The 67,354-nt window shown below is 34.2% G+C and overlaps 3 protein-coding genes and 3 pseudogenes across 5 annotated transcripts; all 6 read right to left on the minus strand.

The window, feature by feature from the left end:
- Window positions 1–2,310: 2,310 nt before the first annotated feature.
- On the minus strand, window positions 2,311–4,082 carry LOC146896754 (hydroquinone glucosyltransferase pseudogene; annotated as a pseudogene). Its single transcript, XR_015022445.1, has one exon. The product of XR_015022445.1 is annotated as a hydroquinone glucosyltransferase pseudogene (transcript).
- A 5,080-nt stretch (window positions 4,083–9,162) lies between these two features.
- LOC146896755 (hydroquinone glucosyltransferase pseudogene) lies at window positions 9,163–10,986 on the minus strand (annotated as a pseudogene). The gene has a single exon (XR_015022446.1). The product of XR_015022446.1 is annotated as a hydroquinone glucosyltransferase pseudogene (transcript).
- Window positions 10,987–15,316: 4,330 nt separating this feature from the next.
- LOC146896756 (uncharacterized) lies at window positions 15,317–17,404 on the minus strand. The gene is made up of 2 exons (XM_085734864.1): window positions 16,821–17,404; window positions 15,317–15,872 (listed from the first exon to the last, which is right to left on the minus strand). Exons 1-2 carry the CDS (start codon window positions 17,314–17,316, stop codon window positions 15,460–15,462), a joined length of 909 nt encoding a protein of 302 aa, XP_085590990.1. The 5' UTR covers window positions 17,317–17,404; the 3' UTR covers window positions 15,317–15,459.
- A 4,001-nt stretch (window positions 17,405–21,405) lies between these two features.
- On the minus strand, window positions 21,406–29,176 carry LOC146896757 (uncharacterized). Its single transcript, XM_085734197.1, has 6 exons — window positions 28,818–29,176; window positions 24,107–24,306; window positions 23,847–23,987; window positions 23,670–23,750; window positions 23,278–23,405; window positions 21,406–21,596 (listed from the first exon to the last, which is right to left on the minus strand). The coding sequence occupies exons 1-6, from the start codon at window positions 29,041–29,043 to the stop codon at window positions 21,557–21,559; spliced, it is 816 nt and encodes a 271-aa protein (XP_085590323.1). The 5' UTR covers window positions 29,044–29,176; the 3' UTR covers window positions 21,406–21,556.
- A 2,130-nt stretch (window positions 29,177–31,306) lies between these two features.
- LOC146896758 (uncharacterized) lies at window positions 31,307–36,676 on the minus strand. Its single transcript, XM_085733744.1, has 6 exons — window positions 36,305–36,676; window positions 33,490–33,689; window positions 33,172–33,312; window positions 33,008–33,088; window positions 32,565–32,692; window positions 31,307–31,536 (listed from the first exon to the last, which is right to left on the minus strand). The coding sequence occupies exons 1-6, from the start codon at window positions 36,528–36,530 to the stop codon at window positions 31,497–31,499; spliced, it is 816 nt and encodes a 271-aa protein (XP_085589870.1). The 5' UTR covers window positions 36,531–36,676; the 3' UTR covers window positions 31,307–31,496.
- An 8,266-nt stretch (window positions 36,677–44,942) lies between these two features.
- On the minus strand, window positions 44,943–48,402 carry LOC146896759 (uncharacterized; annotated as a pseudogene).
- Between the last annotated feature and the right edge of the window lie 18,952 nt (window positions 48,403–67,354).

A 67,354-nucleotide genomic window follows, 5' to 3' on the forward strand; every position in this document is an offset into this window, starting at 1 on the left:
TGGAGTCCTTTCGTCTTGGGGTTTAAGAAGAATAACTTATAGGCCTTTCATCTTGGGGCTGAGGAAAAATAATTTTGAGGGCTTTGAGCTTGCGATCGTGGAATAATGGTTTCGAGGCCTTTGTGTTTGGGGTTGTGGAAGAATAATTTGGAGGCCTTTGAGTTTGGAGTCGTTGAAAAATGATTTAGAAGCCTTTTAGTTTGGTGCTATGGAAGAATGATTTGTAGGCTTTTGTTAAATGAAATTATCGTAGATTGGCCTTTTAAAGGCTTTATGTTGACTGTTCACTTTTTAGCTTGTCCAAAAGTTATTCTGACGAAGGAGTTGACTTGTAGACACAGTTGATTTGCACATTAACCTGCAAGTTTAGTTAGGACTAGTAGTATTGTTGTGTAAATGGGAAAGCAATGAGCTCCTTAATGTGCTTTAAAATATGTGTCATCATCTCAGGGGATATGTGACTTGATATCTGTTTTACTCATCTAGTGTTGTCGACGCTGTATTCTCTATAAGAACAAGGCATCGACCAAGATGTATATTTTCATGTCTTCCCTCAAAGGGAACCCAAGGATCAAGGTGAATGTAGTGCTACTTCCCATCAACGACTAGCCTAGAAGTGGAGCGTGCCAGATGAAGGCGAAGACCTTGATCCTCTTTGAACCAAACATGAGAGCTTTAAGGATATTTTTTTCTTGCTTTTAGCTAAGGGTGGGAGTTTACTCAGCCATGTATGAGAGCTTAGAGGGGAGGTTTGGATTGCTGAAGCTGAGGGAAGAAAATATATCATCCAGACATAAGAATAAGATGTCGGGGAAATACCATCCGGACTTTAGAACAAGAAGTTGCCTAGAAAATATCAAGACTTTTGGATGAAGAAGATGATGGTCAAATAACACTTATCTGAGCTGAAGAACTAGACAGAGGATCAAACCTGTTTAGTAAATAGCTCACATGTACCAATTCTAGCTTCAAAATCATTAGAAAAATGTATGTATAAATTTGCTGGCTGACAAGAAATTGAATTGTCTAAAGTATTTCAATGTGTTAGCTTAATTGGGTGTAGGGATGGCAAAAGAATCCGCAACTGTGAATATCTGCGGATAAAATCCGCCACAGACAGAAAACGAATACCTTAATGGATATCCATGAATAAAATAAACGGATAGTTCAATTACCTATTCACCTTATCCTCTACAAGGACCAAGCCCTTTTACTCTTGATGGACGAATTTAACACGTTAAAACTAAATTCACATTTAAAAACATAAACTTGAGCGAGTTTACGAGTTAACACAATAACACCAGAGTTTGTGAACACTTGTTGAAATCCTCCTATCTTAACTAAAGAGCGGGACAGGGCATGACTTCGCAGAAGGGCCAACTTCATCTGGAGAAGGGGTCATGATCCTCTTGAAAGGAAAAATGGTTGAAGGAGGCTTTGCTGATGATGCCCATTTAGCAAGTATTGTGTTTGACTCAATGAGGATTCATTTGTTCTTGCTTTAGACGTATTCACGTAGTCCTCATATGATTCGCTTTCTTCCCTAGAGTATGTCCAAACGATAAGAAGTACTATTTTTTAGGATCAATTACCTTTGTTTGGTGGTAATCAAGTGACTTTATGAGGAAATTCAATTTTAATCAACATTTAAAGACTTATCATGTTAAAAGAGCGTAATTGAAACTCAATAGAAAAAATTTAAACAATATTCCTTGGTGAACGCATATGTCTCATGTTCAAGCATCATTGATGAGAGTGGACTTGTGACTTATTACGTCCATCATCTCCTGCATAAGGAAGCCATACAGAAACTCAAAGTAGAAGTTATAACAAAGTGATATGTATTGAACTTGTTGTGCTCATTCATTCACTATGTTGTTGATTGCTGCCTCTTAGTGGTTGTGACTACCGAACATAATTTTTTAGGGTGAAGAATAGGGGCTAATGTCTACAATACACATCTCAACAAAATCTATTTTCTTTGTGTGAGAACATACTTGTTAGCAAACTGCATGTTAAATAATATAAAGTGTTAAGAAATAAAACTGGTGTATAAGAATTACAACACATTTCGTTTTATTGGGACAACAGTCCTCCTAGGGACTAACTCATAACAAAACTTATTTCCACAAGTCACCCACCCCTCTTGGGAGTATAGTACATGTGACACTAAATTTCCAAGCACGAAATGAAACATTAAACAGACCTAATTTGGTCCCAATAGAGTTAGTATAGCTTTTCATATTTGCACAAAGACCGTTCTTTATCGAGAACAATGTAAGAAAATAAAATAGATATAGCAAGTAGCAGTTGCGTCGTGAACAAACTCGAGTTTAATTGATCAAGTATTAAATTATTCAATGCAATTATGAAAACATTATAGACACCAAAACACTCACACGATTTCTAATCGACAAATACATATTCCATCTCTTCTTTTCTTCTTTGCATAGCTTTCCCAATAAAACGTGATAATTGAAATTTCCATTTATAACGAAAAGTATTCAACTCGAGTACCGAATTCAAAAAGTGCTCTTGTAGAGGACCCATCTTCTGCTAATGCACAAGCTGCATCATCTTTAAGCTCTTCAATTCTTTTTCGAATCTCACTATGTTCTTCTCCAAGCATTAGATCTCTAACCACCTTAGCTATTTCCTCTCTTTCAGCAATGCCATTCTCATTAAATTTTATCTTCAAACCCACTCTAAGCCCCTCTACTAATAAAATAGAATTCATTATTTGATCACCAAACAATGGCCAAGTTACCATTGGCACTCCCGACACAATACTCTCAAGTGTTGAATTCCAACCACAATGTGTTAAAAATCCACCGGTTGAAGTGTGACTTGGGATTTTGGTTTGTGGTGCCCAAAGAAGAACAACTAATCCTTGTTTTTTGGTTCTCTCTAAGAACCCATGTGGTAAGTACTTTAATAGGTCATTATCATCATTTCCTATTGCAGCAATTTTGTAATCTACATCTTTAGAATTACTTGGTTCTCTCAAAACCCACAAGAATTTCTGATTACTCAACTCCAACCCCAAAGCTAGTTCATTGATTTGTTGTTGAGAAAATGTTCCTCCACTTCCAAAGCACACATACAAAACTGAGTTTGGTGTTTGATTCTCCAACCACTTCAAACAGATGGACCCATTTGACTCATCACTACTATTTGAACCAGTTTGTATGATTGGTCCAACCATATAAACTAATTTGGTGGTTTTGTTGTGCTCCTCTTGCAAGGCTTTGACTGTATTTTGCTCCAATTTTGAGAAACTATTCACCAAGAAACCATGAGCAAGAGACAAGTTCTTGGAATGTTGAAGAAAAATCCTATAAGCAGGACTAGATCGATCATGAAAAAATTCAGGAGGGAGATCTTGGCCACGAATAGGTAGACAACCCGGAACCTGAATAAGGTCAGTGTGATCTTTGTATTCACATGAAACTTGTTCATGCAGTGTCGGACAATACAAGTGTAATGAAGTTATCATGGCAGAAAGTGGGAAGTATACAAAAGATAAGAGGTTCATGTCTTTTGCTATTTCTAATGCTTGACTTGCAAAAGGATCAACAACCAATGCTACCACTGGTGAAGATATTGAAGTTGAACACAAGGACAACAGCAATTTGCGAAAAGATGGCATGGATTGAGCCGTTGCCAATTCGTTTTCCAAGGCAAAATCGTGTGGTAAGTCTTGTTTGTTTATTGGAGGGAGGAAAATGTAGTTTATGGATGAAGGAAGAGATTCAAGTAATTTGAGGGTGGCAGGGATAGGTGCATCAATGGTGGGGAAAATGCAAGTGATATGAATGTGGTGATGGAGATGAGTTAGTCTCTTGCAAAACTCAATAATAGAACTTTGGTGGCTAAATAGAGGAATTGAAACTACTGCTATATGAGTTGCTTTAGCCATGAAATTGCAATATCAGTTCTGACTTCTATCTTTTTTTTTTTTTTTTCCCTTATTGTTCTGGCTTCAATTTTGGTTATTTACATATCTTACTTTAGAAAACATTTTTGATATTTGAGTTTACTGAATTTTCACATGAAAATTAGTTGTTAGAATTTAATACTAGGCCCCAATATCCCATCCATGGATTTTAATATAGGTTGACATTAGTACTTCGATAACACATGCTATGCTCTGGGATATTTTATTGACACTAAATTGGTGTTGAGCATCGGTTGTATTGAATTTCCGCATGGAAATTAGTTGTTAGAATTGAATACTAGTCCCCATCCCATATCCATAGATTTTAATATAGGTTTACGTTAGTACATTTTATATGGTACCCGTTTTGGCATGTTTGAGATAATTTTATTTGACTTGTCAAAAGCTTAGACCAAGTTTAAAAATTTACTGTAAGAATCATTATTAATATTGAAATTTGGGATCTTTACAAAACCGGGAATCCCAATGGTAAATCTTTAATAGACTCTAATATCTACAATGTTTTTTTTTAAAGGTTAAAATGAAATATATTACCGAATCAAAAAGTTACTGCCCAACACCATGTTGAACCCTCACGCGGGGTCTTTACAAAACCGGGGAATTCCAATGGTAAATCCTGGATAGACTCTAATACTATACCATGTTGAACCCTCATGCTCGAACCCAATGGGCATGAAGCATGACAATGCAGAATCTGAAGCATGACAATGCGAGAATCCCAACATGATATATTTGGATAAACTACGATACCACGTTGAAATTTGAGGTCAAATTGTAAGTTGAAGAGTGTCTTCTCTTTATAAACTCTTATCTAGAGTCATGGACAAAATCCACCTCTCATAACAAATACAAGACAAATTAACATATGACAAATCAAATGTTGCAATTATACGATTAGGGAGAGATTACAATAAAGGCAGAATTTCCAACCATTAACCATATTATCACTAAAAATTTTACAATGAAGACCACAAGAGGCAATCAAATATTAGAAAATGGAATTATTCTTTCATTGGATTTGATTTCTTGTACATTGTTACCTTGTTTATATGATGCAATCTTGGGGTTGATTTCGTGTAATGTGGCTTTTATTGAAAATTTTCAACGAAGGCAAAAAAAATAGGATTCAATATTATAGACATAAAGTGTACGATTGAATATGAAAATAGAAAAGATAAAGCCATTGATTGAAAAAGACATGATTTAATTTTCTTTCGGGTAGTGTTAACTTGTGCCCTAAGGGCACAAGTTAAGAATCTAAAAATGGAATTAAATCATAAAATATGTCTTGAAAATATAAGATTTTAAATTTCTAGGACAATGAATGCACAATTTCCAATAAAATGTTTCTATCTTTGGTTTCTTAACTTGTGCCTTGATGACACAAGTTAACATTTCCCTTTTCTTTTTAGAGCAAGACATTATTTAGTATGTTGGCATTAAAAAAAATTGTCTTGTTGTAATATATTCCTTCTGTTTCAAAATGAGTGTCGTTTTAGCCAATTGCACACAGATCAATGAATTGAATAATGTTGTCCAAAGATATGATACTTTTATTAAAATTGTCTCGCTAGTTATTGGTTCATTTGTCATCATTATAAATTAAAGTATAAAATCATACTTTGGAAGTTGCGTGGACAATAATAATTAAGGGTACTATTGAAAAGTGAGAATGACATTCATTTTGAAACAAATTATTTTTGTTAAAGCGATATTCATTTTGAAACGGATGGAGTACTTTTTATTTCGACACAAACAAAATAGAATTTGTTGAGAGTTCCAATTACGCTCTTTTAACATGACTAGAATTTAAATGTTGAGTAATTAAAATGAATTTCTTCATAAAGTCAATTGATTATAACTCCCTCCATATTTTATAATAAGTCGATTTAATATTTTGACATATATTACAAAATATTGTTAATTATGTATAAGAAAGAAAAATTATGAATGATTTTACAAAATTATCCCTTATTAATTAATGATATGAGAATAAGAGATTAAAAGAGTGGAAAGATGAGAGAGTAACAAATGGTAAAGAATGTGATAGGAAAACAGTTATTAATAATGCATTGATATTGTAGAACGACTTGTAATAAAACCAAAACATTCTTTCTAAAGTGACTCATAATAAAATACGGATCAAGTAATTTCTATTTTCAATTTCTATGGAATATAATTTAATCTCATTTCGATTTGTTAAAAAAAAAACAAGATAGTTGAAATTATATGAATTGTGTTTTTAATTCTTCAAATGGTTTTCGTTAAGATTTTTTGTCTCTGATTTTAAATAAAATTATATGTACCCTTCACATTTTCTTAATGGAATTTTACATCAATGTTTAATATATTATAACGATCTCTTTCATGGAAATTTAGAATTTTTTAACTAAATATAAGTGTTTAAGAGTTGATCACTTAGAAATTCAAATTTAATTAATTCTTTGTTAAAAAAACTTAAACTTTTGTAAGAGAGATTTCTATAATGTACTAAACTTGATTGCTAAAAAATTCAAAATTTTTAAAGATAAAGAAGATTTTACATAAAAGTAGGGGACTAAAACTTGATGAATTTTTTTAGAAAGCACCACAAAAATGATATATATATGAATTTCAAAATAATTTAAGATTAAAAATGGTTCCGTCTCTCTTGAAAGAAAAATCGTAATTCATGAAAAGAAATTTAGATAAGAGGCTTTCATGAAAATTTTCATATTGTTATTAGGGTTTTTATATTATTGTGCAAAATTAATATGCCCAATTGTTTGGATTTAGAACGTTGGACGATGAATCAGTGGAATGTTGTTCATCGAACCTTTCGACAGTGGTACTTGGAAGAACCCCTATCTTAAGCCCCAATGTTTAAGATTGGTTGGAACCGTTGTTTTAGACACTGTGGTTGATGTGGAATGCTTTTGGAACTCAGCTTCCCAACGGTGACAATGATTTGGTGGACGAGGCTCTTTAGACCTTCAAATGGTGTGGTTGGGCGAAAGCATGTCATCGACAACGGAGGTGGGGTTGTACCTATAAACACTCCGACGTTCAAGTCAACAAGTGTCATAGGTGAGAGTTTTTATAGGCTAGAAGCGTGTTCCTTGAAAAAGGTTGTGAGTTAGCCTTTATAGTGGGTGGATTAGGGTTCAATGGACCCCAAAACTCTAACTTGAACAATTGTCTTCTAAGACAGCTATAAACAGGTCATGATTTGATCTTCATCAGAATTCAGACGGTCCTTGTGCAATATGTGATCCTCACTCAAACAAACTATCCATGTTCCATCGGTAGTCATGACTCAATTAGACGTTCCATGTTCCATCAATGGTCTTGACTCCATCTTCTATTGTACCTTTAGCCGGGGGAAGTATATATGATGGTTCACTTATAAGCTACTAACTTAGGGTAACCCAATCCGTTATTGGATCGAGTTTGTACTCAGTATGAAACAGTTGCCTCAAAAGCCATTAGTTGACAAAGTAAGGTGGTGGCTTGATTTTTCCTCAAACCTTGGACCAAAAAGTGTGTTGTATCTATACAACCTTTGGGGTCTGTCTTCACTGTAACTGTGCAACTGAGGGATTCAAATGATGGCTTGTCTCAAGACAAAGTCTTTGAAATTAAAGCATATTGTATATGTGTCCTTTGGGGCCGATGTCCTTGCTAACAAAGAGAATGATTCTTGGAGGCTTTTAGGGGTCGAACTTCAAATAGGAAGAGAGGTAGCTGGTTAATTGATATAGATTTAACCTTATTTTTACAAGTCCTTGATAAGTGCCAAATTACAGTTATTTTCCATAGTACCTATCGATTTATTTTGCAAGTAATCTAATACAACCCCCACCCCTCCCAATTATATGTAAATACAATTTATATTGCAAAACTATGTCATGAAGCTATTCCTTTTGTTTCTCACATCTTTTTATAGGTTTTGGACACGATTACATCAATGCGAAATAGAGCGATGCAAGCACGCACGCTAGAAGCCAAGCCAGAGCATCACAAAGACATTTGGAATAAACCCAATTCGCTAGGCGAGTTATAGCAACGTGAAAGCGAGCGAAATAGAGAGTTCTAGGGATCCAGATTTGCCAAAGGCGGTTCGCTAAGCAAGATTTGGTCTGCTAGGTAAGCTAAGGTGGTTTCAAGAAATATCATAAAACAACTGAATTTTTTTCCTCCAATAAAGAAAGCTTGATTCGCTAGGTGAGGATCATGGTGCCTAGCAAACTTACACTTGCATAAACTCTATAGATAAAAATGTAGTCAGTTTCTTTGATTTTTATCGGTTGTATCATAAACTCAAATTGAGTAGTGTTGCTATGAAGAGATATGTTAGGACTTCCTCGTCCGAAATAAGGAGTTAGGTGGGAGTGACCTTAGAGTGTGTTTGGATAGGGAAAATGTTTTGAGGGAATTCAACTACTTTAAGGTGAATTCTATAGAATTCACCTTAAAGTAGTTGAATTCCCTCAAAACATTCCCCTATCCAAACACACTCTTAGTTTTTTTGTCTTTTTTTTTTTTTTTTTGTCTCGTCACACCTCTTCGTCTCAACTTAAGAGTTACTCGAGAAACTGACTCTGCTATTACTAAGCCTATTTTTAGTCCCTTTCTCTGCAAATCTTTGATTAAACACGATACATAGGACATAATGCATATCAGACATGGTGTCAGCAACTAATCAAGGGTTTGAAATCAATAACTTTAATTTGATCTCTACTTCTTGGGTATAAAATTAGAATTTTTCTTTCAAAGCTTCCATGTTTTTTGGATTTGGTTGTAATTCTTGTTTTTCAATTTGTAATATGCCTTAAAATAATATGAAGTGTTAATACCACACTTAAATCATGAAATAAATAAATAGTTAAAACTTGATACCATTAAAAGTTATTCCGCTTGGTCCTTTGAGGGACAATAGTCTTCCAAGGGACAACAAATTGTTACCATGAAAGCTTACATAGTGTTGAACATCTTTTGATGTTCACCAATTTTGACATGGTCACTAACTCGCTTCAAACAATCTATTGGGACAAACGTGACACTAACATTCCCAGCATGTAATAAAACATTAAACGGACCTAATTTGGTCCCAATGGAGTTAGTTCAGCTTTTCACGCTTTCCAATCCTTTTAGCAAGTAGATATAGCAAGTAGAACAACGTAAAAAAATAGATATAGCAAGTAGCAGTTGCGTGACGAACGAACTCGAGTTTAATTGATCATGTATTAAATCATTCAATGCAATTATGCAAACATTATAGACACTGAAACTTTCACACGATTTCTATTCGACAAATACATATTCCCTCGATTCTTTTCTTCTTTGCGAAGCTTTTCCAATAAAAGGTTAATAAATGAAATTTCTGTTTACAATGAAAAGTTTTCCACTCGAGTACCGAATTCAAAAAGTGCTCTTGTAGAGGACCCATCTTCTGCTAATGCACAAGCTGCATCATCTTTAAGCTCTTTAATTCTTTGTCGAATCCCACTTCGTTCTTCTCCAAGCATTAAATCTCTAACCACCTTAGCAATTTCCTCTCTTTTTGCAATGCCATTCTCATTAAATTTTATCTTCAAACCCACTTTAAGTCCCTCTGTCAACAAAACAGCATTCATTCTTTGCTCGCCAAATAATGGCCATGTTATCATCGGCACTCCTAACACAATACTCTCAAGTGTTGAATTCCAACCACAATGTGTTAAAAATCCACTGCTTGAAGTGTGACTTAGGATTTTGGTTTGTGGTGCCCAAAGAGGAACAACTAACCCTTGTTCTTTGGTTCTCTCTAAGAACCCATGTGGTAAGTACTTTAATAGGCCATTATCATCATTTCCTATTGCAGCAATTTTGTAATCTACATCTTTAGAATTACTTGGTTCTCTCAAAACCCACAAGAATTTCTGATTACTCAACTCCAACCCCAAAGCTAGTTCATTGGTTTGTTGTTGAGATAAAGTTCCTCCACTTCCAAAGCACACATACAAAACTGAGTTTGGTGTTTGATTCTCCAACCACTTCAAACACACCGATCCATTTGACTCATCACTACTATTTGCGCCACTTTGTATGATTGGTCCAACCATATAAACTAAGCGGTTGTTATGCTCACTAATGTCTTCCATTTTTGAGAAACTATTAACCAAGTAACCATTAGCAAGAGAGTACCTCTTGCAATGTTGAAGAGTTATCTCATAAACAATACTAGACCGATCATGCAGAAAATTAGGAATGAGATCTTGGCCATGAATAGGGACGCTGCATCCCGGGAACTCAATAGGCTCGGTGTGATCTTTGCATTCACACGAAAATTTTTCGTGCAATGTTGGCAAATATGACAACAAAGACATTGCCATGGAAGAAAGTGGAAAATATATGAAAGATAAGAGGTTGAACTCTTTTGCTATTTCTAATGCTTGGGTTGCCATTAAATCAACAATCAATGCTACTGGCTGCGTGGTTGAAGTTGAACATAGTAAACTCATCAACGAGTTGCGGATGGATGGCAATGATTGAGAAACTGCAAGTAGCAATAACAAAGAAGGATCTTTATGTGGTAGGTCTTGTATGCTAATTGGATTTTGGAAAATGTAGTTTATGGATGAAGGAAGAGATTCAAGTAATTTGAGGGTGGCAGGGATAGGTGCATCAATGGTGGGGAAGATGCAAGTGATATGAATGTATTTATGGAGATGAATGAGTCTCTTGCATAACTCAATTATGGAGGATTGATGGCTGAATAGAGGGACTGAAATTACTGCTATGTGAGTTGTTTTAGCCATTGAATAGTAATTGATCAGTTATTGCTATTTATTTTGAAAACAAATGTGAGATGTGTACACAAATATGGATGTACACCAAATATTTTCTTTATATTTATTTTCACATGTAAACTAGTCGTGTTTAGAATGGAATGCTAGGCTCTCATCCATGAATCCTTGAATTTTTTACATTAGTGGATTTTTTTTATTTTTTTTTTGGAGAGATTTTAGTGGATTTTATATGGTATTTTTCTTAGACTTGGCAAAAGCATAAGGAACCACAAAGTTAAAAAGTAACTACAAGAAACATATAGTGATGAAGTGCCTACAAATAATTAATATTTGACATATTAGCCCATATCATTAGAGATTTGAGGCCTAATAGCTGAGAGGGAAGTCCATGATCGGAGCATAATCGGCTCTCATCAATGACATGGCCAACGACCTAACTTCTAACTGAAAATTTCTCTTCTCATTTTTTTAAAATTACCGTACGACTCTTCAACGGAAGGTAAGTGTTATTCGACGCTTTTAAGATCGGTTAAACCCTCTTTCAAAAAAAAAAAAAAAAAGACCGGTTAAACCGATTTAAAGTGATTGAACCACTCTAAAAATGTCGAACGACACTTAACTGTCGTTGGGGTAAATTTAAGAGAAATTTGAAAAGTGAAAAGAGAAATTTCCAATAGCCTCAGTGGTAATTTTCTCTTCTCAAAGCAAATTGCGGAGGCCTTATTTAAAATCGGGGTTGTATGGACTAACCAACTTGACGGTACCTCATTTAAGATACTTTACACAAGTTTATGTAACCCACTTTGCCACATACGTAGTTCTTCTCAAATAACAAAAATTGTTGAGTGATGATTTCGTGTGTTTTAAGCTACCCCAATAACACCTCCACTAAAATGCTCTAAGATCACGATCACACAATACGCTACCATTCAATTTGATGTTTACTCACACGTACTGATATTAATGTTGATATTATCTCTCCATCACTAGTCTATATTCCATAGGCTTACGAGGTTATGGTGGTTACTGCCCATGAAACTTGCCAACTTCGTCCCATACCAAGTAGAGATTTTATTACTTTCATTAAAACATGATATAAATGGTAGATTTTAGATGTTTACATCAATCCCATACAGTATAAATGGTGAAGGGGAGTGAAGAGAAAGAGTTAAGTGGATGGAAGGAAGAAATGACGTTCAGATGGAAGAGAGAAGGTGAAGTGAGTTGACAAAATTACCCTTAATAAAATTAATTAAAAATGCCACATATGGGGTGTACATAGGACTAAAATTGGTGACTTTAGTCTGCGAGGTAAATCTCAAAGAGACATTTGGAGGACGAAAATCAAAAGTAGATAATATTTTACACGAATCAAAATAATATTTAGCTCTTGTTTTATAATCTTATATATCCGGAAAAATATGTGACTGTAGTGTATAAGTGAGTTACCATTTTATAAAAGTGATTTTAAACAAACTTGGTTATGCAAAATTGATTTTGTTAAATTAATTTAAAAGGAAGATGATTTATGGTTTAAATTTAATCAAAGTGAGTGTTGGAACAAAGAGTCATCTAAAGAAGATTTTTGAGTTTTGAGGTTTGTCTTGATCCCGAATAATTTTCGAGACTCAACTTACCTAAAATCTTGTCACCGCAAAATGACGTTTGGAATGAAAATTAATTTTGTGTAACAATAACCAACCAACTATATTTTAACAAAATCACAATGTTTTGATTGGAAAGATAAAGGTGGAGATAAGGTTGATATGGAAGAAGGAACATTATTTTCTGCAGGATTGGCAAAACCGTTAGTTTGTTACCCTGTTGCTCGTTTTAATCCTTTTGCTGTTTGTAGATAGCGCATTTTCTAAAAAACAGTTAGTTGTCATGACAATCAAAAGTACTACTACTGCTGCTGTTATTAGCTTGCATTATGCTATGTTCATATGACACCGGCCACGTGATATGCATGTAGCACCGACATTTACGATAATAGATGCTTATGATGTCCGGCCGACAAATATGAATGCATGTAATTGTGTACTTTTTTAAAAAAATTATACCATAACCGATGTCATTGTCATATCTAGGACCGGTCCCGAGATTTTTTGTGCTCTGGGCAAAAGAAAAAAATTATACCCTTTTAATTATTCTACTATTTTTCTTCTTGTATTTTTTGTTGCATAAGATTCATTTATAATCAAAGTTCTCTAAAAATATATTTTCAATAGAATTTGTCAAAGCAATTTAAATATAAATATATCTATATTGCACTGACTACTAAGTAAAAAAAATAACTTTGGTCTCCCTAAAAAATGGTGCTGCGAGCTATCACCCCTCCCGCCCGCCCTCAAAGCCACCCCTGGTCATATCATAGTTCAAGCTAATAACAGTAGCAGTATTTTTGATTCAGCTCCATAGCGTGATATTATACATATTATGGTATTGTTTCCAAGGATTTGCACTGGTCATTTAGACAATGTAACAGGATTAGGCTCAACAGCCTAGTATCGAAGTGCAAAAACTTTTTTTTTTTTTTTAATGAAAAGTGTCAATAGTCAGTAGTTAGATTAATATTACATTCATTCGTCTAGATTTGAGCTCAAGACCACTCACTAACTAAGATAGCACTTCAATGCTAATATTGTATGAACCCGTATAAGAAATGCACTAGATTTGCTATATAGGGGTACATAATAAGTATATGAGATAGAAATTTGCAATATAGGGGTACATAATAAGTATATGAGATAGAAACATAGATTAGTTTCAGTAATTTAGAGGTGCGTTTAGAAATTAATGTGCAGTGTGCATATATAAATAGGAACTTACATTTGTAATTTGTTTTCGAATTCTCCTCTTCTCCCAACACGTTTTACTCATCCGCAACCAAACTTTCGAAAATACCCTTGCGTCGGTTAACTCACACTAGTGTTTTCTGCGTGACTTAACTAACGCTAGTGTTAATCTTCGCGTGAGTTAACTCACGCATTGTGAGTTAAGTGACGCAGTGGCATTTTTAAAAGATCAGTTGTGAGCTAGCAAAACGTGTTGGGAGAAGAGTAAAATTCTTTGTTTTCATGCTAATAAAATTTGACAAGTTTCCATAACTATGTGGGGTAAAGTGTTCTTCCTAAAGGTTCTTAGTTGAACCAATTGTACATCTTTTCAAATCTCTTGTGACTATCACCTTTTTGATTAATTTATCTTCTTCGTTGAAGTGCCTATCACTTATAAAATTTCATCTAATATGCTTTTGTAAGCTTTTGAATTCTTTCTTAATTCTTGAATTGTGTTTCTAGGGTGACTCTTAAAAATTGAATTCAATCATGGAAAAACTTTTTTTTTCTCGCGTAGGTTCACATCAATTGGTAAAAGAAGCTGGGGCATCTTTAAGCTCTTCAATTATTTTGTTAAATTCCACTTTGTTTTTCATCAAGCATTAGACCTATCACCTTTGCAATTTTCTCTCTTTAAGCCATCTTATTCTCTAAACCCGCTTTGAATGTTTACCTTCAAACCCACTTTGAATCCCACTGTTAGCAACAATAACCAAGTTAAATTATCATTGGCACTCCAAACACAGTGTTGAATTTCAACTATGTTCTCCCTAAGAAGCCATGTGGTAAAAAATATTACAAGGCCATCATCATCATTTGCAGCACTATACATATGCTTAAGTACTTGGTGCTCTCAAACATTGTTGTCAAAATCCCGACTTAAATCCTAAAATTCGGGATTTTGCGACTTTTTTCACCTTCAACGACTCAAATCCATAGTAAAATCCCAAAATAGACAAAATCCATCGATTTTGATTGCGATTTTACAATTTCTTATAAACTAAGTCATTTAGGACTATATACAATTTATAACATATATTTAGTATTAATTTTTTTGGGTAAAATCCATCGATTTTGATTGCGATTTTACATTTTCCTTTATCGATTCTACAAAATTCCTTGAGTAAAATCCTTCGATTTTGATTGTGATTTTACAAGTCCCGATTTTACTATTTCCTTTCGACCTGAATTAAAGTACCGATTTTGATAACCTTGCTCTCAAAAGCCACAAATATTTGACCACTCAACTCCAAACCCAACTACTTTGATTTATTGATCCTTTTAGAGATAAAGTGCCTCCACTTCCAAAGGATACATACAATACTTTCTACATGAAAATTAAGGCCAAATATTTATTTGGAAATGGAGCCACCAAGAGGCAAAATATTTATTCTACATACGAGACCGTTTATGATATTTTATTTGACTAGTCAAAGGACTTAATATTTTATCTGGACTTTGCAGCCACCAAGTTAAAAAGATTTGTCACAATGATGAGCAGCACTATGAAATACTACTTTGTTTAACAAAAAAGATAACAATGCATAGATTCTTTTTTCTTTTTGATTAAACAATGCATAGAATAAAGTTTATCAATAGTTAACTCAAAAAAATGTTTATCAATAGTCACAAGAGGCATCAAATATTAGATAATAGAATTTTTCCTTGCTACAAAAAGAAAACACAACAGGAGAACATCAAATTAGAAAAACAATTGTTAATAATACGGTTAGACTTAGAATAGTTGATTGAAAAAAGCACCAGCAACAAAAATATATACTCTGCCTAAACATCCACAATACTAATTAAAACTTGATTAATCTTTTTTTTCTGCAAATCTCTCTAAGAGAATCAACTGATAATAAATTAAAGGACAAAAAAAAGATGATCTTCAGCTAAAGGCAGAAGAATTTACTGTGATATGTCTAAGAGGGTGTGTAATGTCAGTGCCTCCAGCATGCTGCACAAACTCAGCAGGTGAAAATGTGCTTCCATGACAGACACAAACAATGCTAACTTCATCGCATTTTGAATATCTGTATAAAAATCCATTCACTAATTTCCCATTTGGTCCATTCCCTTTTGTTGATACATATGGCATTTGAGGCAAAGACTTCTTAATTGGAATTGGAACTTGATCGGTTTCGGTTTCGGTTGCCGCATGTTGGCCATTGAGTTTCATCGGATTTGGTTGCAATTTCATGCTGCCATTTAGTTGAGTTTGAGCTGGTTGGTTCAAATGAGTTGGTTCTGCAAATGAATTAGCCGAATGACTGCGGCTGCGGCTTTCGGTGCTCCCTCCATCTGAGAAAAAAATGGCAATAAATATAAATATTAGGCTTAATTGCACTTTTGGCCCCCTATCTTTCCAAAACTTGCGATTACAGCCCCTTAACTAATTTAAATACAAAACAGCCCCCTAAGTATTGAATCTTTGGCAGTTTTGGCCCCAACGCTGACGTGGCACCCTAAATGAGGTGCCACGTGTCATTTTTTTTATATTTTTTAGGCCTTGGGGGGCCAAAACTGCCAAAGATTCAATACTTAGGGGGCTGTTTTGTATTTAAATTAGTTAAGGGGCTGTAACCGCAAGTTTTGAAAAGATAGGGGGTCAAAAGTGCAATTAAGCCTAAATATTATAGACATGATTGTACTCTTGAAAAAATTGTTATTCATCCTTAAAAAATTGACATTGATAATTTCATTCATTTATTCATATTGGTATTCATGTCCAAAATAAATAATTTCATCAGCTTGTATTAAATCTTTGTTTCAAATCAAGATATGTATAACAAAAAATGAACAAAAAATTGAAAGCAAAAATTGAAAGCAGGGCACATTATATCCATTGATAATTCTTTCTTATGAAACATGATATCAATTTGATGATATGAACTATACCATCATCCTTATTATCATTTTGATTACATTTACATGATCTAATTAAATATATATATATATATATATATATGTGTGTGTGTGTATGTATATGTATGTATGTATGTATATATTTAGCCTTTTCCCTTGGTTACATTCATTCAAACTCTGTAGAATATCATAAACTTCAACAACACAAACAAAAAATCTCCATAGAATATTATATCTAGCAGAATAGCAGCTTTATATCATAAATTTGAAAGAGTATGAACTCGAGAATCAAACAAATATGAAGAAAATGTCATAATTTGATTTTTATATTTTAAAAAAGCAAAAGCATCAATAAAAAAGAACAACAATAATAAAAATATTCACCTTCACGAGAAGAGCTTTGATAATCAGAAGCAGCAGAAGAACTACACCTAGAAGAAGACCTATTAGATTTCATTTTTCCATCTCCGCCGTTAAAACTAACACCGTCAATTCTTCCCTCATTCCCTAACGAGGATGGTAACGATAATCCATACCCTAACGTTTCATACAGTTGTGGCGGCGGTTGAACAACCTGAAACGGTGTCATCCAAGAAACAACACCGTTAACAATATCCGTCTTCTCCCTTTTAAAGACCTGCTCACATTCCGGTGGTTCCAAGTCTCCGGCCCGGGGTACTCCTGGCTCTCGTTTCTGCACTCTTTTTCTTTTAACTTCCATTCTCCTCAATGCTTGAATCTCACGTTTCATTTGTGGTTGTTGATTTTGATCCAAACCAGCGCCATGACGTGATTGTATTTCAGGTTTGGATTTTTTGAAAGCTCCTCCTATTGATAAAGATAAACCTAAATCAAGCTCAATCTCTTCAATCCCTACCATGTTGAATGATTACTATAGCTTCATATGCAAATTTAATATTGAAAAAACAATGAAAAAGTTTATGCTTGTGATGATAAAAAATTGTGTTCTGTTGGGTTGTGATATTTGAGGTTTTTAAGGTAGGGTTGAAAAAGAAGAAAGAAAGAACACGTGGCAAAAGATGAGAAGTTAAGAAAAGCTGTTAATGACAAGTTTGGAAGGAAGCACCGCTAAATAATCTCAAAACAAAAAATCTGTTCGTTATGAATGTTATTCGAAGATTCTAAGAAAGACACGTGCATGTTATGCTTTGAAAGGTGGAAAAGGGACACGTGGTGGAACATGAAAGGGTGGTTATGGAGAGTAACAAGGGACACGTGTTGAAGAATGTTATTTTTTCACATGTGTGTGAATCTTAGTTTTGGGTTTGCTTGAATCTTTATGGACAGATATGAGTGACACGTGGGGAGAGAATTTGGGTGGGTTTCATAGATTTTAGGATGGAATTGAAACGTGGAATGTTGGTGAGTTTTTTAAGGAGAAAGTGATGATGACAAGAAGTTGAATTTGTGTAGGTGATTGGTTTGTACCTGCGGTGGGACTCGTTGTAGAAAAGGACATGTTCTACACGTGTTTGAGTTAAATTTTACACATTTCCATTACTATTACCAGCAGAATGATGGGCACTATCGTCTTTCTAATGCGTTAATGCATGCGATTATTTTATTATATTTGTTTATATAATTTATATTACAATTTTTAAATTTTAAAATATTAATAGAAATTATTGATATATTGATTTATAAATAAAATATTGTCAAGGCATATAACAAAGTTATTTTTGAACTCAACATTTTTTAGTTTGCGCATATAAAATTAAGAAAAAATAATAATCATTTATTGTTTACTCTAATACTCCCTCCGTCCGTAATTATAAGCAAATTTTATTTTTTGTTCATTCAATTATTGATGTACGTGGTTCATATTATGGACCACCTACATCATTAATTGAATGAACAAAAAAGTCAAATTTGCTTATAATTAAGGACGGAGGGAGTAGTAATTAACAACATCATAACATAAATGTATAAATGACATGTTATGTAAAAGAAACATTGTTATAATTGCGATAAAAGAATATCTTTAAAAACTACATTTTTCATAAAGTCTCTATCTTCTCCTTCTATTTTACCTTTATTTAATAATTAAAAAAACCACGGTTCTCTTTATATATATATAAAAAAAAAAATCATGCTATCATAGTTTGTATAAGCAATTATAAACCAGCAAAGTCAAATAATCCTTAAAATTAATCGTAAACAATTTGTATCATAATCACTTATAAACCAACAAAGTCAAATATAATTCATAAAATTAATTGACTTTGATGAGTTGTAACATGAAAGGAAAAGTAAAAAACTTACAGGTTAATTATGAATTCAACTAAACAATGCGGGAACGAACTATTAACTGTGAGAACCCTACTTATTAATATTTAATATAGGGCTAACATATCTTTTTCTAACATATTTTGAGTCTTAATCTTTTTTTAGAAGATTTAAAGTCCAATCTTTAACATTATTTTTTTATCACGTTTGTTACTAATCTTTTTTCAAAAGATTCTTTAGCATTATTTTTTGCTCACGTTTATTACTAATGTTTATAGAGGATTTAAAGTCCAATCTTTAACAATATTTTTTGCTCACGTTTGCTACTAATCTTTTTTTAGAGGATTTAAAGTCCAATCTTTGACATTATTTTTTGCTCACGTTTGTTATTAATATTTTTTTAGAGGATTTAAAGTTCAATCTTTACCAATATTTTTTGCTCACGTTTGTTACAATTGATCAAAGGCTAAGGAAGAGTAACTTATAATAATAAAATAATATAGAAATATTGTTTGTTATGAAAGTAATAAAACAATATGGAAATATTATTTTTTGTGGAAGGGATGTGAAAATACTTGGCAATCTTTGTCGATTGTATTGAGGGGAACAACACCGATGTACAACATAAAATCGGTTGATAAAAAAGTAACATGAGTTTTTGTTTTGTGCTAATTTTTTATGAGTTTGATATGTGGTTAATGGAGGTAAAAGAGAGTTAACGGGGACGATTAGTGACAAGGATTAGTAATCCACGTGTTATTTTATAATTGGCTAATAATAAGAACGGTTCATAAGGAATTGTGTGTAAGTTTTCTTCTTAAATTAAATTTATTCTTATCTATTTGTTGCATGTGTTATTTGTATTTAAAATTAAAATTAAAAATTGAGGGTATTTTTGGAAAGAAAAGTCCAACCCAAAAGTGTGCTGAAAGGGGTAGTTTTCTTTATATATAATATAGATATAGATATAGATAAGCAAAATTTAATATTTTAGGTTCATTTAATAATGATGTATGTGATTTCTATTAAAAATTACATACATTATCTATTGAATAAATTTAAAATTCATAGAGTGAATTTTTCAACAATTATTATTGAATAAAAACATTCAATCCCATTCATTTTTTCAAGATATAGATAAGCAAAATTTAATATTTTAGGTTCATTTAATAATGATGTATGTGATTTCTATTAAAAATTACATACATTATCTATTGAATAAATTTAAAATTCATAGAGTGAATTTTTCAACAATTATTATTGAATAAAAACATTCAATCCCATTCATTTTTTCAAGGAATTCAATTCAATTACACTATCACTCTTTCACGAACTTAATTAATTCAAAAATTGTTAAAATAAAAGATTCTTAAATGGAAAATGCTACTTCTCAAGAAAAATAGCTTCAAGAATTTTTCAAGACAGTTGGCAAATTTTAATTTGATGATTTATTTGTCAACTTCCTATTTTTCAGCCACGCCTCCTTGAATTGTGGCAAATAGTGCATTGTGATTGGTTATTCTTTATTCTTGAAGAATTCTTGATGTTATTTTTCTAGAGATATAGCATTGCTCTTCTTAAATTATACTCTATCAGTTTATTTTGAGAATGGTGTATTCGACACCTTGAAATTTTAAAAATGGATTTTTTTTGCATCAAATTTATAATTTATTTCTACTTTTGACTTCATAACTAGTGCCCTAAGAGAACTTGTTAGCATAACTCTTAAAAATAATCGTCATAAATTATTAGTTGTTTTACAATATCAATGAAGTGTCAATTTTTTTAGAGACTAATGAAGTATTAATGTTGTTTTTCTTATTATACACTTAATTATTGATTACTCTTTTTTCTTTCAATTCTTTAATGTATCTTTCTTACACCATTTATCAAAGACAATATTGTAACAATTTATATATTTTTTCTTACATAATTAATTATATTTCTTAATACGTATGAAAAAGACAAAACAACTTATAATTTAGGACGGATTAGTATTTCCATCCATTAATCTGATCTCTCAATAAGAACAAATTGATGGATAAAAGTATACATAGTCTTCACATAGTTCATTCGTAAACTGCGCAAAATTAGAATGCTAAGAAGGATTCTAATGAGTGTTCTAAGAGCACTAGTTAAGAAATAAAAAGAAGTAATTTTTTATAAAAAGTTGTTGTAATTATTATATCGATAAAAATAACACTTATTTTTAAGATAAAATTATCTTTTATGAAATCTTTAACCAATTCTCTTAGAGCATATAGTTAGCAAGACCATAAAACTACTATTATATTCTAAATTATTCTTATATTTGTTAAAAAAGAATATGTGATTGACGTTGGTGGTTGGAAAAATAATTAATTATGGTTATATTTTTATACTTTGATTGAAATAGAAAAACATTTTAAAAAAAATCAATATTTTAGAGCAATTATAAAACATAACTCATATAATTTATGCACACTTACGATTATAAAGTTTTATATAACTTTTTCTATGATATAACTTTGACCTCACTTATTAAAATTTCTAGATCCGTCACTAATAATGACTAAGACGTTGTTTGTGACAAAAGTTGTAATAATGTTAATTGTGCGCATTTTGAGAGTTAAAGAATTTACTTGTGAAATAAAAACAAAACAACTAAACTAACACAATAAAATAAATATAAAAACTATGATCAGAGCAACTTAATTTAAACTTTTGAAGTTGTTCTAATTCAAAGTTGATTTTCACAAGAGTATGTGATGTATTTGCGCATTTATTGAAAAATTCATTGCAATTGTATATAATATCGATCAAGATAGTTAACAATCCTTAAACTAAGTTACATGTTGCAAAAACTTGCTCAGTTATAATCAAATCAAAGATCATTAAACAGGCATCTTCTTCAAAAGTTGTCCTTGCATGAAGCTGAAAAAACAAAACAAAGAAAATAATGAGGTATAATAGAAGAAGAAGAAACTTGCACAAAATTCCATTTTGGTGGAAACACCCTTTACACTTTTCAACACTCCTTTTTTTTTTTTTTTTGTCTTAAACATGGGTTTAGTCCTTGCACTTTCATCTAGTTTTGGTACGGGTCTTTGTGCTTTTTTTTATTTGCCATCGGTCTCGCACTTTGTAAATTTTTTTGCCTTTAGTCCTTCTGTTAACTCTCGCTAAAAAAAACACTAAAACTAACGGTGTGCCACGTGGGTCAATCATGACACACCACGTGGCACACTAAAAAGACAAAAATAATTCAACTTTTTAATTATTATTTTATTCATTATTTTTTTACTTAGAAATATCATTAGTCCCTGCACTTTGGTATTGGTTCCTAATTTTTATTTTTATTTTAAAACTTTCGATGAAATTATTACGTTTTAATTATTGTTTTGTTCATTATTTTTATTGAGAATAATCATTAAAAATAAAATAAAATAAAAAAACTTATTAAAAAAAATTAATCTTTAATTCTTCTTGTAACCACGCTGTGTGCACCTATTAAGACCCCTATAGCATTAAAAAATTTAAAAAGATTTTTTGATTCTATTTGATTTTTTATGATTATTCTCAATAAAAATAATGAACAAAACAATAATTAAAACATAATAATATCTTTGAAAGTTTTAAAAAAATTAAATAAAAATGTTCAAGGATCAATACCAAAGTGCAGGGACTAATATAAAAAAATGCTGAAAGTGCAGGGACTAATGATATTTTTTAAGTAAAATAATAATTAAAAAGTTGATTTTTTGTCTTTTAGTGTGCCACGTGGCGTGTCTTGATTGGCCCACGTGGCACACCATTAGTTTTGGTTTTTTTTTAAGCGAGAGTTAGCAGAAGGACTAAAGTCAAAAGTTTTACAAAGTGCGGGGACCAATGTCAAACAAAAAAAAGTGCGAGGGACCAATACCAAAATTGGGTGAAAGTGCATGGACTAAACACGCATTTAAGCATTTTTTTTATTAATAACTACTACCAAAATATCTAAGAGAAATGATATTTGTACAACCACTTTCTCTATTGTTTTAGACCAATGAAAAAATAGAAAATAAAAGTTGTCATCGTAGTTGTCCCAAATGGTTGTACATATATCACTACTCGATATCTAATAGGGGCTGGTCAAAAAATAAGGATACTATCGCAATTACTTTAAGCCTCAAAAACAATAAAAATTCTATCTAATGAAAGGGCCTCTTGTGATCAAGCCATGAATCCATAACTCTATATATTATACTAAACTAAAATTTACAAAATATTGTCTAAATAAATATTATCACAACAAGATTGAATTTCATGTGATTCTCAACTTATCCAAAATGATCACATCTACATTAATTCCATCACATAACTAGGCATTTGAGAGGGTGTAAATAATATTTTTTTCATTATAACATTGGTTTTCTTTTCCTCTCCCCCACCCCCAGTTTGTCCCTTACCGTCTCTTTCCATTTGTATATTTTCAAAAAGTAATAATTTTCAAAAAGTAGTTATTCAAAAAAAAAAAAAGTAGTAATTTTCATTGAGAGAGAAACTATTAAAGCTATATTTAAATTATGAATATAGAGAAAAAATTATGTTGAAAAGAGAAAACAAAATGATCTACCTCTTGATGTAATAGTAACAAAAGTCTGCCAAAATGAAAGACTGAACCAACTCTAATACTTGAAGAACAACCATCCAAAAATAGCCATAGCCAAAGAAAAATAGATATCTCCCTCCACTTTCATAAACCTGCAAAAGTTTAGAAAACATAATTATTAGTCAATGTGTTACCATCCTAATACACTTCACATTTCACAAAATATGATTAATTTTGTGAAATAATTTTTACAAAAAATTAATGTTGTTTTGTATTTAAGTTAAAATTCCAATGACTAATTTATTATAGCAATTTATGTTTCTATAACCAGAGGTATATGAGATTTAAGAAGATATAAAAAATATTAAAGAGGTAATGATATTTAAGAAGATATAAAAAATATTAAAGAATCTCACATGAATAATCCAATAAGCTAGTGAAAAAAATCTTGAAACACCAAGAGCAAATACATAATATCCTGTGAATGTTTCAACCATCTGAAAAGTGAAAATATATGTCAGAATTACATCATAGTACTCTATGCAAAAGGAATAAAAACCACTATAGTAGAACAAAATACGAAAAGTATAAACCTTTGCATTTTGCATATAACGAATTTGAGGAAGTACTGAAACAGTTTCCAAATACATAGTGAAAGCAAAAAGGACTCGAACAATCCATATATGAGTTGTAGCTGGATTGATTAACACTGCCAAAATTGCAGAAGGCACCACCTGGTACACAATCAATAAAATAATGTTATTTTTTTACTTTATTTTTGCTTATGAACATGCATGACCTAATATGAAAAACATTAATATGAAACTATAACACTACGTGTAACAATCTTTACCAAAAAGGATAACCACATGGTGTCAAACTCCTTGATATAGGATGATTTCAACCTGAACCTCATCAACCATATAATCATTAATGTTAACAAGAAATATAATAGATCTATCACAGTGCGGTAGTCAAACTCCATGACGACGCTGCAACCTAATCTTGTTGCTAGAAATAAAGCATTAAGCTCTTGAAACTTGAGAGATAAACCTAAAAATATAAAATTGTTCTTCATGTTAGCATAATATGAAGAAAAAAGTTATTATTTAATTTATCCGAAAACCATAATATTTTTTTATGCAAGAAATTGAAAGTACAATGACACCATTATGAATTGGTAACATAACTATTTTTTATTTATTTTTTATTTTGGTACAAGTAACATAACTATTTTATCACCCGAACAATCTAGCATTCATTTTCTACACCCTAAAATTGTATCCTTATTTATTAATTTTGTTACGTCTGCAAAGCAACTTAACCTAATTTTTTTCCGCTCATTTGCTTTATTAGGTTTGCAATTATTTAACCTAACAAACTTCATCTAAAAAAATGCATTGCACACCAATTTCATTCCTATCCTCTTGCCTTTTTTTGAAGAAAATATTTTCTACCACATCAATGATATTAAAGATTATTTATTGGTCTCTATTATAGTCGAGAAAACCCGTGCGACGAACGGGTCAAAAGTCTAGTTGATAAAAAAGAGAAAACAAAGAACAAGGGAATATAAATCTAAGAGAAATGCTAGGGACACTCTCTTTTAAACACTCTCTCTAACACTCACTCTCTTATTGGATGAAACTAATGTATGTCTTACCATTTTAAGTGGAACCCATTTCCAAAGTGTGTGACCCACCTTGATTTAAACCAATAAAAAAGTGAGTGTTTGAGAGAGTGTTGAAAAGAGAGTGTTGCTAACACTATTCTAAATCTAAACTCCTACCGAAAAATTAGGTGAACCTATAATTAAGATAGTCATAATGATTACGGAAAAATACTAACGAATAAAATGAGGAATAGTGTTGTACCAAATAAAACTATCTATACTAAGTTCATGAGACGCTAGAAGATCTACACAAGAGTTTCCTTCATAGCAGATATGTGAATATTCAAAATTCATATTCTTATTCGGTTGTAAACAGTTAAACTTTATAGTTTGAAGTTGCCAAGGAACAAGAGTAAGATTTTTAAAAGTCAGAATCATCACTAGGAATGGTTTAACTATTTACGTATCTACCATGAACAATAAAATTTCCTTCAAAAGGTACATATGTGAATATTCAAAACCCATACTCTTCAAAATCCATCAGATGGACTCTCGGTAGGGAGGCTCATTACGTGTAAATACGATTTACTCCTTTATTTTAAATTTAAGTGTCTTATGGGGAGGATAGGAAACAAAATTGTTTTCTTAAGCGGTTAAGAATTAGGAAAGTTTTTTTCTTCAAAAAAAAGAATTAGAAAAGTTTTACTTTGATCTCCTAAGCAAACAAAATTTTTCTAGCGAAAAGATATACATTATGATATACTAGCGAAAAGATTTTTCTCGCTTATTTTATTGCGTTAACGTTTGAAAAATATGAACGATGTTTTTTTTTTCATGAAATTTTGATTTTGATTAAAATTAGAAATATAAATGTTTGTTGGTTTCAAGTTATAACAAACTAAACTAACTTCCCTAAAAAAAACAAACCAAACTAACTATAATTATCTATTTCAACGACACCAACAATATAACAAAAATATATAATCTAAATTCTTTTTTTAATGACACCAAAAACAAGCTTTATTATAGAAAAAGTTATTTAAGGGTATAATTGGGATAATGAAAAAGTAAGTAAAATATATTCATATAGTTTGTTACACTTTTTAAATGATAAAGGAAAAAAATAAGACGCGCGCGCGCGCGCACACACACACACACACACACACACATATATATATATATATATATCGTGTTTGTTACATTTTTTTTTAATATTTAAATTTATATTCTTATCTATTTGTTACATGTGTTATTTGTATTGAAAATTAATGACGTTTTTGGAAAGAGAAAAACCAGCCCAAAAGAACTCAAAAATGTTTTTTTTTATATATATAATATAGAATATAGTATAGATCAGTTGTTATCATATAAATATGTTCCTTTGGATGATATTAATATTGGAAGGTTGGATTAAATATGGTGGAGAGACTTTGTACTTGCCGGAAGTTTTGAAAAAATTGAAACACATTGGTTCACTTCATTACTAACAATATACTATAAGGTGGAAATAAGTGATGGTTATGATAAGATAGAGACAAGATAAAATATGTAGTTGGATAAAGACATGATAAGGGCATGTTTGATGGTTAAGATAGGAGGACAAAATATGATATATTTATCATATCATGTTTAAATCTCATGTTTGATGCAATAAAGAGATAGGATAAAATAAACCATTTTTTTATCACATGCCGATTTGCCTTTATAATCTTTATCATGAGTATAGGTTGGGTTAAAATTATCCCGATAGGATTAGATATTCATTCATTATTTTTTACCATAATATTCTGTCGTTTTTAAAATGTTATCATTCCTTACTTATTTATAATTAACTACATGCCGTTTTTAAATTATTTAATTAATTACGAAAGTAATTTTCTCATTTAATTATAATAAATTAATGATATCATGTTTGTTATCATGTGTGCATCAAACACATGATAAGATTAATACTTATCATGTCTTTTCATATCTTATTAAGCTCCATATCTTATTTTGTATCTATCCTATCATGACCATCACTTAAACTTACCAACAGAGAAGCAAAACAACGACACCAACACAAAACAAAATACAAAACCTACCACTCTCCTAGTGCCCAAAATCAAATGAAGAATGGATCAATACCACTCTTTGAGATACAAGAATATGGAAGCAAACTAAAAAAACCCATTTAAAGACACCCAAACAAGCCCCCTACACGGCGAGACTAACGACTCCAATAGAGAACTAGTTCCACCACCTACTCATAGTGGGACCAAGGAGCACCAGATTGTTTCCCAAAAAATCAATACTATAAAGAGAACTCGACTCTTATGGACGAATTCCTCCATAATTAATACGTACCTTACCGTAAAACACAAGATCATTATAGGTTCCATATAGACCACATGACATGCGGTATGCCAAATCAACAAAAAACACGCCTAATCTTTTGCCTCCATGCTAACCCCAATAACATCTAAAAAAGACCAACCAAATCCCTAGCAAAATCCACTCTCACTCTAACCATCTAAGAATCTTATAGCAAATCGTAGGGGCCGCCCCCACACAAAACAAAAAAGGTGATTAGCTAACTCGGAAAAGACCCTATGCATGGCACAATAGGTACCGGCACGACCGATGATAACCCCGCACCTTAACAAACTACCTCTATCTTGGAGAAGCTATCAATAGAACACCTGAATTTAAAAGGGAAAATGAACTATAGATAAAACATTACATGATTCAATATTTAGACAAACCGTTATTTCTTATGCCCGTAATAAAAAAAATTCTAAATCCATATCTTTGACTAGATTGAGGAGTAGGCTATTGAAAATGTCATGGATTACAACGTTTCCTTCACATCGTAAATATTTGTTAAACAAAAAAACGTGAAAAAGGGAAAACATCTTAGATCGTGTTTGGAATAACGGTGGACGACAAAAAAACACACGTCCAGATTAAAGTTGGAATTTTCAGGCTTCCTAAAAGTCACGATAAAGTGACATTGGGACACGAGAATTGTGATAAAAACGGCAAATCAAACATGCTATTATTTGATTGACAACCACATTGAGTATCCGAGCAATGAGGATCAACAATATTTTCGGGGAGGCGTGGCATACACTTTGGAGGTAGTAGAACAAATACAAACATCGGGGTTTAAGCAAGAAATGTATGGTTTGTTTTTGTTAACCATGTAGTTCTAAGAGAAAGAGAAAATGAGCTACGGTAACACGAGGTTTAGCCGAGAAGTAAGTAAAAAATAAAATTTGGTCAATAATTGTTCCACATAAGAATTATCAAACTCAAGTTCTCCGAAACAATTCGTTTTTGGTGGAGTTCATTAATCACTTTAGCTCAATTACTTGATTAAGATGGAAATGTATATCAATTGGTTATGTTTTTTAAAATGAGTGGATCGATACGGATCTTTGGCTGCAGCACCCTTGTGCTCTCCAACATACATTTTTCTTTAGGGAAATGTTAACTTGTGCCCTTAGGGCACAAGATAAAGTACCCAACATAGTAACTTTTTGTTGGAATGTGTACATTCAATTTAATTTTTGAATTTATAATAAATAAAATGCACAAAATTTAAGGGAATATTTCTACTTTTAGGTTCCTTATCTTGTGCCCTAAAGGCACAAGTTAACATGACCCTTTTCTTTATCAAATACTATACTTTTTGCCAATAATTAACAATAGCAATTTAATCAAAACAAATTAGAACCGCAATATTCATGCGCAAATGGTTAATGCGCTCCATCTGAAGGGACAAATTGATATCCGATTTCAATTATTGGCTAAAATTTATTTAGCTTTTGCTCGAACAAAGATTAATCAAGAGACCCCATTTTCAAAGAAAATTTTTTTAGGACAACATGCAATCGATGATGGGGAAATAATAACAAAGAACAAAATTTAGGACAGCGTGCAATTGATGATGGGAAAATAATAAACGTACCAGAGCAAGTCTTGTAAACGAAGAGCTTGTATACAAGGATTATAAGGCCAATAATATGGATTGATCCAGAGGCTATGTAGAAAAAATGAGGGTCTGTGATAGTATGCTTTAGAACCACCACAGCACAAAAAGCAAGCAATATTCCCAACAAGATCTTCACTTTCATTGACCTCTTACTCAACCATCCAGTCAAAACATTCACTGCAAAATCCCTCTTTGATCCCATTTTGTGAACAAGAAAATAAAATTCAGCAACCAAAAGAGGGTTTTTTTTTTTTTTCTTTTTCTTTTTCTCTTGAATTTGTATTTGTGCTCACACAATATTTTGGAGTGGTGTAGTTGGATTGAGTAATTGTAGTGATTGGAGAATGATGTATTGATATGGCGTGGCAGGAAAATTATTTTATTTCTTGAGACCACATTAATTATGAAACCGTTTCAAAAAGTCCAAAATGCAAATACGGGCATTCTTGATGTGGGAAATGTTTTGGCAGGAAAATAATAATATAATTTCTTTCTAGAAAAAAAAAGGAAAAGATTTTCTTTGAACTACTTGAATTACTTCCTTTATTAATTCTTTTAGTATATTATATAAATTTTTTATTTAATACCTTAAATTTTTATAAAAGATAAAATAAAGAACATAAAAACTTTAAAATATATAAAATATATGTCCTCATGAGCTTAGCTCAGTTGGTTGGAGCAATGCATAAAATAAAATATGCAAGGTCCGGATTCAAACCCTATGCAAGGTCCGGGGTTCAAACCCCGACCACTACCAAAAAAAAATATATATCCGAGGTTCAAACCCTGGCCACTACCAAAAAAAATATATATCTTCAATTTTTGTTATATCTTCAATTTTTGTTCAAAAAACTTAGCGTGAAATTCACACACTAAAGATAGAGACAGTGGGTCTATAGCCTTTTACCATCCTTCTGCACTATGTGACTTTCGAAATAAGAAAATACATATAATAAAAAGAATCTAAAATTCAACAAAAGAGTTGTTTTGACTAAAAACTTAATAAAAGCGTAAATAATTATTTTATATTAGTGGAATATAAACCAAAATATATTACCATAATTCTCTTTAAATATTTTTTAATAACCAACTGAGAATTATATGTACATAAATTTAAATCTTTTAATCAAAGTTTTAAAATTGTTCAATGATTATGTAAATAATTCAAATTATATTTGTCAAAAAGGTAATTTAAAGTATTTATTTATGTTAAATTTAAATATTACTTATCTAATTGAATTTTCGTTGAATAGTTGATTAAATAATAAAATTAGTTTGACTCACAAGAAAATAATTAAGATTGAATACATTCAAAGATTTTCAGATATGATTCATTTTAAATATTTTTTATAAGCTCATTTTTTAACACAAAATACAACTTTTCTTTAAAAAAATAATACAAAATACAACTTTGGTAATTTTGTTCCCTGAGAAGGCTAAATATAATAATAAAGCAAATCCTTTCAACAAAAAAATAATAATAAAGCTAACCGTTCGTTGAATAATTGATTATAGAATAAAACTAGTTTGATTCAAAAGACAATAATTAAGATTTGTCAAAAAAATAATAATAATTAAGATTGCATTGAATACATTCAAAGATTTTCAGACATATTCATTTCAAAGTTTTTTTTTTTTACAAAAATAAATGATATTTATTCATTCAAATTGATAGAGTACATCGATACAATGCAAATTCGCTAAAAATAAAAAAGATGAATCTGGAAACAAAGTCACAATATCCATCTTAATAGCATAAAACGGCAAAGTACAAAAGTCTATGCACATGACTATATCGAAGTCTCCGGAATACACATGTCTTCGGATCCGAAACATGGACGACGCCAAATTCATTGATTGGATCCGCACCGAATCGAAACCGATCCGACAATCCGAACCGAACAAATACCTTAACGAAACAAGACAAACAACGCCGCACAAAGACAATGAACAAACCAACATCACACTAAAAGGGAAAGAGAAAAACAAGTTAGAGAAGTTATTTTGAGTAAAAAATTAACCCTAAATCACCTGTTTTTGGTGGATGAAAGAGAGAAAGAGAAAAGAGAGATCTTTTGTAACATAAAATACGACTTTGGTAAAAATTTGAGTCATTCGGTTTTTTTCCCCTCAAAAAGCTAACGGGAGAACAATAGAGAATTGGTTAAATTAAATATGTGACTTATATCAAATGATTATATATTTGTCTAAAATTTTATATGTATGATATATATATGATATAAACTTCCAATTTAACGGTCAAATTTTAAAAATATGAATCGAGTAAAACAATATTGAACGGTGTAACATTGATGTAACATTGCTTTTATGTAATTTGATCCCTCGTCTGAATGTGTGTGTGAGAGAGAGTTCAGTTTTTTAGTTTGGATCAAAATAAAGAATACTAATGACCATTATACACTCATAAAGGGTAAAAGATGAAGGATAAAAGCAAGGAGTATCACTTTTAGAATTCCATTTTGAAATATATCTATAGTATACTGATGAATTACTTTTACAAAATTTGTTTGTTGTAGAGAATAAATATGGATGAAATGAACAAAACAGAAAAAGTTTATACTTCATAACAAGTCTCAAACGAAGTTACACTTCCAAACTCTTCTTTCAGTACATTGTATAACCAAACCAAGATAATTAAACAGGCATCTTCTTCAAAAGCTGCCCTTGCATGAAGCTGCAAAGAACAAAACAAAACAAAGAAAATGATTAATAATACATAATAAGTTGTTTTTAACGGCAAAATTTATTAAAAATCTTATCCTTGTTCAAGACAAACGAGAAATCGGTAAATTAGAGATGCAGAACAAAGGCGTCTCATATATGTGAAACACCCAAAAGAAACACCATAAAAGACACTAATACACCCATCACCTAGAGAACACCTATCTTCAACACCCATGAGAACAACAACCAAAACCAAAGCACCGACTCCCGATCTCATTCAAAAGTGAAAGGCCGACCGTACTCCTTAAACAAATTTGTAAGGTACCCATCACCCTCGATAAACCAGAGAAGACCCCATAACCGACCAAACAAACTTGCAACTAGACACTAACTCCCGATCTCGAAGCAAAGCAATCGGCCCACCAGAATTTAGAACACAAATTTGTATTGCATTCGACGGGATGGGCGGTGTTGCAAACATAAATCATGTGAGAAAAGGAAAAAGGGTCAGCTCAAGGACCAACCACGCTCAAGCACCTAAACACAAAAGTAATCCAAACACAACAAGAGCTAGCGACAGTGGATATAGACCCAAAACAGAGACATCCTACAACAAAAACACCAAGAGTTCACCCCCACCCTCAAAAACACCATTAAAACATTCACATTCCTACCTAAACAACGTCTACCGCCCCTCTTAGTCAGCTCCTGCTCATCTAGCGTTCCGATGGACAATTTCATTTTTCACGCCACACACTTCAACACTCATTTGCCTTTAAATAAAAAACTTCAACACTCAATCTTTTATATAGAACTACATTTGTCCCTAAATAAATATAGAACCCACTTTCTCATTTCCTCAATAACATTTTCTTTTATCATTTCCTCTCCCCCATCCTCACTTTCTCTATTACCATCTCTTCCATATTTTCATAAAATAATAATTTTCATTACAAGAGAGAAAATATTGAAGCTATATATAAATTTTGAACATACAGAAAAAAAAAGATGTTTATAAGAGAAAACAAAATAGTCTACCTCTTCATATAATAGTAGCAAAAGTCTGCCAAGATGAAAGACTGAATCACCTCTGTTAAAAGAGCTGCCAACATCCATAAATAGCCATAGCCAAACAAAAATAGATATTTCCCTCCAGTTTCATAGGTCTACAAAAGGTTAGAAAGCTTTACACATTAATATTCAATGTGTTGATATCCTAATATGCCCACATTCCCAAGGGTTATACACTGCTTTATTTCAAAGTTAATTTTGTTTTAAGGATACAAGCAAAGTTAATTAATCATATTATGAAACCAAATCGAAATATAAGCTAGGAACCAAATTGAAAAAAGTAAATAATATAAGCAACCATTCTAGTTTGTTGTGGGTATATATAGTCCATTCTGATAATCTTTGCATAAAAATTTGAAAATTAGAAAAGTCTACAAGAAAATATAAGGAAAAAAATTAACAAATCTCACATGGATAATCCAATAAGCCAATGATACAAATCTTGAGATACCAAGAGCAAATACATAATACCCTGTAAATGTTTCAACCATCTGAAGAAAAAATATGTTAGAATTACAATACTCTACAAGGCATAAAATTATAGTAAAACAAATTAAGTTGAGAGGCTCCCAACCTTTGCATTTTGCATATAACGAAGTTGAGGAAGTATTGAAATAGCTTCTACATATACGGTGAACGCCCAAAGAACCCTAGCTATATAAACATGTCTTGTAAATGGGTGGATAAATATTGCTAAAATTGCAGAAGGCACCACCTTGTACACAATCAATAAAATATGTTATTCATGCATTTTTAGATACATAGATGAAACTAATTTGAATGTTTCAATTAAACGCAACATGTAGCATATTCTTTGAATGCAAACTAGAAAATTGTTAAATTATGATCTAGAATTACGCAACCAAAGAAAAAAATAAGTTATCATATTTACCAAAAAGGATAACCACATGTTATCGAACTCCTTCATATAGGATGACTTCAGCTTAAATCTTATCAACCAAATAACCAGTAATGTTGACAAGAGATATATCAGATCCAACACAGTGTGAATGTTAGCCTCCATATAGGCACTAACACCTAACCTTATTGTTAGGAATAAAGCCGTGATCTCTTGGCTCTTGAGAGATAAACCTAAAAATATGAAAATGTTATTTAAGACACATCAAGCCATACAAAACTTTGAAAAAGGAGTAAGCATAAACTATATTTAATTTTGCCAAAAACAATCTTCAAGATGTCACTTTAATTTGATCCAGAATAAAAGAAAAATCACTTCTTTTTTTGGGTTATCATGTTACTCTTATGAAATTTTCACTCTCTTTAAGAGCACACAAGATGAGTTCTCCCCTTCCAATTGGTTTTTTTCGTACATGCACGAATCAGAGATCAAACACGTACCACTTGATTAAGAAGTCCAAGTCAACTATGAAGCACGGACACCTCTAGGACTAGGCGTGTCGCGGTGTCCGACACGCGTCGGTGTCCGACACTCCTATGACACCCGTACGACACGTGTTGAACCGGTGTCCTAAATACTTGTTTTTTTCTTTACTTCGACACTTCTACGATCGGTGTCCGACACCCGTGTAACACTCATACGAGCCGTGTCGGACAACCTAGACAAATATCTAAAACAAATTTTTTTTTCTCTCTTGCTTCGCACATCATAGATACAAGAGTTACATATCTTTTGAGAAATGTTGATCAATTATGGATTATAGACATTATAGTTGATTATATCATTTTTAGCTTTTTTGACGGTACATGAATTAATAAAGGTCAAATACTATGATATCTTATTGTAGAACTTTTTCTAATGACATATTCCTTCCGGTCATATTTATAAGCAAAATATCACTTTTTAGATTCATTGAATACATAATGTATTTGGTCTATATATTGACTAAATACATTAAGTATTGAATGAATCTAAAAAGTGATTTTTTGCTTATAAATGTGACCGGATGGAGTAAATTGCTCAAGTTAGATGTTTATATATGTATTTTAGGTTATATTTTAAATCGTCTTTAAATAAATTAGCATATATGTAACGGTGTCGGTGTCCTATATTTTTTACATTAGCGGTGTCGCGGTGTCCGTGTCGTGTCGTGTCGCGGTGTCCGTGTCGAGTCCGTGCTTCATAGCAAGTCAATCACCACTTAAATCAATCCATTGTTGGTGAAGAAAAATCACATTTATTTTTTTACAAAAGAGGGCCGAAGACATAAAAAAATTATTTCTATGACTTAAAAATAATCACATAACATAAATATATATAAAATCATAAAGGATGTCAAATTATTTCTATTACTTAAAAATTATTTCTATTACTTAAAAATAAAATCATAAAGGATGTCAAATTCCATGAGATATGCATATATATACTATATTTTTTTTCACTGAGTAATAGGTAAGAAAGACTTTCGGACTCAAACAACATTTATAAATATATTTCCATTATCCCTCTAACCAAAAAGTCTAGAGGAGGTCGGCCCCATAACATCTCATATTTTAAATCTGTATTTTTGCAACTAGTTTTGATTTAGATAGGCATATCATCAATCTAGTAAAAAAAAAGCACAACTAATAGTGTATCAAATTCGTACAACCATTTTTTACTCAAAATAAATAATTTGTACCATCATTTTATCCCTTTAAAACAAAGAAACTAAAGAGGAGTAATGAATTTTAGAATTGAATCAAAATATCTTCCTCCAACCAAATAATTGCATATAGCTAGTTTGTTCTGGATAATTGTTGGTCCTGTATAACCAGTTTGTGGTTTTAGTCAATTAATTGTTTAATTTTAAACCACAAATTCTTTTTATATGTTAATATTAATATATTAATTACACTTACACATGAATAGAAAGCAAGCGACCAACAAGTTGCGCAGTTAGACCTTTCAGATGGCAAAATCAATTCTCATAAACACAACATTAATGAACCTAAGGGCTAAGAGACATGACATTGATGTTCATGACCATTTGTACTCTATTTAAAAGGTCCACCACCTCTAGGCTCTCATGCTAACAAGCCAAAAGTTTCAAAAGCATATGGTATAAAAAAATGTTATTGTTGTAATACGATTTTTCATGTTTGACCAAAAATTAAATTAATAATTAGTAGCAATTTAATCAAGGTAAAGTTCAACAAGAGGTTTGACTCAAATGGTTAATTATAATGGGTTCATCTAAAGAGATCAGTTTCTACCGGACCACAGTTTGCTCATGCTGATAATCATGCAGTCATACATAGTCACATAGCTATGACCATTACATCAAGATTGAACAGTTAAGATTTAAGTTTAGTGCTATAGGAATAATATAATAAAAAATAAATCTGCATTTATGCATTGTCTAATCAAGATTGGATGATTATTTATTTTTATTTTTTTAAACTCGATATCCGATCTAAGGTCCGACTAATCCGAGTGGACAAATCTCACCGTCCACTTGCGGGGCCCCGCTCTAAGCGGGAGCAAAGAGCTATATGGACTTGCCCACCAAAATTGGCATCAGAGGGAATGATTATTAAAGTCATGATTGTGTTAATATGTGGGGAAAAAAATTGACTACATGGAATTAAATTATCTTACAACCTTTGCTCAATTCTGAACGACGAAATAATTTGTGGTGAGACTCTACTTATCTCTTGATCATATAAATCACTCCAAAACTCATTTTCTCAAGAAGAAAAAAAAATCAAACAATTTCCAATTGATAATGAGAAATTAAGAAACTTACCAGAGCAAGTCTTGTGCGCATAGAGCTTGTATACGAGGACAATAAGACCTACAATATGGACTGTTTCAGAGGCTTGGAAGAAAATATTTGGATCTCTGATGGTAAACTTTAGAGCCACCAAAGCACAAAATGCAAGCAATATTCCCAAAAAGATCTTCACTTTCATTGATCTCTTCCTCAACCATATAGACAAAACATTCACAGGGGAATCCCTCTTTGATCCCATTTTTGTGACCAAAACTTAAAATCCAGCAACCAAAATAAGGGTGTTTTTGCTTTAGTTTGTATTTGTGCTCTCACAAGATGGAGAGAAGGATATATTCTTAGTGACACCAGGAGAGCATGCAATGAATGCAAATATGGACTGTTTGAATGGGGGCACTGATTTGGCAGAAAAAATACTGTTTTTTCCTTTATAAAACAAAAGGAAAATATTTTCTTTTCTTTTTTTGATAAAAAGGAAAAGATTTTGTTTGAATGCTTGAATCAACTCCTTTAATTTTCGTTGGGTATGCTATACCAAATATTTGTCATTTAACGAGTTTCCATTTAGTCTCGTAAGCATATTTTAAATTTCTTTTTTCCTTTTTGAGTTGTATTTCATTTTTTTTATTGCTTATCCGAGGTTCTCCACTCGAAATAATTTTGAATGATATTTGTCGGGTTTTGTTATATTAACTGTGTCATTCAAAAAATAAATATAGTTTGTTATAATATGAAATCGTAAAATATTTATGTTTATAATTTTAATTAAAATTAAATTAACTATTGTTGATATTTGTATGCATTAGCACAATAAAAAGAGTGGATGGACAATGCTAGTATATTCCTTCAAAAAAAAAAAAAAGACAATGCTAGTATATAAGTAGAGATCAAATTACACCGATGTAATGTTACAACATTGTTACAAAGCTTAATATCGTTTCACTTGATGCATATTTTTAAAATTCGACAATTAAATTTTTTTTTGAAAGAAAAATTTGATCATTGGATGTTAAGTTTCATATAGCTCATCTATATAAAGTTTTATTACAAAATTCTAAAATCATTTGATATTTTATTGAGATCCACCAAGATTAACGGTGATCAATAAAAACACATAAACCTTCATCTTAATGAGTCTCAATAACATATCAAATGATTACATATTTGCGTAAAATTTTGCATGAATGATCTATATGATATAAACTTAATCTAACGATATTCTTCTAATGGAATATAAACTATAATTTTCCCATGCTTATTTTTCAATAATTTAAGAGACGACTAAAAAGTATAAGAAATTTTTTTTGTTAAAATAAACTATCTGTTCATTATTAATAAGAGATGATTCATATTTTAAATTTATTGAGTAACTAATGTATCCAATCTAAATCGAGATATAAATCAACTCATAAAAAGTGAATTGTCTATTATAATAAAAAACAAATGTAGTATCTTTTTTACAAAATTCAAAATTAACTCATATATTATCTAGTAATTTAAAGTGTTTATCTATATATAACGTATGAATATTTCAAATACTATTATCTAATTGAATATTCATCCACTAATTGTTTAAATAATTAAATTTTTTTGACCAAAATATAAAACTAACTGACTTTCAAGAAAATAATTAAGATAGTATTAAATTTATTCAAATTATTTCACACATGATTAATTTTTTAACATAAAATATTATTTTACTAAAAAGTCAAATATTTGACCAAAAAATAAATGAAAAAGTAATTATTTATTTGACTATCACCTTTTTAAAAAGATGTACATTAAAAAGTCACACATTGATTAATTTTGTTTATATTTAGATAAATATTTTAAATTTAAAATAGCTAATATTCATTTTAAGGCATCTTAAAATTTTGTTAAATTCTATAATATACAACTTTAAACTGTTTTTTTTTAAATAACTTTAAACTGTTTGACATTTGAGGTTAGAAGACTTGGGATGTCTCTCAAATAAAGGTATACTGTAGTATTGACGAGTTATTATCTTTTTTTAAGATGCTAAATTAGCTCATATAATTTTTTTTAAGCGAACAAAAAATATATCAAATAAAAAGAAAAAGATACAAAGATTGGGGGGACATAGGACTCGACCCAGAAAACCCAAACGGGAATACATCAAGATAAAGCGATCAAAGTGGATCTACTCTAATCTATCCTAACCAAAATTCACTAATCACAGACGCAACCTAGCGAACCCGCGTACGGGCGCGAAACCAAGTTACAAAAAAAGGATGAAAAGTGAATAATGCAGAGAACAATTAGAGTAAATGATGGCGAATGGATCGACCGCCAACACAAGATCCGAATCCAAGTACCAAAGAACTCCCCGAGCAACAACAAGCATAAAAAGCTCTTTCGAGCAAGCAACGCGTTAGAACTCGCATCGAGGAATGAGTCCAATACGTCGGTGACCAAACCCTTTCGGGTTAAACGAACCGGACCCTTTCGGGTTTTTGTAACAGACCCTTTCGGGTTTACGAAACCGAACCACCACAAAACAATATCACGTCTCCTGTCACCCAATCTTTGATCAAAAGCAGAACAGAGAACAAACAAAACAACGCACAATACACAAAACAACGCACAACCGAAACGAACATAAACAACAGAACAACCCCAAGACCACCGGCGTGAAGACGGCGAATCGGAAACCAAGAAAACTGCAGATCTCAACAGATCTGAAAGGAGTCAGAGATCCAAGGCCTTGAACAATGAGGATGAACGGAACCAAGAACGAAGGCCGCAAAAGAACCATTGCCGACCTAGCAAAGAAACCCCCACCGACTCACCGCCCAAATATCCACCAACCAACAGCTAATCCGAATCAGCAGGAATCTGAAACCAAAAGAGCAGGAATCAAAAATCCACCGAAAATCCACCGACCCAGCAAAGAAATTAGGAATCTGAAACAGCTCATCCTCACACCAACCAAAGCACGGCGATGCAAAAACTGACCTGGCGGATGAACAGTGAATGGGATGAGAGAACACCAGTGGAGAGGAGTGAAAGGCGGTGCGGAGAAATTAATCCATATAAATTGAAATAGGAGGGAATCAAATATAAGGCAGGAGGAAAGACACTCTTATCCCAAATCAATACCATCAGACCAACTCAAGTAGGTTGGCGAGTTATTAATTTAATATTAAGAGATTCGTTTCCTCAATGTAGTTCAAAATCTATCTAGTTTTTTGAAGGAATCTATCATAGATAGTTGTAAAATGAATATTAATAACATTTATTTAATTATAAAAATTACCCTTCCTCGTTGTTTTTAATGGAAAAAAGGTTATAATTATAAAATTACTTAAAAGACAAAGATGTCAACTCAGTATTTTCACTCGGTGTCAATATTAAGGGGAAGTTTTGGTGATCAAAATTATAATTGCACCAAAAATTATTCATTATAGTTTAGTGTAGGATTAATTCTTCGAAATGACCTTGTAATACATGTGAAATCTGAAAAATGGTCATGTAACAAAAAACTAAAGTTCTAACCTTGTAATGTGAGATTCTTCCTATTTTCAACCCTTTAATATACGTGAAGTTTTGAAAAGATCCTAGAGATTGAATTTTTTTCATGATTGTTTGCATACATTTCAAGGATGTTAAAATACGGCTTTCCATTAAAAAAATAGAATTTTTCGACAAAGGAATAGTTAAATACAAATTTTCATTCCCCATAATTATGAATTCCTTAAACAATTCATAATTATTTCGTCTCTCATTTAAAAACTCCAAATTTCATGGTAAAGGTTCTTACGATGGTCTAACTATTTCGACAAAATTAATGAATGCAATTTGATCCGTCAGTTCATAATTACTCGAAACAAAATTAGAATTTTGCACATTTTGGATGAAAAATTTAAATAAATTGAGGTATCATCGAAATGCTATGAAATTTCACGTATCTTTTCCATGTATTTTTATAGATGCCCTTGCAAATAACCGGCTTAAAATTTAATTTATAGATTGAGATTTTCTTTGTTTTGTTTTTTGAGTTATTTGCGCTTTAAAAATTTATAATTAAGTTGTCTCTTGTCGTAAAATTACTCCCTTCGGTCGGGGACAAATGCATGTTGGAGCTATATGGGACTATAGCTCCACATGCTTTTCCCTATTATTATTTTTTATTTTTAATAGATAAAACATATAAAGCATACATGCACGGTAGCAACCGCAAGTGTGGAACATGTTTTTTTTAGCTATGAAAGTTGTGAAGAGTAACCTATGTAATAAAATGGGTAATCGTGGCTAAGAGATGTTCTATTAACAATTAACAATGATGTCATTTTATCTCATTTTCAACAAATGGATAGGAGATGATTTTCGTTGTAATGTATTATATCAAACAATAAGGTAATAATATTTTTCGATTAAAAAAAATAGTTTGTATTACTCCCTCTCGTCCCAAATTAATCGAGCCAAAAGCTCATTGCACATGTATTAAGAAAAATGTATAAATGAAGGAGAGATAAAAATAGTTTTAAGTGCACTTGTTAAGTATTGGTGTATTTTCCACTATCATAAATGTAAAGTGGAATATACTCCATCCGTTTCAAAATGAGTGTCGTTTTAGCCAAAAAAAATTGTTTCAAAATGAATGTCACTTTCAGTTTTCAATGCAATAATAACTTTTTCTTTTCAATTATACCCTTCAATTAATATTATGTTACACTACTTCTAAAGTATTATTTTTTCTTTAATGAAAAACAAACCAATAGTTGATTAGGATAATTTGGTAAAATTGTTATGACATTTGACTACTTTATTCCATTCTTTAATCCGTGTGCAATTGACTAAAACGACACTCATTTTGAAACGGATGGAGTATTGAATTAGAATGATGAAAGTAATATTAATTAGAGTTATAAAAGGAAAAAGTAATTAATATTGTATTGAAAAATGAAATGGCTCGGTTATTTTGGGACACATTTTTTTTTTGCAAATGGTTGAGTTATTATGAAACGGAGGGAGTATTATTTATTTTAAATTTTAGCTCCACATGTACCTAAAGTCCGGATCCGTCCCCGCCTCCGGTCTTATTTATAAGAAAATTTTCAAAAAAAATTGTGGTCCTATTTATAAGAAAAAGTCACAACTTTTAAGTTACATTTATTGTTTAAAAGACGTTTTTATCCCTTATTTAATGTTGGTATTTCCAACATTAGTGGGTATATTTAATACTTCACAAATTTTTATGAGGGCATATTTGTAAAAACATTAAAAAAATTGCAACAACTAATGATTGTCTTGGTTTTGATGATTTTTGGTTTCTTTTCTTATATAAAGGACCAGAGTATATCTTTTTTGTTGAAAATCATATTTTAAAGTCGTAAATATAAGCGCAAAAAATCATGAAAAGATTCAACCTCTAAGATTTCTTTTTGTGCCCTTCGATCTTTGAGTTCTTGGAACCTGGTGACATCACTTGTATGTGTGAAACAACAAATTTTTCAATAAATCAAACCCATATTTTTTTTAATTATCTATCATAAATAGAAAGAAAACAATTTAACATGAGACAAAACCATTCCTTAGAAAATTCGATTGGTTCCAACGCGGGACAACAGAATAATGATCTGAGTAAGAAGATTTCTGCTATCATTTCTGATCCTGATGTTCTTGATTGCTTCATTTGCTCTGAACCGTTGGCAGTTCCTATATTATATCCCCTCTAGTTAATTTTCGTGTCCAACTTTTCCTTCACTGTGTCCAACTTTTTAGAAATTAGCACCAAAATCAATTTCTTTAATTTTCGTGTCCAATTTTCTTTCTATTCAATTTCTTCATACCCTCGACAAATCTTTGATCGATTGAAACCTAACCAAAATCAATTTTGAGAAAAGTTCAGAAGATATCAATCCCTGAGATTTAAACCCATGTCAAATCTCTTCGATTTTCTATTTGTTTGAAAAGCCTTAGACAATCATACTTGCATATCTAACTCTTCAACTCCTCTGATTAAAATGTGGGAAAAATTCTAACATTGAGTTTTTTGAGTTTAATTGAGTTGTAAAATTAATGATTTTTTTGGTTTTTTGTTTTCCTTGTTTTTTTTTTTTTTTTTATATAAGTTCTTGGATCACCTTCCTCTTGTGCTTCAACTTCTAAGCTTTGTTTTTTAGATTTCCCCATAACTCTTTGAACCACAAAAGAATTTGAGGCCTCATCGTAGCCAATTAAGTTAGACCAACATCTATATTTATATATTTATAACTAAATTGAATTTTTTTTAATGCATTTTTTGGTCCAAAATTTTGATGCATGAAGTCCTAGGTAGTTTGGGTTGCTTGATCCAATTTTTTTTTTTTTTTTTTTGGGATTACACACACCCATGCACACACAAGTTCTCTTTAATACCTCTAAAAAAAAATCTCTTTTAATACTTTTTTGGGAAATGCTAACCGGTGCCCGCGGGGCACCGATTAAGGATATGAAAAAGGAAATTATACAATAGTTAACGAATTGAAATTGTGTAATAAATTTATAATAAAGTCAAAAACAGTTTTCTTTTATGGTAATAATTCTCTTTTATGGTATGCTTAACCAAGGTGCCCGGGGGCACCGGTTAGCAAGACCCAACTTTTTAATAACAAATGTTAATATGATAATTGTTCGGTATGTATCTTTAATTTCCTGCTCACCGAACTTGAACCTTAAACTTTAAACTAGTCAACTCTTTTAATCTTTAACTCCGACCACATTCCTAAGGCTCAAGTCTCTTTCCACTCAAAATTAATTATAGGCTTAATTGCACTTTTGGCCCCTATCTTTGCAAAAGTTGCGGTTACAGCCCCTTAACTAATTTAAATACAAAACAGCCCCCTAAGTATTGATTCTTTGGCAGTTTTGGCCCTCGGTCCATTTTTGGCTTGGTCAACGTTGACGTGGCACACAAACCCCTTATGTTTGGTGCCACGTGGATATTATTATTATTATTATTATTATTATTTTTAATTCTTGCGGGATATTTGAAATTGGAGAAATTAAAAAAAATGGAAAAAATTAAAAAAAGGAAAAAGAAAATAGGCCGCTTGCAATCTATCCCATGAAAAACAAAAGAATTTATTTCCAATATAATTAAAGAGGGACCTCATGTCCGCTCCTCCAAATCCGGCAACGTTCCAATCCAAAAATCAAGCAACAAACTCAGTTCTTCTTCCCCACAAGCCGGGAGAATTGGTTTTCACCAAGCCCTAACCCGAACACTATAAAATGAAACCTACACGTCAAGAAAGGGGAGGCCGAAATTTAATAAAGTCAAAAACAGCTTTTCTTTTATGGTAATAATTCTCCCCTTTCTTGTGATTAAATTTCGGCCTCCCCTTTCTTGATCGTGTAGGTTTCATTTTATAGTGTTCAAAGTTAGGGCTTGGTGAAAACCAATTCTCCCGGCTTGTGGGGAAGAAGAACTGAGTTTGTTGCTTGATTTTTGGATTGGAACGTTGCCGGATTTGGAGGAGCGGACATGAGGTCCCTCTTTAATTATATTGGAAATAAATTCTTTTGTTTTTCATGGGATAGATTGCAAGCGGCCTATTTTCTTTTTCCTTTTTTTAATTTTTTCCATTTTTTTAATTTCTCCAATTTCAAATATCCCGCAAGAATTAAAAATAATAATAATAGTAATAATATCCACGTGGCACCAAACATAAGGGGTTTGTGTGCCACGTCAACGTTGACCAAGCCAAAAATGGACCAGGGGCCAAAACCGCCAAAGAATCAATACTTAGGGGGCTGTTTTGTATTTAAATTAGTTAAGGGGCCGTAACCGCAACTTTTGCAAAGATAGGGGGTCAAAAGTGCAATTAAGCCTTAATCTTAATATATATAAATGTTAGACAGTCTCCAATCAACCCGATTAACCCTAATCCCGCCCTTTTTTCCGGGAATAGGTACCAAAACAAGGGTTTTCAAGGAATCGAACTGGTACCGAACCGGGTACCATATGCCACCACTTCCGTAACTTTTACCACTAGGCCACAACCATTTTTTTGAAATATTGTTGCTTATAAAATAGATATGTAAGGCCTTTTTTTAAGCCATTATCACCTTGACGGTTCCTTTTCCAATAGCGGTTACTTTTTTATTATTGGCGGTTCCTTTTATATTTTTCCCAATTACTACATAGCAGTTTCTTTTCTTATTTTTTTTCCTTTCGTCACCGCTTAACAACTTCTTTTCATTATTCTTTTTTTCTTTCTTTACGTAACCACATATCGGTTTCATATATTATTTTCTTGGTGCAAACTTTTGTCTATTATTTTCTTTTGATTACAATGTTCACTATGAATTATCATTTTAATTGTGTTGATATCCACTTTTGATTACTTCCGCTAAATGATACTTATATATGAAACTCTATAAAATCCGTGCATCACACGGGTTAGAGTCTAGTTATAATAAGGCTCAAGTCTCTTTCCACTCAAAATTAATTATAATAACCACTTTCATTATTTATAATTATCCATCCTCTCAAAAAAATATCCATGTATAGAATAAATATGAGTTAAATGGACAAAATGGAGAGAGTTTATATATCACCTTTCAGTATTATGATATATAAAATCCTTAAGCAAAGTTATACAGTTGTAAACTCTTCTTGAATACATTGTAAACCAAATCAGGATCATTAAACAGGCATCTTTTTCAAAATTTTCCCTTGCATGAAGCTGAAAATAAAACGAAATGAAAATGAGTAATAATACATACAAAAAATATTTTCTGATGAATTAAAGTTATTTTTCTTTAATATATATATATATATATATATATATATTTTTTTTTTTTTTTTTTTTTTGAATCGGCATATATATATATATATATAAATTTAGTCTCCATGACCCCTACTTTCTCTCTTACCTTCTCACCCACTTTGTACTTTTTAAATAATAATTTTCTTTTCGAGAGATAAAATATTGAGTATACAAGAGAAAAAGATATTAAGAACAAAATAATTTACCTCTTGATGTAATAGTAACAAAAGTCTGCTAAGATGAAAGACTGAATCAACTCGCATATAAGAAGTGCCAACATCCAGAAATAGCCATAGCCGAAAAAAATAGATATTTCCCTCGAGTATCATAAGTCTACAAAAAGGTAAGAAAGCACTTCAAATTATTCAATGTGCTCCAATCCTAAGATGTTTCAAATTTCCCATGGTTATACGTACGAACTTTTATTTCAAAGTTAATTATATTATGGAATAATAAGTTAGAGGTCTTAGATTCAAATCCAAATAAAGGAGAAAAATCAATCTAAATAACAAGCTAATTTTATGAAATAATTCATACAAGAAATGAAAATTATTTTTCATTTAAAACGCCAATGACTATTCATCTCATAGCAATTTATATTTCTATGACAATAGAGGTATATGTTATGTCAGAAAACATTAATTTAAAATTTAATGAAACTCACATGAATAATCCAAAATGCTAGTGTGAAGAATCTTGAAACACCAAGAGCAAATACATAATATCCTGTGAATGTTTCAACCATCTGAAAACATGTGTTAGAATCACAATATTATCCTTATTATAACATAAACAAATTATATATTATAACAAAGGCGTTTCAAACCTTTGCATTTTTCATATAACGAAGCTGAGGGAGTATTGAAAGAGTTTCCAAATATGTAGGGAACACCCAAAAAGCTCGAACTAACAAGAAATGATGTGCAAATATTGGATGGATTATTATTGCCAAAATTGCAGAAGCTATCACCTTGTACACAATCAATAGAATATGTTATTTTTCGTTGAAGAACATGCATGACCTTAAAAATTAAAAACATTATGAAACCATATAACAATGAGAATTTCTACATTAGGTTTTCGCCCTATTGACCATGATTCTAATATTCTAATTAAGTTCTCATAACCACTTCTCATGATTGTATTGTACTCACCCTATAAGTTGTTGATATGATTGTTTCAAGTGTTGATGTTGACGGGATTAATGAGTTGAAACTATAGATAGATAATCAATTTGAGATGAAGGATTTGGACATTCTTCGCTACTTAGGGATTTAAATTGCCTACTCTCATAGATGTTCTCTTCTTTTTCAATCCAAGTATAAATGGCAACCCGGTGCACTAAAGCTCCCGCATACACAGGGTCCGGGAAGGGATCCCACCATTTGGTGTATTTTACGCAGTCTTACCCTGTTTCTACACAAGAGGCTGTTTCAGACTTGAACCCGTGACATTTCAAATCACTTGACAACAACTTTACCAAGTTGCGCCAAGATATATTGTCAATATTATTTAACAAACTCACATGTGAAATATGCCCCCTCTCATAGTGTTTTTCTTCGTATCTCACTTAGAGATAGTGTGCTTACATTGGATTTTAAGTAAATGTACCGTGAAACATTCTTTGAATGCATACTAAAAATTTGCTAAACCATGACCTAGAATTACACAACAATGTTTTATAAAAACAAGTATTACATAACAAAGAGAAATGATTACCAAAACAGATAACCTCATATTGTCAAACTCCTTGATATAGGAAGACTTCAGCCTGAATCTTATCAACCAAATAACCAATAATGTTGACACAAGAAGTATTACATCCAGTGCACTATGGATGTTAGCCTTTATGTAGACTCTACCTACTAATCTTGTTGCTAGAAATAAAGCTGTGAGCTCTTGTGTCTTGAGGGATAAACCTATAAATATGAAAATATTGTTTAGTTTGTCGTATACAATGCATTAAAAAGTTGAAACGAAATCCATGCAAAAGTTTGAATTTTTGTGTGTGGGGATAACCACAGAAATTTTTTGTAGGAAAAATAAGAGGTACTATTATCCTCTTGCAATCCTAATAACTCAATTGTTTTAATCCGGTATACGAAATAATATTACCCATTAGATTTTAATACAAAACATGAAAATTAAACATAAACTACTATTTAATTTATCTCAAAACTATCTCCAAGATCTCACTTTGATTTGATCTAAAATACAAGAAAATCAATCTATTACTTAAACCAAAAATCACATATTAAATTTTCAAAGATAACAAATAACATTTTGTTCGTACAACAAAAATTGTTAAGGAGGTATTTTTCAAGGTAGTCTGGGTTAGAATTCGGGATCCATAAAAATTATAGTATTTAGAAAAAAAGTTATTTTTTTAGATGTTTTAATATGAATTTCTTAAATTTTTATATATGTCAATCCAATTGAATTGAAATCAAACCAACTTATTCTTCATGAGTTTTCTTCTTCAAAATAAAATTCTTCATGAGTTTTATTTGGTTCGGATTTTAGGGAAAGAGATTCCTAAAGCCAAGCCAAACCAAACTAAAACATCCTACTTTTGATTGATTGTGATTTTTCCTACAAAAATATTAAACATACTTGTTCTTCGTGTTTTTATTTTTAGGTAATGTACATAGTTATTTTTCTGAATAAATGTTACATAGTGAGTTTTTTGTTTTAATAAGTTACATAGCTAGTGTTTTCTTTAATAAACAGTTACATAGCTAGTTTGTTCTGCATAAATTGCAGGTCCTCTATAATCAGTTTGTGAATTTAATAAATTAATTATTTAATTTTAAAGCAAAAATTAAATTAACAACTAATTAATAGCAATTTCTTGTCAAAAAATAAATAATAGTAGAAATTTAATCAAGGCAATGTTCAACAAGAGGTTTGACCCTAATGGTAAATTATACTAATGAGTTCATCTAAAGAGACAAGTTTTTACCCGAGTTCTTCGATTCTCTATGACAAAAATAATTTGTGAAGAGACTTTACTTATCTCTGGATCGTATAGATCAATGCAATGACTATTTTCTCAAGGAGACAAAAAATAAGACAATGTCCAATTAGTGATGAGAAATTAAGAAACTTACCAGAGCAAGACTTGTGAACATAGAGCTTATATACGAGGGCAATAAGGCCAACAATATGGATTGTGTTAGAGGCTATGTAGAAAAATTCTAGATCTTTGATAGTTAACTTGAGAGCCACCACAGCACAAAAAGCAAGCAATATCCCCAAGAAGATCTTCACTTTCATTGACCTATTCCTCAACCACCCAGACAATACATTCACTGGAGAATCCCTCTTTGATCCCATTTTGTGACCAAAAATAAAAATCTAGTAACCAAAAACCAAAATATGGGTATTTTTTGCTGAAACAGAAACGAAATAATATTAAAAAAACCCTATTCAGAGGGATATATTCTTAGTAACTCCAGGAGAGCATGCAGTGAATGCTGCAATTTCTTTTAATTCTAAAGACCATATAAACCGTTACTGAAAAGTCCAAATGCAAATAAGGATTATTTGGATGTAGACACTGATATGGCAGAAAAATAATACTATGTTTTTCATTACATAACAAACGGAAAATATTTTCTTTAAATGCTTGAATCAGATCCTTTATATTTTCGCTAAGTATGTTATATCAAATATTTGTCATTTAATGAGTTTCCATGTACGCCAGATGGGTAGGAGGAGGGTTTCAACACTTGTAGGATTAGGGGACGGGGCTTTTACGTAGGACAAACCGTCGTAAAAGCCGCGTCAAGCAAAGCTTGTCAAACATGTGAAAACGTGATCCGACAATCAACAAACATACTTCTATACTTTGCTTTTGACACTTTTGGCTTCCTAGTATCCCAGGTTGTTGACCTTCTACTTAGAGTTCAAATGAGCATGCACAACAATGTCATGATGTCTCCTAGGTCCATGCAATGTTACGTTTACGAGGATTAGTTTTGTCATCCAAAAGTCTAGCGGTGCAGCTTGTTTCCCGCTTGTCTTTTATTCACGTGTAACTAATTATCTATATTTTGTCTAACCGTCCGATTCTGGCTAGATGAGTAGTATTTTAATGTTTTTTTATTGTTTTTTCCTAAGGTTCCCACTATCAGAGGTAATTCTATTAAGGAAAATGCTAAATGCATCAAGAATTTTTTCAAGCACATCCGACAAGTTTTAATTGCATGATTTATTTGTTCACTTCCTATTTTTCAACCATACCTCCTTGAATTGTGGCAAATAGTGCATTGTGATTGACTGCTCTTTATTCTTGAAGAGTTTTTAATGTTATTTTTATAGAGATATAACACTCGCTCTTCTATTAAAGATATATGAATATCTCTAGGTCAATAATTGAACATTAGTTACGAACGTACCGTGAGTGGATCCTCTCTAGTGGAGATCCCTTCGTTTTCTCGCAGTGTCCCACCATCCACCTTTAATTACACTCTCTTTCCTTTTTTGATATTACAAACACATTATCTCACCTATTTAATGGAGGATCGGGATTACACATGAGAGAAAATCACAGGAGACAATCTCCTCCCCGATAGTCTAGTACTCTAGTCCCTCCTTCTGCTTGCTAGATCCACCCTCTTTGGTTGGAGTTAAAGAGAAAAGATCAACTACATCGATGTAATTATCCAAATGTGCATTAGACTTGACGCATCACAATAATATATAAAATGATTCATTATTCAAATTTTAGATTTATGTAAAATATTTATATAGATGATCTATACGATATAATTAATATTCAGTCCAACGATCAATGTTGTAAAATATGTAGAGTAAAATATTATTTTTTGAGGAATAGAGTAAAATATTCTTGAATAGTGTAAGTGTAACATTACCGAGTGTAATTTGGTCTCTCCACATATGTATTCAAAAGTAAAAAAAAAAAAAAAAATCATGAGCTTAATTATACAAATTGACCATGAACTATATGTGAAGTCTAAAAAAAGGTCACTATGTAAAAAAACCCACAAGTTATACTGTTGTGATTTAAAATTCTTCATATTTTTGCCCTCTTATCTTTCCCTGAAGTTCAAAAAAATAACGTAGAGGTTGATTTTTTTTTTTTTCATGTTTTTTTAGACAAAATTAGGACGTTAAAATATGACTTTCCTCGTAAAATTAGAATTTAACTAGTACAAAAATGACTTATTAAAACAGGGATTTTAAATGGGATGTTATCCACATAACTTAAAATCCCGTGTGAAGGAAAGGTATTTGAGACCATTAGATATTAAATCGGGTAAACCCATTTAAAAACAATTTTATATTAAAATTAAAAAATAAGACCCACATTGGACTTGTGGATTTTGACGACTACTTGAAACCTCTTTCTAAAATAATCGTTCTCCTCCTTCTCTCTACAAACAACCCCAAACCGACCTCACTTTTTCTTCCTCCTCAAATCCAAACTAGCCTTCATCATGTAGATCCTTTGGTTGGTGGTGCGATGGGTTCTTCTCCGCACCACCGGCGCCCCTCGTTCTTCGTCGTCCTTCTTCCGGATCAACTTCTCTCCGTTAGATTTGAGTTTTTGCGGTTTAGTCGGATCTTGGGTTTGGTCGTCCGTGTGTTGGTTTACGGAACCAAATCAAGCGGGAGCAAGAGAGGAAGTGGATTTCCAATCATTCATTCACGAAAAGGAACAACATAAACGTTCAAATCGGAGTAGATCCGGACCAATTCGTGAGGAAGAAGAACGGCAAACAAAGTCTCAACAACAACACCAAACCGAACGAATCGAAAGAGGTAAATAGAGGTAGTAGTTTTTCTCTTGTATTTTCCTTCGTTCAAATTTTTTTCGAATTTCCAAACAATCGAATGTTATACCCTAATTTTGGACCTAAAAAATACTTGTTTAATTCTTCTTTTCTTGCATTATAAGTCATTTGATATGTCTTTGATCAATTGCATCTTTCTCTCGCATTTTATTTCAATATTATTTGCAAAATTCACGTAAAAGGGTATTTTAGTCATTTCCTGCATTCAACTCATTTTTATCCTTGAAAATTGTTTGAGTCTTTTAAATTGGTTTGTATAAGTCCTTGTTTCAATCTCGTGTCAAAATTCATTTCAAAAATATCAGTTGAGTCATTTTTTTAGTCGGTTTTGCCCCTAGGGGCATTTTAGTCATTTCCTATGTTAAAATTTCTTTCAGTCCTTAAAAAAAATTGTTTGAGTCTTTTCATTTGATTTGAATGAGTCTCTGTTTCATTCTATGTCAAAATCCATTTCAAAATTCGCATTTGAAGTCATTTTGAGTCGGTTTTGCCCCTAGGGGCATTTTAGTCTTTTCATGTGTCAAAACCCTGTTTAAAATCATAAAAATTGTCTCTGAGTCTTTCAATTCGCTTGTATAAACTCTTGCTTTAATCCCTTGTTAAAAAATCATTTTAAAATTGCATTTGAGTCATTTTTAGTCGTTTTAAGTCCCTAGGGGCGTTTTGGTCATTTCACATAAAAACTCCTATTTGCTTCGTTGTTTTTAATCGTCTCGCTTTACGTTAATTTTCAATTTACTTTTTTCAATTCAATTTTAGTCTTAATTTCCATTTTGGTCCTTGTATTTTTGTTATTTGCATTTTAATCCTTTTTTAGTTTGTTAGAGTCCAAGTGCCACGTGTCCAAATGTTATTGGTTCTTAAAAGTTTGTTACAAGTCAAGTGCCACATGGCATTATTTCATTGGTCAAAGCTTGCCACATCACCTATATAAGTCAAAGGTCCAAGTCAAAGTGTGATTCAATTCAATCATTTTCACAAAAATCCCAAAATTCATAATTATTTTCTCTCTCATCTTCAACAATCTCTAACTAACTTCCTCCACCTTCAACCACCATAACAAACCCATTCCTCCACCTTCAACCACCATAACAAACCCATTCCTCCACCTTCAACCACCATAACAAACCCATTCCTCCACCTTCAACCACCGTAACTACTTTTTCACCACCACTCCACCACCTTCTTCCTCCCTAACAACCTTCAAATTCAATCACCATAACCTTCATCATCAAAAGACTTCGAACCTCATTCATCTCCAATCCTGCAAATCCTTCATCCTCACGTTAATCACCATCATCAACCTTCAAGAAATTCACCAATTCCATGATTCTTGCTTCGCTAATCCACACAAACCGCAAAGCAATCTCTTCCGCTCCAACAAGCATACGTAGCCGATTTGATCCAAGCAGACCGTACATCGCAAGGCAAAGGCGGGAATCGAAATCGAGAGAAGAAGGAGTTCAAACGCGAATTCGCGACTCGCCGTAAACAAAGCTACAATCGGCGAAACAGAGAGGGAAGGGATTCGAGGTTGCAAGAACAATAACGACAACGGCGGCGAATTCGAATTGCACGAGCCGAACGCAACCGATTCGGACTCGAAATGGAATCAAGGACAAAGCCGAGTCCAAACAGCAAGGAATGAGGTTCGAATTCAACAAGGTATCACCGCACCGGTCTTCTTTTCAAGCAGAATCGAATTCGTCCCGAGAAGGAGGTAAATGCGTGTTCGTGTTCTTGTTTTACATGCATATAGCCTTCGATTTACTCCATTTGGTTGTTGTGTTGTGAGAATCGTTTTTGAAATCAAACAGAGTAGTAAACTTTGAGAGAGAAGAAGAGAGTGTATGGATATTAGTGTAGGAGGAAGGACAGTTCGATTTGAAGCTTTTTTTCATGGGGTTTGCATCTTTGATTTGTCCGAATAATCTTTGTTGTATGTTTGTACGTTTGAATGGTTGAGAAGAGAAGGCAAGAATCGATTGAGGGGAGTGCTATCGTTTGATTATGGATGAAAGAATGATTTGGGAGAGAAAGAAGTTTGGTTGTGTGTCCGTGTGTGTTTCACGTGTTTGAGAGATGAAGAAGAAGGAACCCGTTTTTGACCCATGATCCATGGGTCCTAAACCGCTCCATGCTCATAACCCAAGCCCAATTGCCGGCTTTCTTGTTGCTTTCTCGCTTTCCGTTTGCGTACCCCTGTAGTGTTTTTGCACCCCCTCTCGTGTGTTGTTTTCATGCCCAAAAATTCCACAAAAAATTTAGTAGTCTTTTTACGTTTTCTTGATAATTTTTTAATGTATCTTGCACGTCAAAAATTGATCACAATATGTGGAAAAATATTTTAGCCTTGCTTTAATTCCATGTGCTAATTTTTGTTCAAGTCTCGATAAAAATTTCTAAAGTTTCGTGAAGTTGTTGTGATCCATTTTTGGCACTTGATACTTGTTTTTGAATGCAATTATGTGTGGAAACTTGCCTCAAAGATATATGTGTTTGAGCTTCGTTAGTTTGTGCGCCTTTTTGGCATGATTTTGTGAAAATGGTGATGTGATTCTATCCTTGAGTTTTGGTGCATAAAGGTGGCCTTGACCATGCAATTTTTTTGGAGTGAGTTTACCTATTAAATGTGGTGCATGCTTGCTGTTTTTAGTTAGTTTTGTGTGAATTTTATGTTGGTAAATAATGTGAAACTCTTTTGCGAAATAAAAGTGCATAAAGAGCTTGAAAGTCCTATAATTTTTGACATGATAATTTCCCTTGGTTCTCATATTTGTTCTCTTGGAATGAATCACTTGAAATGTCTTAATATTGTGAGGATCTAGGTCTTGAGCTTGCTTTAGGATTATATTGGATTTCAAGTCCTTCGTCACTTTTTTTGCTAAGATTGTTAGTTTACTTTTCTTGCAAGTTACAAATAGTTTTACTATGCTTTTTAATACAAGTTTCTATTTCATTTGTGCTACTAACTCTTTTTGTTTCATGTCTCATATTCCATAGCATCTTGCATATTCACCTTGCATATTTCCTTTTTTCTTTTTCTTTCTATATTTCATTTGTAAGCAAATAGAATGTAAAGTTAGGACTTTGTAATTCTTTTTTGTTATTTTCATGTCATTTTAATTTCTTGGCAAAGAGGCCATAGAATGTATCTAGGGTATGATGTAAAGGACAATGGACTCTAATGATGTACACCGACACAAGCACCGACACATGCACACACACCACTATAGCTAGAATATGCATGTTTAGATGTATGTTTAGGATTGTATGCTTAGATGAATGCCTAGGATTTATACTTAGAAAAAACCAATTTTCCAAACAAATGTGAACAACTTCACTCAAACCTTTTCCAAATAAACCTTGGGATCCAATATCCCATTGTATTTTCTTTTCCATTTTCTTAATCAAATTTCAATGAAAATAATCATACTTTGACTATATTTTGCAATTCACTAATCCAACCCCACTTTTTCTTAATTCTCATGCCTTTAAGGCCTCTCAATCTCCATTCTTCAAAATCCATTTTCAAACTTAAAATCAATCAACAAAAACAAAAACATTTTTGGAAGAGAACTACGGTGGATTTGATCCCTTAAACGGGTACGTAGGCAGGGGAATCAAAATTCCTTCAATTCAATTAAAATAAAAATTCAAACACATTCTTCTCCCTCCAATTCTTCACTTAGAACATTCTTAGGTTTAATAAACATTTTCAAAATAGCATTTAAAATAAAGCGCGCGCGTAGAAATTAAAGACGGTTCCTATAGGTTACTATAGTCGTTATGGGTGCCTAACACCTTCCCGCAGCGAAAACAACTCCCGGACCTCGATTCTCAAGGGTTTTGCTTACTTTTTCCCTTCCCAAGAAAAATAAGATATCACCGGTTAGAAAGGTTCAAACGTAATCAATATTTGACACCCGAAAACCAAGATAAAACAGTGGCGACTTCACCGGGGAGATTCGAGAGTTACGCCTAGTCTTTATTTCCACGCTTGCGCTTGTATTTTTACTTGCTTCCTTTACTTGCTTTCCTATTTGAATAAATGTTTAAATTCTTGCAAACGCGTGGGGTGAGAATATCGAAGTCCCGCACCCGGGCTGAGTGAACTTAGGATTTAGGAGGGATATAATCGACAATTCATTCCGGGGTTGCCTCGTGTTTTGGATTACGCGATCAATCCCACATAGCCGAGGCATTTTGGAGGTGATGTTGTCGGCGCGGGTTGTCGCGTTTAGGCACTTTACTTCTAATTGTTCTATGACGCTATGAACCGTAGATAACCAAACCCATCCATGGCCATTTTCTAGGGCGTAGTGCGGAGGCTAAACCGAGTGTCGTCTCGAGTTTTAGTCGTCACGCGATACTACACTCAAGTTAGACCTTCCACGTATAATCATGGAGCGAGAGTTGTCTCGTGACACCATGAGATACGTCGGAGAGGTTGCAACTTGGGAACCTTTTAGAACCCGGTTACTATTATCCTAAAACCCTAGTTTCACCGGACACCGTGTCCACCCATGACTCCTCGACTTTGAACTTCAAACCCACCATGTTTTCTCCGAACTTGAACATAATCATGCATTCATGCATACATGCATACATGCATAAACTTTTTGTCATGCATGGTTATCGAAGGGCTTAGACAAGTTGAATTTGTAAACATTGTAGGGATGAAGATGACTAAGTCCTACAAGTTCAAGGAAGTGGATTTGGCTAGTTTGAGGGATTTGGCACTCAAGATTGAGGATCCGATCGGTTTCCGACGCCGTTACGGGGCTTTACTTCCTATTCTCCATACTAATGTGGATGAGAAGCTTGTGCACACTCTAGTGCAATTCTATGATCCGGGGTATCGGTGCTTCACTTTTCCGTACTTTCGGTTGGTGCCTACTCTAGAGGCATATTCTTCCTTGACAGGTCTATCTATTGCTAAGGGGATACCTTTCTCAGGACCCGAAAATCCTCTTCCTCCATTGGTTATTGCTAAAGATCTCTATCTCAAGACCACCGATGTCTCCAAGAATCTTGTTACTAAGGCACACATCCGAGGGTTCACTTCGCAGTATCTTCTTGGGAAAGCCAACCTCAATACCACTTGTCGTGGACACTCTTGAGGCTATTCTTGCACTTCTCATCTATGGGCTTATTCTCTTTCCGAATCTTGATGGCTTCGTGGACATGAATGCTATTATGATCTTCCACTCCAAGAATCCGGTTCCTACTTTGCTAGCCGACACATACCATGCTATTCACGATCGTTCCAAAGCAAAGGTCGTGGATACATTCTTTGTTGTGTGCCTCTCCTCTATAGGTGGTTTATTTCGCACCTTCCGTTAGCCTTTCCACGACAATCCGAGGAATTGGTCTATTTCACAGAGGATTATGGCTCTCACTCCTAATGAAGTGGTTTGGCTCACTCCCGCTTCTAGGGTTAAGGAAATTATCTTTGGTGGTGGGAAGTTTCTTAATGTACCTCTTCTTGGTACCCGGGGTGGAATCAACTACAACCGGAGCTTGCTTTGCGACAATTTGGTTTCCCGATGAAAGATAAGCCCATCAATCTTGCTACAGCTCCTTACTTCTTTCACTACTCCGGTGCTCCCACGGGAATTAGAGAGGATTTCATGGAAGCTTGGACTAAGCTTCGGAAGAAATAGGTGAAGCATATGGGTGTGAGGTCCGGTATCGCTCATGAGGCTTATACACGTGGGTGATAAGCCGAGCCGAGGAGGCCGGTACGCCTTACCCCTCTATGAGATATGTGTCCGCAACTGTTCCTACCATGCCTTTGCCTCTACTCCCACCTACCCGGGGAGATGTATCGGGAGCATCTAGCTATGGAGAGTCGGGAGAAGCATCGGTGGAGAGCTAGATACTATGAGGCCGAGAACTTGATCATGACTTTGGATGGAAAGGGTGAGCAGCAGACTCATGAGGTCTTGACACCGAAGAAAGAGCTAGCTAAGTCTAAGAGAGAGATTGAGGAGAAAGATAGACTACTTATGAGGGACTCCAAGAGAGCTAGGGGGCCCGTGACTTCTATGCACGATACCGCGACTATGAGTCCGACTCGAGGACGATGCTTCCACTTCCTATGCTTCGAGGACTTCCATTTCTGTTGTTATTTCCATTTGTTTATGTTAAAATTGTCTTGTAAAACTATATGTTGATTGTTTGTTTCCCGTTTATGTTAATTGTTGTTTAGTAAATGTTTACAAGTTTATAATTTGTCTAAAACCCTTCGATAACACAAAAAGAGTCTTTTTGCATATGCATTAACACATTTCATGCATCATATGCATTCATGGGCTACAAAAAACTTCTCTCGTGCTCATTGCCTCCCGGTTTTGTCCGCCGCAGATCGAAAAGTGGCTCGTGTTCGTAAAGTCTACCAACCGGATAGAATTCATCAAACAAGATTTCACAAGAGAAGGATGATGGCTAATTTTGAAGAAGAGAATGCTCGGCTCCGTGCCGAATTGGCGGCTATGAAAGAAGACCCGGCTAAGGCTCGTGACGCTATGTCCGCTATGATGGCTTCACAGGAACAACCAGCCACTTCTATTCCGATTACCGCCGAGGTGATTCCCTCTATCCCACTATCTACCGTGGCTACCGATGCTCGTTTTGTTATGCCCAACGGCCGTCCTTACGGACTCCCACCTTTCTACTCTCCTAATACCGCCGCCGGTGTCTCGGTTTCTTGGTCAAGGACGATTCCCGTGTCTCTTGCTATGCCTCAATTAACCACCGTTGTTACCGACCCTATTGTGCACACGGTGCAACAGGTGATTGATGTTGATACTCCGCGTGGACAAGATCCCGCAATGGAAGCTATGAAGAGACAGGTTAAGGGAGTTGGCCGGAGAACTCCGTGAGGTCAAGGCTAGCCGAGGAAACAATGGTGCTCCCGCTAAAGCTCGTGATCTCGTGCTTGGTATCCCGATTTGAGGTTCCTAAGAAATTCAAAGAGCCGAATTTGACAAGTACAATGGGACGTCTTGCCCACACAACCATGTTATCCGGTATGTCCGAAAGATGGCTAACTATGCCGACAATGATGCACCGATGATCCATTGCTTTCGCAGTAGCTTGACAGGATGATGCAGCAGATTGGTACACTAGTCCGAGCAAAGATTACATCCATACCTTTGAGGAACTCGCCGTCGCTTTCGAAGGTCAATATGAATTCAATACCCGTCTAAGGCCAAACGGGGACTCTCTCAAAGCCCTATCTCGTAAATCGATGAAACATTCCGTGAATATGCTCAAAGGTGGAGAGGGGCAGCTGCTCGTGTTTCTCCTCGACTTGATGAGGAAGAATTAACGCGGACATTCCCGAAGACTACGAAGAAAGAATACAAAGAGAGAATGATAGTCTCGCCCCAAACAACTTCTCGATATGGTTACAATGGGCACTCGCCTAGAGGAGGCTGTCCGAGATGGTATTATTGTCCTTGAGAAAGGTGAATCATCAACCAAAGGCACCAAAGAAGTACGGTAATGGCCATCATAAGAGAAAAGAATCGATGTAGGGATGGTGTACGGTAACCCGTCTGCAGCAGCCATGCAACTACCTTTGCCCTATCAATACATGCAATACTCTCAACATCCTTTCTTCCCACCGTTCTACCAACAATATCCTCCGCCACCGGGTCAACCACCAATGCCCGTCAATGCTATCCCTCAACAAGTACAACAATGCCTTCCCCGCTCAACAAAGAACGGCAAGAACAACAGTGGTCCCCGACCCAAACCTTCTTTTCCAACAATACCGATGCGGTATGGTGAATTGCTCCCAACTCTGCGGCTAAGGGACACCGCGTCACCGAGACTGTGCAAGCCTCCGCCTAATCCATTGCCTCCTGTGTTCCGTCGGGACCTAACATGTGAATTTCATCGGGGTGCTCAAGGCCATGATATCGAAGGTTGCTTTGCCCTGAAATATATTGTGAAAGATTTGATAGAAAAGGGACGTTTGACTTTCGAAAACGGTGTTCCTCATGTCCTTGACAACCCGCTTCCAAACCATGCCTTCGTTAACATGATTGAGGCCTTTGAAAGGGTTCCCGTTCCTCAAGAGGACCCCATGTTGGATGTCCGCAATGTCGTTACTCCCTTGGTGCCATTACATGTCAAACTTTGCCGAGCTTCTCTGTTCAAACATGATCATGATTCTTGTTCGGAATGTCCGAGAATCCTCCGGGGCTGTTGTGTGGTGCAAAATGATATTCGTAGTCCGATGGATGACAAACACTTGATCGTCGCTGATGTATGTGTGATTGTACCGGTGTTCCATGACTCTCCCGTTGGAAGTATATCCTGTGCAAAGAATGTTGAACCTTTGGTGATCGGGTTACCCGGTCCGGTATCTTATACCTCTACCAAAGCAATTCCCTACAAATACAATGCAACCATGGTCGAGAATGGAGTGGAAGTGCCTCTGGTATCCCCGGCTACGATTGATAATGTTGCTAGTGAAGTCACGGCTCTCGAAGCGGGAAAGTCCGTCCACCCTTGTTTCAAAGGCAAGTGGTCACACCTATTGCTACGGTAACTCCACCGGTTGCTCCTCCCGTTGACAAGAACACCGGCCCAAACAGGCCAATCTATTGAAGAGTCCAATGCGGACGAAATCCCGAGGCTTATCAAGAAAAGTGACTATAAGATTGTTGACCAACCGCTACAAACCCCATCAAAGATATCCATCTTGTCTCGCTCATGAGCTCGAAGCTCACAGGAAAGTGTTAATGAAGATACCGGAGCAAGCTTATGTTGACCACAAAGTCTCTGTAGACCAATTTGATGGGATAGTGAGCAATATTACCGCCCGCAACAACTTGGGGTTTGGTGACGATGAGCTCCCCGAAGCAGGGAAACGCCACAACTTGGCTCTACATATCTCGGTACATTGTGGATCCGACCCGATATCCAACGTATTAGTAGACACCGGATCGTCTCGAATGTAATGCCCGAATCCACCCTAAGGCAATTGAGCCATCACGGAATTTCTCGAGGGGTAGCGGTTACTGGTTAAAGCTTTTGATGGATCCCGCAAGGATGTTCTCGGGGAAGTGGACTTGCCAATTACCGTTGGACCCGAGACATTCCAAATAACCTTCCAAGTCATGGATATCAATGCCTCTTACACTGTCTCCTCGGAAGACCATGGATCCACGACGCCGGAGCAGTCACATCCACTTTGCATCGAAGCTCAAGTTCATGAGAAACGGTAAGGTTGTCACCGTATATGGTGAGGAGGCATTTACGGTTAGCCAAATATCATCGTTCTCTTGTGTTGAAGCCGGGTCCGTGAAGGGACGTCGTTTCAAGGCTTGACTATTGAGGGTGCAGATCCCGGAGGGCCGGTGCTAGCATGGCTTCACCGAAAGATGCCCAAGGCTGTTCAACAAGGGCAAAGCTGGCCGGGACAAAGTGATTCGGATCTTGGAAAACAAGCGTAAAGAGGGCCTTGGATTCTCCCCAACATCGGGTGTTTCAACAGAACTTTCTACGATCTTGGGTTCATCAATGTTATTGCCGAAGATGCTGCTGGAAGTAGTCACGTGCCTACATTTGTTATACCGGGAGGCACCGTGAGAAATTGGGAAGCCATTGATGTTCCTTTAGTCATGCATGCTTCCATGTAATGTGTCTTGTTGCTCATGTTTTTCTTTGTTTTCAAAATAACAATCCTTTCGCTCCGCCCAAGGCGAAAGTGATATCATTGTAAGGGCGTGTTTGTTTCGGCATTGCCGTTATCAATAAAAGTTGTCGTTTTTCTCACGACTCTTTGTTTTTTTACTTTTTAGTGCCTTTTTTCTTGGAAATAATGGTAATGCCGGAAAAAACCAAAACATACGTATTTTCTTATTAATTTCAAAAATCTGCATGAAAAACATTTTTCTAAAAATCATCCCAATCATATTATGCGAGATTGAACCATAATAAACCCGTTGAACACGGTGACCCTATGGTTCCTCCAAATTTTGAATTCCGTATATGAAGCCGAAGATGAGGAAGATGATGAAGAGATACCGTATGAGATCACTCGGCTTGCTTGATCAAGAAAGAAGAGCCATTCAGCCTCACCGGGAAGAGATTGAGCTTATCAACCCGGGTACCGAAGAAAACAAGCGAGAGATCAAGATTGGTGCGGCACTCGAGCCGAAGTGAAAAAGAAGATCACTCGGCTTCTCCATGATTATCCGGATGTCTTTGCATGGTCCTATGAAGATATGCCGGGCTTAGATCCCAAGATTGTGGAACATCGGATACCGACTAGACTCGAATGTCCTCTGTCGAGCGAAATTGAGAAGGTCTCGTCCGGACATGGCTCTTAAGATCAAGGCTGAAGTACAAAAGCAAATTGATGCGGGTTTCCTCATGACAGTGAATATCCCGAGTGGATTGCCAACATTGTACCGGTACCAAAGAAAGATGGGAAAGTTCGAATGTGTGTTGATTACAGAGATCCGAATAAAGCCGATCCAAAAGACAACTTCCCATTGCCTCATATTGATGTGCTTGTTGACAAGATCTTGCTCGGTCTAAAGTATTCTCCTTCATGGATGGTTTCTCTGGTTATAATCGGATACGAATGTCACACGAAGATCGAGAAAAGACATCCTTCATCACTCCATGGGGAACATTCTGTTATAAAGTGATGCCGTTTGGCTTGATAAATGCCGGTGCTACCTATCAAAGAGGTATGACAACTCTATTTCATGATATGATTCACAAAGAGATTGAAGTATATGTTGATGATATGATTGTGAAGTCAAGTGATGAAGAGCAGCATGTTGTGTATTTGAAAAAGATGTTTGAAAGAGGCGAGAAAGTACAAGCCGCGATTGAATCCTAACAAGTGCACATTCGGTGTACGATCCGGAAAGTTGCTAGGCTTCATTGTCAGCCGAGAGAGGCATTGAAGTTGATTCGACAAAGTCCGAGCCATCGAGAGAAATGTCGGCCCCTCAAGGCGAGAAGCAAGTCGAGGTTTCCTCGGACGTCCGAATTACATTTCAAGATTTATATCTCACATGACTACCACTTGTGGACCAATTTTCAAATTGCTCGTAAAGAATCGACTGTTGTATGGAATGATGAATGTCGGGAAGCTTTTGATAGCATTAAAGAATACTGTTGGAACCACCTATCCTTGTCCCGCCGGTGGAAGGAAGGCCTTTGATTATGTATCCGTCGGTGTTAGATGATTCGGTGGGTTGTGTTCTCGGTCGGCAAGATGAGGCCGGTAAGAAAGAGCATGCCATCTACTATACGAGCAAGAAGTTCACCGACCGTGAGACTCGGTATACAATGCTTGAAAAGACTTGTTGTGCCTTAGCTTGGGCTGCCAAACGCCCGCGTCATTATATGGTGAATCATACAACTTGGTTGATATCCCGAATGGATCCAATCAAGTACATCTTTGAAAAGCCCGTCATTCTTGGAAAGATTGCACGTTGGTAAATGTTGTTGTCCGAATATGATATTGTGTACAAAGCTCGAAAGCAATCAAAGGAAGCATCCTTGCCGAGCATCTTGCTTGTCAACCTCTTGATGATTACCGGCCGATTAAGTTTGATTTCCACCGATGAAGAGATCATGTATTTGAAAGCGAAAGACCGTGAAGAATCACCGATCAATGAAGGGCCGGACCCCAATAGCAAATGGGGATTGGTGTTTGATGGTCTTGTTAATGCTTATGGTAAAGGAATTGGGGCCATCATTGTAACACCGCAGGGGCACCACATTCCTTTCACCGCTCGAATAACCTTTGAATGCACAAACAACATAGCTGAATATGAAGCATGCATCTTGGGCATTGAAGAAGCCCTTGATCCGAGAATTAAGCACCTTGACATCTATGGAGATTCCGCACTTGTTATTAATCGGATAAAGGGTGAATGGGAGACTCATCATGAGAAGCCGATCCCTTATCGTGACTATGCAAGACGCCCGTTGACATACTTTACCAAGGTTGAGCTGCACCATATCCCTCGGGATGAGAATCGGATGGCCGACGCTCTTGCTACTCGTGTCTTCCATGTTTCGTGTCAATCACCGGAATGATGTTCCCGTGATCAAAGTGCAACGTCTCGATAGACCCGCTCATGTGTTTACTATTGAAAATATGCCGAATCAAGCCGATAGAGATGTGAATGATAAAAAGCCTTGGTATTACAACATCAAACAATTCTTGCAGAATCGTGAATATCCATCCGGTGCTTCCAACGGGGATAAGAAGACCTTGAGACGATGGGCTAGCGATTCCTTCGGACGGAGAAATCCTATACAAGAGGAACTATGACATGGTCTTGTTGAGGTGTGTCGACAAACAAGAAGCCGAGAAATTGATGCATGATGTACATGATGGTACTTTTGGGACCCATGCTTCGGGCCACACCATGTCGAGGAAATTGTTAAGAGCCGGCTATTCTTGGATAACCATGGAGCGTGATTGCCACAAACATGCTAAAAGATGCCACAAATGTCAAATTTATGCCGACAAGATTCATGTGCCTCCGCACGCCCTCAATGTTATATCTTCCCCATGGCCTTTCTCTATGTGGGGCATTGACATGATCGGAAGAATTGAACCAAAGGCTTCCAATGGACATCGTTTCATCCTAGTGGCAATTGACTATTTCACCAAGTGGGTTGAGGCTGCTTCCTATGCCAATGTGACCAAGCAAGTGGTTGTCAAGTTTATCAAGAATAACATCATCCGTCGATATGGTGTTCCCAACAAAATCATCACCGACAATGGTTCCAATGCCGAACAATAGCATGATGCGAAGCTTTATGTGAAGAATTCAAAATTGAACATCACAACTCTTCTCCTTACGGACCTCGGATGAACGGTGCGGTTGAGGCCGCTAACAAGAACATCAAGAAGATTGTTCGGAAGATGGTCACTACTTACAAAGACCGGCATGAAATGCTACCTTTTGCCTTGCATGGTTACCGTACTACGGTGCGCAGTTCAACCGGGGCAACTCCCTTCTCTACGGTATATGGTATGGAAGCGGTTCTCCCTACGGAAGTGGAGATTCCATCTCTTCGAGTAATCATGGAAGCAAAGTTAGCGAGGCCGAATGGTGTCAAAGTCGGTACGACCAATTGAACCCGATTGAAGAGAAACGTATGGATGCTATGACTCATGGACAGTTGTATCAAGTGCGAATGAAGAATGCTTTTGACAAGAAAGCCCGACCTCGAGAATTCAAGGAAGGCGAACTTGTATTGAAAAGAAGGATAAGTCGGCAACCCGACCCAAGGGGCAAGTGGACACCTAACTATGAAGGTCCTTATGTTGTCAAGAAGGCTTTCTCTGGTGGTGCTTTGATTCTTACACACATGGATGGTGTTGAGCTTCCAAATCTGTTAATGCCGATATAGTCAAGAAATACTTTGTCTAAAAAGAAAAGAACGGCGTGGTAGGTCGAAAACCCGAAAGGGCGGCCTAGGCAAAAATGCGCTTCCCGATGGATCGAAAACCCGAAAGGGCGATCCAGGCAAAAGTTAGGGACAAAAAATGAATATGAAAAAGCTCACCGAGATTGTACGCAACTCGAGCAAGAATGAGCGCCTCGATGAGCCGAAAACCCGAAAGGGCGGTTCATGCAAAAATGAGGTTGACAATGAAAGACAAGTAACTATATCCGGCAAATCACCATCTCCCCTTGGGGCATCTACAACTCGTCAATGATCATCTTCATCGAGAGGCTGCTATACTTGTGGATTCAAAATTTCTATGAAATGTAGCGGTCATCGTGTTCAATGTATCACCAACCAATAAAATTACCATTTTCCAAGCTTTGTAAATCCGTGAAGTCATGCCTTTGGCCGACTTTCACTCTTCTACATCAATTTGAGCCTGTGCTTTTGTTTGAAACTCTACTTTTCTTTCTACTTTCAATGCTATATACAAAATATTCTTCTTTCTATTTGATAATGTTAATGTCCGAAACAAGCATTTTTGAAAATTGAAAAAAATCCTTTTTCTCGTCTATTTTGAAAGCAAACACGAGCAACGGGGTACATTTCAATGAAACATGCATGAATGGATGAATGTCAATGTCTATTTCAATACATGCTACAAGCAGTGTTACTCCCCAGGATGATACGTGGTCAATGGCAAGAATGAAAAAACGAATGAAAATGAAAGTGAAAAAATGAAAAATGAAAGTGAAAAGCTCGCTAAGTTGAAAACCCGAAAGGGCGGCTTAGGCAAAAATGAGCACCCCGCTGATTGACAACCTATGAAGGCAATTCAGGCAAAAATGGGGCAATGAAAAGAAGTTATTCCGGTGAATCGAAAACCCGAAAGGGCGGTTCGAGCAAAAGTGGGGTTTGAAAATGAAAAAATGAAAGAATGAAAAATTGAAAAAGCATTGACCACGATGCGAACATCCAATGTTCACCCAAAGACCGACACGCCTAGCAACGGCGACCTGTATCCAAGAACCTTCCAAGGGTCCCTCCTTTACAAGTTTTATTGCCCTCGGCCATGGTTTTGATACGTCTCTCAACGACGGTCTCTCCAAAGAGGTTTTTCCCCTGTGAATATGTCGCAGCACGAGCCACTACGTGCCCAATTTTCCAATGTCTCATCTCGCCTTTGTGAAACTTCTCTCGTCAAACCGCCAATCAATCATGCATTTCAAGCATTCATACATGCATAATCATGCATTTTATGTGCTCATACATCCAATAATCTTGCTATACCATACATACATGTTGCATATCCAATTTTCAATCGCCAAATTCAATGCAAGTTTCAACTCTCCAACTTCAATTCCAATCATGTCAACTGTCAAATTCGAAGCAATTTCCAATCTCAAATGTCAATATCCAATGTCAATGTCAATGTCAAAATGTCAATGTCAAATGTCAATGTCAAATGTCAATGTCAAATGTCAATATCCAATGTCAATGTCAATGTCAAAATGTCAATGTCAAATGTCAATGTCAAATGTCAATATCCAATGCCAATATCAATGTCAAATGTCAATGTCAAATGTCAATGTCAAATGTCAATATCCAATGCCAATATCAATGTCAAATGTCAATGTCAAATGTCAATGTCAAATGTCAATATCCAATGCCAATGTCAATGTCAATGTCAAACGTCAATGTCAATTTCAATTGCCAAGCCAATGTCAATGTCAATGTCAATTTCAATTTCCAAGCCAATGTCAATGTCAAAGTCAATGTCAATGTCAATGTCAATTTCAATTTCCAAGCCAATGTCAATGCCAATGTCAATTTTCAATTCAAATCAATGTCAATTTACTCTTGGGCCAACCAAAATGGTCATGTCTATTTTCAAACCAGGTCAATGACAATGTACCCTCAATTGGTATCTTGTTAAACCGGACTCTCAATTTGTATCTTGTTACCTTGGTCAAGTGCCAGGTTCAATCCAAAAAAGAACCACTTGTACCGCTTATATACCTATGCTTCCGGACAAACGGCAAGTTCGATAGAACAGTTTGTACCCGGCTTATGTTGTTATCGGTCAAACGGCAAGTTCGATAGAACGGTTGTACCCGGCTCATGCTTTGTTATCGGTCGGACGGCAAGTTCAATCGAAGAACGGTTTGTACTACTTATGTTTTGTTATCGGTCAAACGACAAGTTCGATCTAAGAGAACAGTCTGCACTCTCCCACATGATGTGGTGATAATCCAACAAGCAAGTTCGATCCAAAGAAACGGCTTGTATCAACCCTTTTGTCTATGTCTCCACCAAACGGCCGGTTCGATTCGAAGAACGGTTTGTGTCCGTCTATCCGTTTGTATTTTCAATCAAGTGTCAAGTTCGATCCAAAGAACGACTTGTATCCGCCTATATGTCTATGTTTCGGTCAAGTGGCAAGTTCGATCCAAAGAACGGCTTGTACTGTCTATTTGTTGCCCGTTCTTTCTACCTTGATGTCTATAAATCCCTTGGTGGTGTGACACGGCCGTAGATTCCGGTTCGATTGTCTTGCATTCATAAATGAAATGTTGCATGGCATTCGTGTTTTTGAAAATGCGAAAACGTATTTTTATGTCCAAAAGCAAGTGCAAATGTTAATATTTAAGTATCTTCGTCCCGTCAATTCTAAGACTTCGTCTCTTGACTCTCCGGACAAAGAAACTTAAATAGGGGCAGCTGTTATACCCTAATTTTGGACCTAAAAAATACTTGTTTAATTCTTCTTTTCTTGCATTATAAGTCATTTGATATGTCTTTGATCAATTGCATCTTTCTCTCGCATTTTATTTCAATATTATTTGCAAAATTCACGTAAAAGGGTATTTTAGTCATTTCCCGCATTCAACTCATTTTTATCCTTGAAAATTGTTTGAGTCTTTTAAATTGGTTTGTATAAGTCCTTGTTTCAATCTCGTGTCAAAATTCATTTCAAAAATATCGGTTGAGTCATTTTTTTAGTCGGTTTTGCCCCT

The sequence above is a fragment of the Medicago sativa genome, chromosome 8 (genome assembly GCF_051527215.1).
Source record: "Medicago sativa cultivar Bolivia chromosome 8, Bolivia_mono, whole genome shotgun sequence".
Lineage (NCBI taxonomy): Eukaryota > Viridiplantae > Streptophyta > Magnoliopsida > Fabales > Fabaceae > Medicago > Medicago sativa.

Bases quoted from the DNA above. Each gene is read 5' to 3' on its own strand.
- LOC146896757 (XM_085734197.1), bottom strand. From the start codon at position 29,043: ATGGGATCAAAGAGGGATTTTGCAGTGAATGTTTTGACTGGATGGTTG. The intron at 23,988-24,106 runs GTAAAGATTGTT...ATTGTGTACCAG, and splicing joins CCATGTGGTTATCCTTTTTG to GTGGTGCCTTCTGCAATTTT. The intron at 21,597-23,277 runs GTAGATCATTTT...TTGTTTTTTCAG, and splicing joins TGTTACTATTACATCAAGAG to CTTCATGCAAGGACAACTTT.
- LOC146896756 (XM_085734864.1), bottom strand. From the start codon at position 17,316: ATGGTAGGGATTGAAGAGATTGAGCTTGATTTAGGTTTATCTTTATCA. The intron at 15,873-16,820 runs GTGAATATTTTT...TTTTTTTCTCAG, and splicing joins TCAAAGCTCTTCTCGTGAAG to ATGGAGGGAGCACCGAAAGC.
- LOC146896758 (XM_085733744.1), bottom strand. From the start codon at position 36,530: ATGGGATCAAAGAGGGATTCCCCTGTGAATGTTTTGTCTATATGGTTG. The intron at 33,690-36,304 runs GTAAGTTTCTTA...TCATATTTTTAG, and splicing joins TGCGCACAAGACTTGCTCTG to GTTTATCTCTCAAGAGCCAA. The intron at 33,089-33,171 runs GTTGGGAGCCTC...TTTTTTCTTCAG, and splicing joins GTTATATGCAAAATGCAAAG to ATGGTTGAAACATTTACAGG.